At 42.6% G+C, this 72,089-nt stretch overlaps 3 protein-coding genes across 5 annotated transcripts in view; 2 read left to right on the top strand and 1 right to left on the bottom strand.

The window, feature by feature from the left end:
- Window positions 1-231: 231 nt before the first annotated feature.
- LOC118791120 (alpha-2,8-sialyltransferase 8F-like) lies at window positions 232-20,994 on the top strand. Of its 2 annotated transcripts, XM_036548382.1 has the most exons (7): window positions 232-624; window positions 1,604-1,681; window positions 2,777-2,863; window positions 7,301-7,445; window positions 8,129-8,244; window positions 9,948-10,034; window positions 19,691-20,994. In XM_036548382.1, the coding sequence occupies exons 1-7, from the start codon at window positions 527-529 to the stop codon at window positions 20,154-20,156; spliced, it is 1,077 nt and encodes a 358-aa protein (XP_036404275.1). In that variant the 5' UTR covers window positions 232-526; the 3' UTR covers window positions 20,157-20,994. The 2 variants fall into 2 exon arrangements, with proteins under 2 accessions (XP_036404275.1, XP_036404276.1); XM_036548383.1 differs by lacking the exon at window positions 9,948-10,034.
- Window positions 20,995-35,376: 14,382 nt separating this feature from the next.
- LOC118791398 (alpha-2,8-sialyltransferase 8F-like) lies at window positions 35,377-46,257 on the top strand. 2 transcript variants are annotated; one of them, XM_036548746.1, is made up of 7 exons: window positions 35,377-35,472; window positions 38,460-38,546; window positions 39,576-39,662; window positions 39,996-40,140; window positions 40,248-40,363; window positions 43,315-43,401; window positions 45,045-46,257. In XM_036548746.1, exons 1-7 carry the CDS (start codon window positions 35,378-35,380, stop codon window positions 45,505-45,507), a joined length of 1,080 nt encoding a protein of 359 aa, XP_036404639.1. In that variant the 5' UTR covers window position 35,377; the 3' UTR covers window positions 45,508-46,257. The 2 variants fall into 2 exon arrangements, with proteins under 2 accessions (XP_036404639.1, XP_036404640.1); XM_036548747.1 differs by lacking the exons at window positions 35,377-35,472; window positions 38,460-38,546 and adding an exon at window positions 39,186-39,266.
- A 13,930-nt stretch (window positions 46,258-60,187) lies between these two features.
- The window catches only part of mogat3a (monoacylglycerol O-acyltransferase 3a), a 12,499-nt gene continuing 597 nt past the window's right edge, over window positions 60,188-72,089 (bottom strand). Inside the window, exons 2-6 of the mRNA XM_036548260.1 lie at window positions 70,913-71,091; window positions 70,223-70,427; window positions 64,298-64,472; window positions 63,810-64,009; window positions 60,188-62,361 (exon numbers count right to left, since the gene is read on the bottom strand). Of these exons, the coding sequence (XP_036404153.1) occupies window positions 62,207-62,361; window positions 63,810-64,009; window positions 64,298-64,472; window positions 70,223-70,427; window positions 70,913-71,091 (914 nt within the window). The 3' untranslated portion in view covers window positions 60,188-62,206. The remainder of the gene's footprint in view (window positions 62,362-63,809; window positions 64,010-64,297; window positions 64,473-70,222; window positions 70,428-70,912; window positions 71,092-72,089) is intronic.

A 72,089-nucleotide genomic window follows, 5' to 3' on the forward strand; every position in this document is an offset into this window, starting at 1 on the left:
CTGCGGTGTGCTTATTGGCAACAAGCATTTCAGTTACAGCATATAAAACACGTCTGAGGAAGAAAGTGTAACCATTCCACAACCACAGTTCTCATCAGACAACTGCTGCCTGAAGCATAAATACTGAAATAAAAATGAAACAGCTGATGATGGATGATTCTCCGTAACACGATGGAACAAAATGCTATGTTCTGGGGCATTTTTTTTTTGGCCGAATTTTTTTCTGGCGGAAATTCTATCCGCAAACCTTATACCAGAAAAACGTGAATATCTAGTTTGAAGAAAATCTGTTCACTCGCATGTGAAAATACGTATTTGATTTTTTTTTCGCGTGTAATAACTGTAACGTGGGGGCGTTACCTGTCCACGGCCATCCACTTCATATCCTATATGTTTTGATATACTTGCACACCTCGGGAACGACCGACCACCCAGACGAGTCTATAAACCGAGGTTTCAGTTTTTGGAGGATAAAACTGGATTCAGTTCACAGATATCTGACATTGTCTGGACGTAACTTCAACCGATGGCAGCCAGTATTCTTCGATGGAGCTTTATTTTCATGACGGTGTCAATGATGGTCCACACGTATTTAGTTTTAAGTAGGACAATTTGGATTGCTAGGTGAGTTGGGACAAATGCCACATAAATTTTTAAATATTGAGGACGCAGACAAGCGTTTTTTTCCGGGGGTTGCAGTAGATTATAAAAAAGCAATTACTTTCACAGAACATAGGCTACGATCGTTTGAATGTGGTTTCATGTCGTAAATATAATCTTTTCTCAAATTGAACGTTCTTTTTCAAATATGCAGTGTTATTTAACATAGGGTACGTCTTCCGTTTGCTTAAAAAATAAAAGAAAACCATGAAAGAAAGTTGTATCTTTCCGTGGTCTAATGTTTATCTGATTTGGTCTAATTGATATGGTCTAATTTATCTGATTTTATCTGAATTTATCAGAAGATAGTCCTTCCGACGTTCATGCTAGGAGATATTTTACTAAATAAAAAAAATGAAAATGGAAAAAAAGTGACACATGGTTTATATTACACATTTGTAGGATTAACACATTAGCACAAGCAGTTCTGCATAAAATTTTTAATTGATTTGATATGAACATAGCGAACAAATAACTCGTTTGTAAGGCAAATACTTTCGTGCTAATACTTTCTGATCTTCATCAGATTTTGTGGTGTCAAATATTAATTATTTTTATTATATTACGCCTTAATTGGCAAGCACATACGTACATACATTGTATGCACATACGACAAATCGAACTCAGGTCTTTCAATTAAATACAGTCATTCAGGCACAGGCTAATACACTGTATCGTATTGCGTGCCATAAAGACTTGCAAAACATTTTTCAGAATATTTGAATGGCCACCATGCGCAACTTGATTCTGTCAAGATCAGAGCAAATTACCTGTTATGTGATACTTAAACAAAGACGCTTCGAACCGTGAAAAGTAAGGATGATTTGTCGGGAACACCCCAAATCCACGCACATTACAATCATTCACATTTTGGCTGAAAAACAGTCTTCACGTTTGATGCCGGTTACAACTGCATAATTAATTTTTTTCCCCATTGTTCAAGGGATGACGTGACTGACGTTTTTCCTCGGATGCGATGCGCAAAACTCACAGAGAATTTTTTTTCAAGATCAGCGTCAAAGTAAGTGAACAGCACTATACAATGATGTAGAGGTGTCGTTGAGTAAATCACTATTTTCTCTTCATTTATCAGAGAAAATAGTGGTTTGCCAGCTTTACTAGAATTACTAGCTACGTTTTCCTCAAAGATGTGTTCATTTTAAGGTTCTTATCGCTGATGATCACTGTACACGCATTGTTTCCTGGGTTTCGATGTGAAAAAAGATTATTGATAATTTGACAATAACCAGATCTCTGAGTGCTGACAGACCACATGCCTTTGTAACGCGTGATACTTTTAATTCCGATAAAGATAAAGAGGTTAGGGGGCGGGCGAATTTGATTGGACTGTAGCACGTACTCATGAATATAGATATGCGTGCTTTTCTATCGTGCCTTCGTCAATTCAACGAAACAATGATGTGGCTATCCGATTACCCTCATATAATCAGATCAACCATCACACGCTGAAGAGGCAGCAAGAGCAACAAGTTCATGCAGAGCATTTCTGTAGTTGTATAAAATAATAATTTGGTTTCTTTTCCCTCCTCTGCATGTTGAAAATCACACATTTATCAGGAATGGATGGAGGCCATTGTTTTTTGAACATTTTCTCTAAGGCAGTACAGTGCTGTACAAGCAGCTTCATACTGTAAACGACTAGAGAATGTAAACATGGATGGATGAATGGGTTTTGCTGATTTTCACCGTGATTAAGTTTTGATCAGTGGCTCAAAAGCAGAAATTTCCATGTCTGGGAAAAATAACAAAACAGCTTGTAAAATGGGTACTTGATGTAGACACAACTTCTTTCACTCTTTACTGTTCTGCACTGTCCAGCTGGGCTTTTAGAGAAGGCCAGATGTTGGGCCAGGGTGTATAGCAGCTAAATGATGAATATTCACCAGTCCTAACTATACATTGTACCAAAAAATAAGGATCAACATAAACGTTAAAGGGTTAACATAGATGTCCCAGGTGAGGACCAGTGAAAACCGATGAGAACTGGTTTGCTTTTAGTTGTACAGTCCAAGCTTATCTCAGGACATCTATTTCTCAAGTGTGTTTCTCTATCTCGCCCGCACCCACCGCTCTTTCAACTCTCTGTATTTCCCAGAATTGACTTGAAGTCTATCTCTGAGAGTGTGAGGGAACTGATGAGCTGCCCCCAGAAAGTCAATGTCACGCAACGAGAACGCTACAGGTACTGAACCTTTGTGCATACCTGCATATGTGACCTGTTAGGTAAAATCAGTTAATGAATGCTTTTGATTTATCTTATAAAATAATGTGACAATCTGCATGGTACATTGTTTTGCACATGAGGTTAATGTCAATGTTTATTTACCTTACACGTATGGAGGATTAAGTGTAAAATGTTTTGTGAAGTTTTTATTTTCTGTTAAATGGGACAAGCTATAAATTCTATGTTGTGATTATCATACCCACAGATATCACTGTTATCAGTGGCAGTGAAAACAGTAGCTTGCACTACAAAGGAATTAGATAAGTGACTGATGATTCACAAATTTATTGCAAGTTTATTTCAATCAAAGATTCTTTTTGCTCTTTGTTATTACTGTTACTTCATTATAACATCTAATGCTTTGGCACATATTCATTTTATTGTTTTATTGTTAATTTTAACTTTGATGTTGTAATTTTGATCTAATGTAATGCTGTGTAGGCTAATCTCCATGTTATTTCCCATACTCACTAAGTTAAAGTTACTTAATTTCATATGTAATTATAATTCCTCCCATCTCTTTATGTGCTGTAGGTTCATGTGGTCTCTTGCTGTTTTGTAGGATACTTATGGGTCTGTTCAATCTAAACACAGTTTTGGTGTCAGTTTAGGGTTTAATTTGAATCTGTTCTGTGGCAGGATTTAATACCACAGTGCCATGAAGTGTGCATAATTGTTGAACACACAAGATTCCTTTACACAGTTTGGCTCGATGGGGGATTTCTCGTCACTCTGTCTTTTTTGAGGTTTGGGCCAGCAAATAGTGGGTCCTGCTATATGGAACATGATTTTGATCAGAATGATGTTTCACACTGAATATTAAATGAAGGTGTCTTTGCATTTGACCAGGAGAGAAACTGTAGAAACTGTACAAAGCGTTTATTCACCTTGTCTGAGGCACTGGCAGATCCAGCCCTGTCTATCTCTTATCCACTAGTCTACATTGAATCTGAGTAATTCTAAATGAGTAGGTAAGATATTGATCAGTGAAATTAATTAGTCAAAGCAATTGACCAGACACACTAGGCAATCCGTACCGTGCCCGAGTACGTTTGACCCCCAACGTCCAGTTCGTTTGACTAGTGTGATCGCTCCGTACCGTGCCCGGGAGCGGTACGTTGAACCGTGCCCGCTTGAAGAGGTGGGCTCGGGCACAGTTCAGTTAGACTCGGGCACGGTACGCATCAGTGTGATCGCTAACCGTGCCCGAGCACGGAACTCGAACAAGACGTCGATGATGCGACTGCCCCATTTAACAAATATAGCAACAGTTAGCTGGATATCTGTTAGTTACACGCCCAGTCATAATAATTCCTTTAAACCATCATTTGATTAGCCAGCTGACTTCCTTAAATATAATAAGCTGGCTACCTCCAAAATTCGATTGGTCAGTTCTGTAGATCTATACCTAAAACAGCTCTGTGAATCCCCACATTGGCTTGATTACTAGCAAGCGAAATAAAACTAACCATACTTTACGTGGCGATGCAAGCATTGCTGTTGAAAGGGGCTTAGAGTATCACAAAGGAAGCAGCCAACCTGTTTAAGTAGCTAGTCTTCAACAATCGTTCCGATAGGTAGCATGTTAGCTAATTAGCTGTTTGTTAAATCTATGGCTAGATAGCTAACGTGAGCTCCCCAGCCACTTAGCATCGATTATGCAACGCAGGGATTTTCAGTTAATCGTGCTGCACATATAAGAAGATTGTTACCGAGGCATCTGACGTTGAGGGAGGAATATGGAGCTGCTTTACTCGCAGACTACAATTCAGGTTCATCAATAAGTCGAGAACCAGACCCGTTATTAACCCAAATATTCTCGAATGAATTGAAAAGTGTACTGTCCAAGCAGTAATAAAAGATGCTTGTTGGTTGTAATGATGACAGTAGCGCACACACAGGTAGTAGTCCTAACTGGTTAACATTAGCTAACATTATTGTGATTAGGCTACTGTAGTCTGACACAAAATATTGGCCTGTTCCTTAGCATAATGACTGAAACGTCAGCTGCCGTCATCTTCTTATTCTCTTGCAGCACGATTAAATGAAAATCGCTGCGTTGCATAATCGATAAATCTATAAGGCATGTGAGAGGGCCGTGTGTCACTCCAAATAAGCCACAAAGTAAGTACAATCATGAACTCCACTGTCCTGTGCGAGAGCACTTTTGTTCAACACAAAAAGTTGCATCGTGATGACGTAAGCGTGCTCGGGCTCGGAACGTTAAGCGCAACGTGAGCGCAGGCCAGCGGGGGAAGGGGGAGGGGGGATAATCGTGCTCGGGCACGGTACAAGGCAACCGGGCCTAGTGTGAGTACGCCCTAAAAGACCAGCACTGGAATGCATGACTTTTGTTGCCGCTGTGGCTTGAGATCAGTCTTTGACAGACCCAAAGCCACGCAAACAATGACCAAAGAGCCTGAGCGACCGCATTCCGCTCCTCTTAGTGATTTCACTGAGTCTCTGGCAGCTAGCGAGGCAAGCCATACCCCCCGTAGCCTCAGGCCATGCTACTGCGGCATGCCAAGCCTGCCAGACGTCTGCCAGGAAACATCTCCCACAAGCACAACAGGTCTGATCAGGTCTCACCAAGTCTAGCTCACTACATAGGCTGAGTGAAGTGTTTCCCCAAATTCTGGATTTCCACCGAAAAGTAGAATGCATGGAAGCATGCCAGGTTATTCCAGGGTACAAACAGTACATCTATTTGTGACAATAGGTATGCCTTTGCGGTACTAGTAACTCTTGTAATATTTGTAATATTATATATATAAACAGGTGACAAAGGAAAAACCAACATAAAGTGTCTTAGTAAGGTGTTGGGCCACCACGAGCCATCAGAACAGCTTCAATGCGCCTTGGCATAGATTCTACAAGTCTCTGGAACTCTACTGGAGGGATGGAACACCATCCTTCCAAAAGATATTCTCTCATTTCATGTTTTGATGATGGTAGTGGAGAGCGCTGTCTAACACGTCGGTCCAAAATCTCCCGTAGGTGTTCAATTGGGTTGAGATCTGGTGACTGCGAAGGCTATAGCATATGAATCACATCATTTTCATACTCATCAAACCATTCAGTGACCCCTCATGCTCTATGGATGGGGGCATTGTCATCCTGAAAGAGACCACTCCCATCAGGATAGAGTGTTTCATCATAGGATAAAGTGATCACTCAGAACAACTTTGTATTGATTTACAGTGACCCTTCCCTCTAAGGGGACAAGTGGACCCAAACCATGCCAGCAAAATGCCCCCCACAGCATAACAGAGCCACTGGACTCCCTCCCTGTAGGGGTCAAGCATTTTTCCACATCTCTGTAGACCAGTGCCTATGGTTTTTGAACCACTGAACTCTCAAATGTGCATTCATCTTTGTAATGAGGGGTTTATGCACTGCAACCCTACTATAATATCCCTCTCGATGTAATTGTCGACAGACTGTTCTTGCTGTCTGATCACACAGTCTGATCACTTGCACAAAATAACATATAAGGAGTCTACAGGTAAAGGTAAAGCATCAGTGCATTATTTTAAGAGACAGCAAGGAGCCTTTAGCACAAGAACAGAGTTCTCATATCAAAAGTGGTGGGGGCAGTGGCGTCGTTAGGTCTGATCATTCGGGGCTATAGCCCCGAATATTTTAAGCCTGGAGCCGAATATTTTCTCCCTGAAAAAAGAGGTGTTTATAGCAATACAACAGACAGACTGTGCAACAGAGCGGAACTTGACTTGCAGTGTCCGAAGGTGCGATAATATTTTTTTTATTATAAAGTATTTTTATTATAATAAAATAATATTTTTTATTATAAAGGTAGATATAACCTCCCCAACCTACCGATGCTGATCTCCTTTCAAAAAAAAAGACAAGCCCCAGCCAAACTTGACTTAGCCCCTGATCTTTTCAATAGCTAGAAACACCACAGGGTTTTTTGAAAAGGCTTTTAGGAGTTGAGTTTATACATTTTGATATTGATATTCCTTGTACTTCAGACAAACTATACTACAAATGATGGATGAAGTTAACTGATTTAGCAGTCTTGTTGTAAAGATATAAAACGGGCTTTTTCCTTATTGCCCTTAGCATTTGTTCATGCTCTATAGGGGTATGTTTTTTGACTTTCAAGAGGTTCTTCTTCTCATTAAAACATACTTAAATGGTTAGATTCTCACAACAGAAAAGCCAGTGAACCTCCATGGGCTTAGAATACAACACAAAAGGCCAAAAATGAAGCAACTAGCAAGGATTTGCTGTAGTGAACAACTTGTTAAACCTGTTTTAAACCCACTGACAGTTCTGCAAAGTATTTTCAAAATATTTCTTTCTGCCAAGTAGTATTATTTTCATGGTTATGTGGAGTTATGTGGAGAGACAATAAGAAACATGTCTCCACAGGCTTGAACTGAAAGCCTGTTGCAATGCCTCTGGGGACATGATTCTGACCCAAGAGAACACTCATCTGGGGCAGAAGATCATATATGAGACGGACAGAAAGAAAACGAGGCTGGTGGATAAATCTGTCTTCAATATGCTGCCAGAGGTAATGGTTACATTCATTCACTGAAACATGTTGCATGAACTCTCAGGTGCTGCCCTTTATGATGTCATAATGACAGAATTATGAAACGATGTGGCAGGAAAACCCATGGCATATCATGAACATTGGACGGCTGGAGGGGTATTGTTAGGCAATTTGTGAAGTGGAGTTTGAGTGCTGTGTTACTCATATAAAAGTGATCTGCAGCTCACTGAACTTAAGGTTATCTACAAAAAGTAAAAAGAAAGACCAAATTTAGAAAGTTGTATAGATTGCATGAAACATGAAAAAATAAAAGTAGTGCCTAAAAGTCTCTGGCAATGCCCATTCTGATGTCAACTCAGACCCCAGTAGTGGGTCAAATGGAAATATTGCTGATGAGGTAGCTGTGCAAACTGGTCTAATGTAAAGCTAGGGAGCAGCTCTTCAGAGAACAGACAGCACATTTAAAACACTGCACTTCTATACACCTTGAAAGTGTACAAAACAAAACAAATGAGGTCAGTGCTAAAGCTCATGGTCATTGTTAGCATTGCAGCATGCTTGCAGGAATCTCAGAGAATAGCTGCAGTTAGAATCGGAGCCATGATTTTTTAAAAATCATTTCATTATTTATTGTTATATTGATCCATACTTGATCTGAAGAGAAATGGTGTGTTTTTGCCCGCTTTCCCTGCACGTGTCAGAGCATCCCCTGGAGGAACCAGAGCAAGTTTCGACACTGCTCGGTGGTGGGGAACGGGGGCATCCTGAAGAACAGCAGCTGCGGGGCCCAGATTGACTCCGCCGACTTCATCATCCGGTACCAAACTGGGTTACTTCAAGTTCACATCATCCACAGCTGAACCGAGGGAGCAGGCTTGTTGCCTTGGCTCATACTTCACCTTTGTGGTTTTGGGTCTGCGAAGCTTCTCTGGTGATGGTTCATTAAATATCACCTATCGTTATCGGCTTCCAATCATGCCAAGACAAAATTCCTGTCACATATCTCCCAGCAACCCATTTTTATTCTTTTTATCCTGTTGGCTACATGCGCCTAATATTTCCTATGCCTTTATTCTTGACAAACTTGATTTCTTGCATTCCAGTCACTACCTTCAACACTTGCAACACTTCATGCCCCACATTAGCGTTGCATTCATCGCCCACATGCTAACCATTTGTCTTTTGTCTGTCTGTCTCTCATTCTTGGGTGCTGAATAAGAGAGGTTTTTGCCATTTAAAGTACACATATGCTTAAATGTTTCAATCAATTTTAAACTCTAATAATGATTCATTCATTTGTTTCTTGTTGTAGATTTACCCCTTTTATTCCTGGTATGCATGCATAGCTGTGCATGTAGTGCTTATAGCCTACATCTCTGTCAGAAGTTTCAGTCCGGACTGTATATGTAGTATATCCTTTTTTGATGCTTTTTCCTTCACTTATGCAACACTGTTTTTGGAATTGGCAATGGTACACAAGGCTTGTCTCACTGTGACAGAGTATGGACACACACAGGCGATAAATGCAGTCCTCTGTTAATGGCTGTATTTAGTCCCAGAGTGTACCACAGTGAAGTCATTGGCAGATTGGCGTTACTCTGCTGACGTTATTCAAGGAACTCACATGTGCCTTAAAAATCATAGGGTGCCCCAGAGCGGCAGGATGAGCAACCCCTGGCTAACCTACCCACCCCTATCCCCTGTGGAACAAAGCCAATTTGTTCCCACTGCTGTGAGATAATCTTGCATATCATAAGTTCATATTTAATAATAAATTATATATGTGTGGTGCTTTAACTTACGTTCACTTGCAGCGTGACACCAATGAGCAAGAATGACATTTGGAATGCCTCTTTTCAATTATTAGTTGTATCTCTGACACCTTGTCAAAAGCGCTAGCAGGATTTGTATAGGTGGTCATTGCACCTGGAAGCCCCACCCAGCTGGGCCCTGATATGATAACGTGCCATTTGATGATATAAAATGCAACGTGAAGTGCTTGTTCCCACTTTGCTTTGAGGTAAAACCATGTGCCATTTTATGGAAAAAAACACAGTGGATTCCCATTTTACGCTTTGTGACTTTTTTTGGCACACTCTGCTCTTAATTCACGTCACTTTTGGGTAAGGGCATCTGACAGAATGTGAACGTGAAGAAGAAGGTGCTTGTTTCAGTTTTGAATCAAACAGAAGAGAAATGTCTGAGTGTGTGCTTTCACCTGCAGTGCCTGTGCGTGTTATTAACGTTGGGAGTCAAATTACTTGTGCAGTGTGTTCCCTGCCCTGTTCCAGTGAATCTGCCAGACCATCGCCCCTGTCACCAACATTCCCAAGCTCTTAGCCGCAAGCTATAAGAGGAAGAGAAACCTCCTGATATCTGCATTCTTGATGCAGGTCTTCAGGGCGGGAGTTAATATATACCATGATATATATATATGACTTCTGCTGATACATACCAGGGCCCCGGGGGCTGAGGCTGTGTGGTGGAAGTGGAGATTAACTGTGTGTCTGTGTGTTCCAGGATGAACCTGGCTCCCATTAACAACAGTGTTGATGTCGGGGTGAAGACCAACCTGATCACAATCAACCCCAGCCAAATCCGAGTTGGGTAGGCAAACTCTTCGCAGACTAAGCAGTGCAACAATGCAGTGCCCACAAGGAAATTCATACCCCTGATTTAGCAGGAACACAAGACATGACATAACAGAGAAAAAACTGTACATGCTGCATTTTTCTTGTCTCTGTTTTCTTCTGAGATGTTAATCTGGTACACTGAGTCCTACAGTCCTACCCGGGTTCATGTAGTAGTAGTAGTAGTAATAGTTTATTTTGGTCCTTATTAACAATTTTACAAAATGAATACACATAGAAATAAATAAATAACAATAGGTTATTAAATTAAAAGGAAAAGCAACAACAACATTTCTGAACTGTGTCAATCACTAACAATGATGGGGAGTCTGTAGGAGTTCTGTGATAGAGGACTGTGAGGTCATTCCATTTCTCATGAGTACAACAGCAGGAAACATGATCTCACCAAGACGTCTATCCAATTTACAGTACGTGGCTCATGTTTCATCCATTTTACCAAAGCAGCTTGAGGTTTAGTACCTAACCTGAGAGCACAACAGTGTCCTGCTTGGGGATTGAACCAGAAGCCTTTTGGGCTGTGAGTGTCAAGACTCAGGCAAGGACTCAGGCGCGGACCACAGGAGTTTCGGGTTCCAAGCTTCTTAAATGAAATCGTCAGGCAGATCGCTAAACAGAAACAGGCAGGGTCGAAAACCGGAAGGCAGTCCGTGGACAGAACGAGGATCGGAAACCAGAGCAGGCAGGGTCGGGAACCGGACAGGCAGGCAATCAGGCGAACGTGGCAAGGCGGCAGGCAAAAACGAGGTCAGGGTACGAGCAGGGTCGAAAAACGAAGAACACACAGACAGAAGCAAAAAGCAAACGGCGGGGACGAAACAGGAGAAACACACTGTGACGAACTAGCAACAGGACAGGGAGAAGCAGGGAAGATATAGGGCAGGGCTGATGAGGGGCTGGGAGACAGGTGTGCAGGCAATCAGGCGGGCCGAGACCGGGCGGGGAGCGGGGCAGGACTAAGATACAAGGGAAAACAAAAGCACATGGGCAAGGAAAACAAAAACACAACAGCTAAGGAGGCGGAGCACTGACAGTGAGCCCTGCTTCTTATCACTATGCCACACAGCTGTCCACACTGTTGGTTGTGTAGCTCTAGAGGTTTCCTTTAGGTCAAAGCTTGTCTGCACCAGTGACCTCCATGAGCCTCCAAGGAACAAAAAACTTGATGCTGGGATTTTATTGGTGTTATTTCACTTTAAGATAAACGCAAAACCAAAGTGCATCCCTCTCATGTGTGAAACCAGAACAAACCACAGGCATTTGACTGCTGGCCCTCCTCTAAGGAGGGTTTGCCTACAAATTCTATAGCAAAGACAGTGAGGGGAAGAGGCAGTCCACACTGCTTAGAGTACCACTGTACCACTGCCAGGACTAAGTCTTTGAGTTGTGAACCTGAAAAATGACAAAGTTGGGGAATTTGGTTATTGGGAGAATTGTTCGCTAATATAGAGTGAATGTTTGATGGTTGTTACAGTATTCAGCAATTAAAAATCAGTAAAAGAGAATTTGTAATCATTCATTATTGCACTACAGAAAGCATTTTATCACACAGGGATTACACAATTCTGTGCAATGTATTTTTGTCTTTTGGGAAATGTAGTTCAATAGGAAGCCTTTTTTGCAGATGGCTTTTTTGTTAAACTGTTATATCAGGTTTCCAATGTGACCGAATACACCAGAAGAGATTGTATTAAGGAGGTTCACCCATGCAGGAATACTGACACAAGACAACTGTAGTTCTCTGATACACTAGCCCCCTCTTCTCTATTTTAAAAGTCGATATGAGTGCCCACTGAAGCAGACGCTACTCAAGTGACATCATCTGAGAAACTCCAAGTGAAAGCATGAAGGACCACTGAGGGGGCAGTTTCACCCATGAAGTAGGTTCAGGCTAAGGTTGCTGTCGCAGTGGTGTGTCAGTCAGGACACAGGAGTCAGGTTTTGAGTTCAGAATTTTATTGAGGAATTTGCGTGGTGTGGAGTATGTGTGGTATGCTCTGGCTCTGGCTCTGGTTGGATTGCTCTGGCTCTTGCTCGATTGCTCTAGCTTGGACGAGTTCCTGCTGTATTTGTCGAGTGGTTTTTGTGCTATTACATTCAATAGGATAAAAATAAAAATTGGTGCTATTTACCTAGCTATTACATAAGGTAGGTCTGATGTGCTCCTATAGTTGAATCTTTTGTTTTCCATTAGGGGACAGAGAGGGAATTTTCCACTTTTTTCCTCCGTCGCAGCTAATTTGTCTCTAGCCGACGAGGTTTTTTGTGGTTTTTCGCCCTCTCAGGAGCAAATCTCTAAATAATTAAGCAGCACACTTTAGCTAGCTAGCTGGTTCGCTTGTTTACCTTTTTCTACTATTTTTCAGCGTCAGATTTTAGGATATTCTGATTCTGGTTGTGTTAGCGCGTCTGCTGAACTGTAAACGTAGTTTTATTGTATTAGGCTAAGTGGCATTTCTTGCGCTTGATTTCTGCCTTTGACTGTTCTGAGCCACCTTGGTGCTTTTAACACTTTTTTAGCTGGTAATTCTGTCTCGGCAGTAAATCCTTATTTAGGGAAAGCGTTTCAGTTAGGGGAAAAAATGTGGCCAAAACTGTGCAAGAGTTGCCGGATGATCGGATTTCTGGAGGGAGACCTCCAGAATGAGTTCATCTGCAACCGTTGCCGACTTGTTGAGCACTTGGAGAACAAGATTCTTGATCTCGAGGCCCAACTAGCTGGACTCCACAGTAATCCTGAATTGTTAGAGTTCCAGGAACTGATTAGTACGCCCTATAGAGAGATAGTGTGCTCACCCAAGCCGGGTACGGGGGAAGATACAGACCAGATAGGGCGAGAGAGCTGGGCTACAGTAGGGCGTAGGCGTAGAAAGGGGCACAAAATTCCAAGAGGGGCGGCATCTCCAGAGATCGCAGTGACCAACCGTTTCGCAGCACTGCAGGACGAGTTGGCCCACGATCCTGAGAGTGGGAGGACTGAAGAGCCCCAGGGCACCCAGGTGGCCTCATCCTCCAAGAAAAGGGAGTTGGTGATAGTGGGGGATTCAATCATTAGAGGGGTAGATAGCATAGTGTGTTTGTGCGACAAGGAGTCTCGTGTGGTCTGTTGCCTCCCTGGTGCCCAGGTTGGAGACCTCCTGGAGAGCGTGGACAAGCTCCTGGCCAGAGCGGGGGAGGATCCAGTGGTCATGGTCCATGTTGGAGCCAATGACATAGGAAAGGGTAGGTTCGGGGTTCTGCAAGAAAATTTTATTGAGCTAGAGGGGAAGATTAGGAGCAGAACCTCCACGGTAGTCTTCTCTGGAATTCTACCAGTACCACGTGCAAGCAAAGGGAAGCAAGCCTTTATATGGAGGTTTAACGCGTGGCTACAAACCTGGTGTAGGAAAGAGGGGTACAGGTTTATGGGGCACTGGGACTCCTTTTGGAACAGGGGTGACCTGTACAAGCGGGATGGGTTGCACCTGAACCAGAGGGGTACAGCTGCGCTGGGCCAGAGTATGCTTAGGGTAGCAGAGGGTTATTTAAACTGGGTCTGGGGGGGGGGCAGGGAGTTTATACAGTCAGATGGGTAGGGATAGACAGACCGCCGGAATAGAACACAGCATGGCTAAATATTTTATTATTATTTTATTATGAGAGGAAACGATGCTTGTAAATCAGTCAGAGCAGCACTGTTATAGAGGTGGTTCTGAGCAGTTGGGGGCGGGGGTGAAGGGCAGGAGAGGCACACATGATACCCTGAAATTCCTGTTTAAATGCCAGAAGCATAAAAAATAAAATTCTCGATCTGGAAACCGTTATGAGTGATAGTAACTTTGATGTTGTTGGGATTACAGAGACGTGGCTTGGTGCAGGGGATGGGGATGAGTACACCGTAGAGGGATACAAGCTGCTAAGAAAAGATAGAATCAATAGAAGAGGAGGAGGCATAGCTCTCTATGTAAAGGATAATCTTAATACTCAGGAAATACCAGGAATGGAGTCCCTTGGTGTTAGTGAAGACATATGGATTAAGATATTGGGGGAAAATGAAAAAGGTCTGAATGTTGGAGTATGCTATAGGCCACCAGCCTCAGACAGCAATGTCAGTAGCATGCTCTTTGATAACATTAAATTAGCATGTCAGGAGGGTGAGACAATAGTAATGGGGGACTTCAATTACCCTTCAATCAATTGGGAAGCTGTGTCAGGTCAAGGTAAATGTGAGGAGGAGTTTTTGGATGTTGTAAATGACTGTTTTTTGATACAGTCTGTTACTCAACCCACGAGAGAGAACACAATCCTAGATCTGGTTTTGTGTAATAATCCTGATAGAATCGGCAGTATTGAGGTAGGGGAACCACTCGGTACAAGTGACCATAGTTCAATTACATTTGAAGTTTTTTGGCAAGTTAAGTCTGCATTCTCCAATGCTAGAGTATTCAACTTTAGGCAAGCTGACTTTATTAAGATGCGTGATTATACAAGGAATATAAACTGGGTACCTCTTCTAGATGGTAAAACTGTCAAAGAAATGTGGTGCATATTTAAAACGATTATTCTGGATGTACAGCGTAAATTCATTCCGCAAGTGAGAAAAGCAAAGCTGAAAAAGAAGCATCCACAGTAGATGAAGAAGTCGTTACAGAACAGTTTGAAACAAAAAAGGAAATTTAGAAAATACAAGTTGGAGAGCTCAGATAGTAATAAGATTGAATACAGTAATATGCGAGCTCAAGTTAAGAAAAAAATAAGGGAAGCTAAAAGGTGTTTTGAAAGACAGATTGCACTAGATGCAAAGAGCAACTGTAAACGTTTTTTTCAATACTATGGTCAAAAAAGGATAGTTAAGGATGAAATAAGAGGTATAAAAAATAAGGATGGGGTTATGGTTTATGATAACAAAGCTATTGCTGATACACTAAACAGTTACTTTGTGGAGAGTTTCACTAGTGAAGCGTTTTTGCATATGCCTTCAGGTGCAGTCAGTTCTCAGAGACTTATAGAGGAAATTGATTTAAATGATGCAGAAGTACTAGATAAACTTCAAAAACTTAAAACAAATAAGGCAGCAAACCCTAATGGAATATATCCAAGAGTCCTCAGAGAACTAGCAGAGGTGGTTTACAAGCCTCGAACAGTTATTTTTAAGCAATCCCTTAAAACTGGAGAAATACCAGATGACTGGAAACATGGCAGTGTAGTACCTATCTACAAGAAAGGAGACCGGACTGAACCAGGAAATTATAGGCCTGTCCGCTTAACTTGTATTGCATGCAAAATACTGGAATCCATCATTAGAGATAATTTGGAATTATTCCTGGAACGAAACGGTGTTCTCAATGATAGCCAACACGGTTTTTGCAGAGGGAGGTCGTGCTTAACAAACCTCCTGGACTTCTTTGAGGAAGCTACAGCATGTCTGGACTCAAACCAAGCTTATGATATTATCTATTTGGACTTTCAAAAGGCATTCGACAAAGTTCCGCACTAGAGACTCATTCTTTAGGGTGAGTTCAGTCTGTAAAACAAGAGGACATAAATGGAAACTAGTTAAGAGTAAGTTCCGCACTGATATAAGGAAATATTATTTTACACAAAGAGTTATCAATACATGGAATAGGTTGCCAGGTCATGTAGTTGAGGCAGAGACCCTTGCTGTGTTCAAGTCTAGACTTGATGCAGTTTTGGATAATCTTTAATTAAGAAATGGCGAGCTTAGTTGGGCCAAATGGCCTGTTCTCGTCATCATATGTTCTTATGTGTGTTGTGTGTGTATGGTTTCGTATGAGAGGCCCCTTGAGAGATAATTCATACTTGGTCTCGCACTCAGCATCATACTCTCATAAATACACCACTATACTCTTACACAAACACTACTATACTCTCTTACATGCACAATCAAACTCTTTTATTTACTATCATACTCTCATACATACACCACTATACTCTTACACAAACATTACTATACCCTCTTACATGCGCAATCATACTCTCATACGTACACCACTATACTCTTACACAAACACTACTATACCCTCTTACATGCACAATCAAACTCTTTTATTTACTATCATACTCTCATACATACACCACTATACTCTTACACAAACATTACTATACCCTCTTACATGCACAATCATACTCTCATACGTACACCACTATACTCTTACACAAACACTACTATACCCTCTTACATGCACAATCATACTCTTTTATTTACTATCATACTCTCACACGTACACCACTATACTCTTGCACAAACACTACTATACCCTCTTACATGCACAATCATATTTTCTTTTATTTACTACCACACTCTCATACACACAGCACTGTTCTCTCTTGCACAGAGAACTATAGCTACTTATACACACATTATATGCTTGCATGATAGCCTGTGTAACAGAGGATAATAGTATATGTATGTAAGTATGGTTGTATATGTAAATGAAGTTAATAGTGTATGTGAAACAAAGGTCTAATAGTGTATGTGTATGAGAGAATAATGCTATATTTGAAACAGAATAATAGCATATGTAAGAGACATAAATAGTACATGTGAATGCAAATAATCATGTGTAAGGAACAAAATGACAGTGAGTGTAAGACAGAATGATAGGATATGTGAATGAGAACAGTTGTATGTGTGAGAGTGTTTGATTGAAACGGAAGCGAGTTTGATTGAAACGGAAATAAGTTTAAATTCTCAGTTTCTGATTGGTTATAGAAGAAGCGGGCTTTCACGGACATGGCCCGCCTTCCCGATCATGACTGATATGAGAAGATGGTGGAACGGGGGCGACTCAGTGAAGCCATTTGGCTCTTAAACAACATATTAAACTCTCCAACTGTTGTCACAACGTCAGAAATGTTGGATCAAAGTCGACAGCCATCAGTGGTGTACTGGCCATCGGGCATACCGGGACAAATCTCGGTGGGCCGGTGGAACGTCAAAAAATCCAAAGTTTTTACCGGCCCTCTCTGTGTGCCTATCATCTGATGAAATGGTTCAATTGGGACGACTCAGAAATGAACATTTATTTCAATAACAAGATACTATAATTTCATGAATGCTTTCACTGTTAAGGCATATCAAGGTACTCCCGAGCACCGCCCCCCAGGCTGGTCTTAGCGGTTAAGTCCAGAGCTGAATTTCTTTCCCAGTACACCCCTGACAGCCATCCACAGGGGACTCTTCTAAACGCAATGATGCGTTTCTGGTGGGGTTTAGGACATTGGCGACACCTAATTTAGGACAATAACTTATTATTAATATTATTTTCTGAAATCATTTTTAGCCCTCTAATGTTATATTTTGTGAACTTGTCTGTAGAGAGGAGACACACAGTTGCAGGTTCAAATGGCTTTATTTAAACAGGTTTATACCACGGCTTGGTTAAATACTTGTTGCTGACTTGTTGCTCCATGGAACTGCACCACCAGTTGTGCTTTATTCCTTACTTAGAAAGTGTCTGGTTATAATTCCAAGGTGTGAATAGTGTCAAAGAACATTAGCTCACGTAGTTCGCTAGAGATTATTGCCTAATGTTTGCTTTCTGAGCTAGTCTGCTTTCACAGTTGCCAGCTAAGGAGCTGACTCACTTTATTATTTTAGTTAAAGTAGTCACATGTTTCTTATTCTGATAGAATTGGGCTTTATGGTATATTTACAGTACATTTGAACCATTATTGGGGTTGAACACTTTTGCAAGGCACTGTATGCATGTCACATTCTCATTAGGGGCTGAGCCCCCCTAAAGGTTTGATCCTAGAATCGCCCCTGATTTAGGATAGGCCACTTAGCTAGCTAGCCAGTTCCCCTAGCTAGTTAGCTACTGCTATCTTGAAAGAGTGGTAGCTTTTGGAATTAGAAGCTTTATAAATCTGATTTAAATAATTTCTTACCTGGCTAAATTACGTGTATCCTGCATAGTTACAGTTGAACAGCCAAACAGCGATTTCTGGTTCCTATTAAACAACTTTCTGCTAATGCAGCGGCAGCTGCTCCAGAATCAAAGGCACTGGGTCCGGCGCCTTCGCATGAAGTGCCGAGTTCAAGTAGTGTATTTTCTGTGCCCACTCTGCATTTACACATGATGTTCATAGTTCATGTATATATAGTTAGTTCACTGCATTTTGTTGCCTTGTACTTGTTACATGTGTAATGACAATAAAGTTGAATCTAGTCTAATCTAATTACTTCAAGTAGCCTGGTATTTACAGTTTTCTCAATTCATTGGCTAATGATATTTAATATTTTCAAAACAACAAGTGCAAAACTCACTTTTTGAAGGTTAAGCCAAAGTAATTGAGAAAAACTGTAATAACACATCAGCATTCCAACATTTTTTTTCTAAATGATTATGATCTAAATGAATGGCTGTAGCAGATGACCTATCATCAACAAACATTGGCAGACAAGCCATGTCCAAACACCCTCAGTAGGATGCAACATGAAGCGGGATTTGAACCAGAAACCATTCAATTCCCTATCTGAGATACTGCCACCCCTTATATCTTACATTTCTGTCAAGTTATAAGCTGTTGGTAGCCTATAGGCTGTATTATGCATTTTTTGATATGCTGTAAAAAGAAAATTATGGATTGGTGAATAAAAATTGCCCACCCCAAAACTATGATTGCCGCCCCAATTGGGGAAATCTAGAACCGGGCCTGTCGAAAGGTAAGACATTGAAAAGAAAAAAAAACCTGAAAATACTTTGGAATACTGGAATACTTTTTGTGAACTTGTCAATACTTTTGACTCGTAAGAATACAAGTGGCGTCTAACTGGAAAATGCCACGAGGAAATCTGGATGTTTCTAAATTCGCAATGATTTCATGTGACATACCACAATGTAACATACCACAAATGTAATCATTAATGGTCGCATACCGGGTACTTCACTGTGTAGTACACAGTATGCAGTAGGCAGTTTCTCAGCCACTGCGATTTCTGCAGCGTACTTTTTGCGTCATGTCCTGCCTCCTGCAAGCTCTGCCCAGGCGCCACCCCTCGCCTAAACTAAACGGAGTATTTCCAGTAGGTGAGAATGCTTCTGACGTGGACAATCTCATGTTGTGTGCTACATGTGTGAAAGGACAACTCCGGACAAGTTCCGGACCTGATTACGCAGACATTGTCTGGAGTTCATATATGAAAACGTCTAAAGTGTCTGTGAGAGGTTGGCGTTGTGTGTACAAACAGGGACTAAGGAATGTGGCCCTTGTCTACACCAGACACCTGATGAATGGTTAGGTGAGAGCGGTAAGACGAGGGCCTTCCCACCCCTATTCAAGACAGAACAAAGCCGTTTTGTTCTGTGGATGTGGGCTCCCTGTCATCTTCTGACTGGTTTATCAGGCTGCTGTTTGAAAATCAACATAACTGTTACACATGATGTTGGTCTTCTGAATCCATTAATATTTTGCACAGTTTTATTTATTCTCTTAATGTGCTGCTTGCCCATTTCTGTGTGCTCCCTGCCTGTTTATTCGTTCTCTATGCTGTGGTTACATCCAGGGTATGAACACCATTTGTCTATGGCCATAAGCGCAGCAATGTTTCTGCCAATACTTTTGCTGATCATTTGTGATCAGCTCCCTCCCTCTCTCCCTCTCTCCCCACAGCTACCCGAATCTGAAGAAGTCTCCCGAGCCCTTGGCTGATCGGGTGTCCGCGTATGGAAACGCCCCCCTCCTCCTGTCCGCCTTCACCTACACCTTCTGCACAGAGCTTTCCTTCCAGGTCCACCGGGCCCTGCGCTCACTCCGCCCCCAGCAGAAGGTGGTCTTCTTCAACCCGGAGTACCTGCTGCAGCTGGACCGCTACTGGAAGCAGCACCGAGGCCTGAAGGAGATCCGATTGACCACAGGCCTGATGCTGGCGAGCGTGGGCCTGGAGCTGTGCGATGAGGTGGACCTCTACGGCTTCTGGCCCTTTGGTGTGGACCTCCTCCAGCGCCCGCTGTCCCACCACTACTACGACAACATGGGGCCCAGCAAAAGGATGCATGCCATGCCCAAGGAGTTCCTCCAGCTGCTGAGGATGCACAGCCAGGGGGTCATACGGATGCACCTGGGGGCCTGCCAGTGACCCTGACCCCCCCCCAGCTCCCACGTCCCTAGCCCCCTTTTCTCTGCCCCAGGCCACCATAAGCAACCCTGTCAAGTTTTAAAAAAAGACTCTCAGCTGGGGATGGCCACCAAATCAATCCTGGTTCTTCCCTATCAACCTAGCGGGAATCGATCAGACCCTAAAGATGCACATCAAACAGATGAGACAGGATAAGGTGGCTTCACTGTGGATGAATGATGCAGGTCTATCTCGAAGGCAGCAGCCCAGCATGCCCAGTATGTGCTTGCAACAAACTTCAAATAAACCAGACAAACTTCAGCTGTAGTGCTGAGTGCATTTCTCGTCCGATGGCACTTATGGCGCTTGCCCTCTGTGTTCGGGTACCTGACCGCAGGCCGGGCTGCTTGTGCCTGCAATCACAGGAATATCTCTTTATATTTCTTCTTCCCCACTGCCCCCCCAAAATGGAAGGACTTTATTCAAAGTAAAGTGTAAAATGTGCACACTACCATTTGTCATTTATTCTCGCAGTTTTCCAGAGGAGTGGTTTCACCAGGTCACCTGTCCAGGTGTGTACAGGTTACCTTGGTGAGTGATTTTTTTTCCCCCCAAGTCAGGTAACTCCAATGACAGCCTCATGGATTTAGACTTTTGCAGGAGGTGAATGGAGTTCTACACTCACTGGAAAAAAATGATGGTGAAAAATGTGGTATGAACAGGACTAGTGTAATGTTGTAGTCCAGTGTTGATGTCAAAAGCACGCTTGAGTATTGACTTTTTTAGCGCAGGAACAGTGGAGTATCCATATTCTTTGGTTTTAGAGGTGACCTTAGTTCTTTTGGAGCCGACCTTGTCAGAATATCTCAGAAATATTCACTCTTTGAGGGTGCAAGCTATGTGAGCTATTTCTGTGAACACATTTCTTCCTCCGTTTGATCTAATTTGAACAAAATCAATAGCATTTGTAATGTGCTTTATTACAGTACCATATTACAAGGAACTTTATTGTACAAGTTCAGTTTTCAATAATTCCATTGTCTGCTTAACCATCATATCATCGTTGAAATGGTACTTTAAAAGCATGTCAATCTCTGTATTGAACTTGTACTTAACTGTGAATATCAATGTTTGAATTTGACAGTAGTTCAAACAAATGGATCAGGAGATACATGAAGTAGATGAAGGAGACAGGTGATAAATGCTGTAAAAATACACAGTTAAATGCGAATCTGTCCTGCTTCTTCTAACAGCGTGCCTTAAAGGGCGAGTTACCAAAAGCATTTGCTTTCAGAGAATAATCTACATTCTGAACGATGCAGTGCGTGACTACTGGGATAATTCATTCATTAAGGAGAGAGTTTATACACAACTTTGGTCTTGGACTACAGCAAAATCAATACTGTTAATTCAACACAGTAAGTATAAAAGTGGGACTTTTCAGAATTAAATGACTTATAGCGTTGAATTAACACTACCGATTTAGCTGTGTGCAGGCCGCATACTTGAGTTCATACATGTATTAAGTATGTATGAGTTTTTTTTCTTGGGACGACCTTATTTTGAGAAATATGGTTTACCAAAAAAAAAAAATCACATGAAATGTACTTCTGATAATCTAAGCAAATTTGTTGCGCAAATATGTGGGGTGAAGTCCCAAGAGCAATGGCCATTATTATGTGAATGTTGTTGATTGACAAGGCCTGTTTGAGCAGTTATTGCTGTTAAGTCAATGTTATGCTACCTGCAAGCACAAATGTGATTGTTATGCTCTAAAATTGTTATGATCTGATTGTTTAGAGGGCTCTTTTGTCACACAGGAATAGGACTAGGTGTTCAAAGAATCCATCTTTGCTTAATCATTGGAATCTTTTGTATCATCTGAAATTGTGCAGAACTTTTTGTTGGCTAACTAAAGCACCGTGCCCCCTTGTGTTCTTCAATCTTGAGCTTACATGTCGGTGAGATTCCCACCCCTTGCTTGACCACTGACCTTCTGACTTAGGTGTGTGAGTCTTATTCAAACAGATAGAGCTGTAAGATGAGCTGTCACTCACAGGTGTTATTTAAACAGGGCTATGAATAGTTTGGGAGGGTACTGTGTATGTTAACAATTGGAGTATTAGTTTACAGACCAGTGGAAGTACTGCATAAGCTCCAATCATGCAAGCCTTCTGGGGTAATATCAGTGAGCTACTCAAAATAATGTTGATTCCATTTAGATATAAGTCTTAATTTTATTCATTTTTAACAATTGTAGTTGTCACTCCCTGCAGTCTCAGTTCTTTCTAGTTCAAGTGCTGGACCTCATTTGCATTCAATGTAAAATGTATGCTGATTTCTTTCCATTTTCACCATTTGCAAACACGAATGCTCACACCATGTGTAACAGACAATTTTAATTAACAGAAATATGAATTTGGTAATTTGTTTTAGATTTGAGTATTTAGCTTGATTTGCTTTCTCTCTCTCTCTCTCATATACTATATATATATATATATATATATATATATATATATATATATATATATGTGCATGTAGAATTGCCAATAGTTTTGCTGTTTTTCCATTTTGGAGGGCCTAGCTGTATCATAGAAACGCTGCACAGATATGAGTGAGAGAAAGACACTGCATGTGTCAGCTTGCTTATTAACTGCTCTACTGTGGTCATTGTATACACAGGGCATATTTTGTTCTTCATTCTCTGTTAATAATTTACATTTTACAGCATGGAAGTGGGGTATCCAAACACCCAAATATCTTTATTTCAGTTATCTCCTTCCTATTTCCTCCCTGCTCTCGCCCTTGGTTCCAGTCACTGCCATTCCTCTGGTAATTGTCCCCTGTCTTTGCAAATCCTCATTGCATGCATGAAATGGCTCACTCTGACCCAACATACATTAGCTGCATGTCTAAAAGATGTCTTAACTCAACAACAGAATTTTGTTGACTTAACATCGAGAGGATAATAGGCGCACAAATCCACTCTCTAAGCCACTTTTTGTTGGTGTGCCAAGCTGTGGAACAGCTTTCAAGTTTCAAACGTCTTGGTACAAGAATGTACCAAGAAGGTCCCTGGGGCAGATATTCCTGTCTTAGAAAGAGGAAGAGATGTTGTTGCTAGGTGAGAAAACTCAGATCTGACAACCATTTGAGAGAGAATAAACCTAAAAGAGAGTTGACAAGCAAGTGCATACAGTGATGGGAATGCAACAGAAGCAATTGATTGATGACTTGTTGATGTACTTTGGATGAAGTTGGAATGACAGCCAGGCAGACAAGGTATTCTGTGTCATCTGGAAGGAGAGCAACAACCTCTTATCTGATTATTTTATTCAGATGAGGAAATGGTCACTATCTGAGAGCCTTGTCCGAGAACCACTAAGTTGGCACCTTATCTCTACTTTTTTCCCCATCAGAAGGGGATGTTATTTTATGTGCTACTTTTTTCCAGAAAAAATAAGCGACAGAATACCAAACTTTCCATAACCCATGTCAAGTCTGTGCCTAATCTGAAGTCCTTTACCACTCTTAAACCCTCATGACTACTCCTTTACCCCTACTCAGGACCCCCACCCAGTGCTTGAATACTCGGATCCTTCTCCTTTATACACCCCATGTGAACCCAAGAAGCAAGTAACATAATCTTGCCATACCCCTGTCAGTATCGCATTAACACTTTCATGAGAGGTGCTGAGAGCTTCCATTTGTAAAGCCTTTGAATATTTTTATACCCGCAAAGCCTCCTTAGTTTAAAATGAGGTCCTTCGCCTGGTTCAAATAGTGCCTGTCAGTTCAATTTAAGTTTCTCCTGCTGAATGAACTCTTCTGAACCACTGTTCACTGTTGTTCCCATAATGTACAGTCATATGCTTTACCTTTTTTTATTTTCTGTAATCAGGAAAAACTGGCTTACTGTTGATTGCTATGCAGATGATACACAGCTATGTAGCCACGTGAAGACTTACAGTTTGAGACAAGAATCATATCTTAATGATGTGAAACGGAAGACTTCCAGAGTCCTAATCTCAAATGGCAGTGGAGATGGTCCAAAGGTCCTTGGAAGCAAGATAACTTCATGCTCACCTTAAATGGATACTTAATGGCTGACTTAAAGGTTAACACTGTGTTTAGGAAACCTGTCCTTGTTTTGACGCTTAACTTCTACCCCAAGATTTTTTGTTTGGCAGCCAACATTGCTGTATTGTTTTTGGTGACCTGTAACCAACAATGGCACACTTGTGGCAATGTGATATTTTCCCCCAACTGTCAATCATTTCTATTGAGTCTATGGCTGAATGATTTCGAATTATTCATTTTTAGTTGAGAAAATGGATAGGTATTTAGATAGTCAATTTAAAGGGAACTCTGACTGATCAACTTACTTCAGGCCATTAGTATTCATATGTATTTGTTTATCTGCGTCTTGTTTATGTGGTCTAGTGGTAAGGAGCAGTGCTCATAACCAGAAGGTTGCTGGTTAGATTCCTCACTGGGGCACTGCTGCTGTACCCTTGGGAAAAATATTCCACCCACAATTACTTTAGTAACTATCCAGTTGTATAAATGGATAAAATTATGACCTATGCAAATTGCTCCGGATGACGGCGTCTGCTAAATGACAATAATGTAATGTAATGACAGTTTGGTGAAGAGACATTCATAGTACTAACTGATCACTCATCAGCTGTGTCATAATCTCTGCAACTGATTGGTCACAGGATCTAATTCCAGATGTTTAGCAGCAGAAAATGAAAGTAGTACACCGGCTAACGTGGCTAGAGAGCACGCCGTTGGTCATGGATAAAACACTTCATGGCCACAGAGACATGACACGCTGTCCATTATCTTCAGTGTACGCAGAAGTACAGAGCCGGCCCTGACCAATTTGGTGCCCTAGGCAAGATTTTAGCTGGTGCCCCTTGCATCGCTGCCAATTCCACCACCATGGTTAATTGTGGTTTTAGACTATTCTTGGTCAGGACATGACAAACACTTGCCAAACAGTGGAACATTTCACAAATCTGAGGTAGAACATTCAAAACAATTATAATGATAATATCTTTTTTAAACATCAAAATATGCATGAGTAAAATTGAGTAAAATCCTTTTTCAGTCTTTTTTCCTCAACAAAATAAATATCTTAATAGAAAAAGTAAGTGCTGTAGTGTGATACAGCACACATGTAAGATGACTCAGACTGCAAAGTGTTTTAAAGGATATTGTCAATAAGTAAAACAATAAATAGACAAAGAAATAAGAATTCTGTTCAGCATACCAAACCCTTTGTACAGACGGGTTGAAACATTTTGTAAGTGTTTCAGCTGACAATGTAAACAAAATAAATATACAAAAGAAAAATCTCAATTGTGGCTAGTATCTTTTGTACAAGTTTTAAACAAGCAAAGCCATTACCCTACAAGTGTTGGGCAAGAAAGACAAGTCAGTCTCAGGTTTTCAAGCTGCCCTGTGACAGCTGATAAGCTTCTTGAATCCCTCATTTTCGACAGTGCTAATGGGAAGCATGTCTTTTGCAATGCAATATGCAATTGCATTTGTGATGTCTTTGTGTCTTTTTGTTTTTTTTTTTTTTTGTCGTAAGGCACGGTGCTGGAAAATGCTGATACGATCGTTTGCTACTGGGTAGTCGCACTGGGTACTGGCCTGGTGCTTGTTGAGGGTCCACTAACAAGACTCGTTTGGGACTGTAATTTCTTACTTTCTGCGTGTTCTAACGGGTGATATTGTTTCAAATGATGAAACAGGTTTGCGGTGTTGCCTGTCTTTGATGGCACGTGTCTTCGGCACAGTTTGCACACTGCTCTGTTTTTTGTCTGATTGTAAATAGCCAAAATATCTCCAAACTACTGAAATTAGGTGACCTTTCTCGTCGACGATGTATCAAGCTGGTCACGGCCACTGCTTCTTCTTCGGTGTCGCTCATTTCGCTTGTTTTGCTTATTCCGCTCCAACTGTTGCGAAGTCCATGTAGAATATAGTTAAGTTTCAATCGTTCTACCAATAAGCAGTCCTTACAACCTATGCACCTATCACGTGAATGTGCCTAATCCCTAATGAAGGAGCGCCAGAGAGACTGCGTCAACTTTAGCAGTAAACATCGCGTATAGCGTGGATGCTAGTTTCTCTTCGTACCGTCTTATTTCTTTTCCTTGCTACTGTTTGTGTGAGTTAATCCTAAATGTAAGTACTGCAATGTTTGTATTCGTATTTGTATTTGCAGAACCACACACACCCCACTTGATTAAAATCAGTTCTGGATATTGTTGTCTGTGTTCTTGCTGGACACACCCGCAGCGATTCCGCCCTGCCTGAACTAGCTCCTTTGCTCACTCCTAATAATCCAATACACCAACTACAAGCCTGTCAGCCACGGTGTCTGTAAACAATGCCACGTGCTGGCCTGAATTTATAACCTCTCACCGTGCAACCTGGGGGGCGATGCACTGGGGTGATGCTGCGGGCAACCCAGAAAATAGGCTAAGTAGTTATGTTGTTGTGGGCTTTTTTAATACTTCGAAATAATAGTATTAGTAAAAAGTAGAAAAAGTTCATTTTTGATTTTTTTTTAAACTTTCATGCATAGAACACACTGTCTCTGGCACCTTCTTATACTAAGGAGCTCTTTCAAAGTATCTTGTCTGTCAAGCTTGGACTTGGCCCTGTTTCAGATCACTGCTCATTTGCTACAAAGGGACACAATGGCTTCCTAATAGCCCTTTTTGAGTGGGTAACTTGGAACTTTAATGCAGAGGAACCTCCCCCATCTGTTGCAATGAACCAGACTTGGAACATGTTGTTAGCTTGGGGAGGAGCTGAAAACACCAGGCCTCTGCCGCAAAGGACTAATAACAATAATATTGTTTGTTTCATGTAGTGTTTTTCTGCAGCCCAAAGACACTACAAAATCCTCAAGAGTAGAGAGCATTTGTTGAGCGTACTTCCTTTGCTGCCTTAGAACAAAATGAAAAAAATATTCCACTTGATCGCATTGTCAGGTTAAAAGGATACCGCTACTGTAGGACAATACTTGACTGTTTCGTGAAGAGGTTTTAAGGCTCCTTTAGCTTCAGAGGTCTGTCATTACACGCACCCTTGGAGCTGCAATGGTGCAGGTTTATGCTTATGATCCCGTCTCTTGTGAAAAGTTCATAGACTGAACACAGCACAACACTACACAGTATTTAGTTATCTTAATCGGGTATATGTAGTTGCATAGTTGTGGCAGCTGTAATAGCGTGCTGTGAAGGGGAGCAGTGTAGCGTACTTGTAAGTTGCAGGGCTACTAACCAAAATGTTGTTGGCTCAGTGCTCAGCTGGAGCGCTGTGTATTTGTATCCTTGGGCAAAGTACTTAACCCGCAATGGCTTTAGTAAATATCCAGCTTTATAAATGGATAAAATTGTGACCTATATAAGTTCTTCTGGATAAGAGCGTCTGCTTAATGACAACAATGTACAGGACCAGTCAAAAGTCTGGACACACCTGATTAAGATAATGGGAAACACGCACTCAAAGACATTTTGGTATAAAGACTTATGCTTACATGTTTGAAATTTTTTTCTTAGACAAATATAAATGGTGAGGTTGATGCCTATGTATGAATTTCTTTCCATTTTTTTATTTTTTAAAAATATTTTTTGCTACCTTGAAGAATCTAAAATGTAAGATAATTTACATTTGTTTAACACGTTTTTTGTCACTGCTTAATTCCATTTGTGTTATTTCATTATTTGAAATAATTTTACTATTATTCTAAAATGTGAAAAATAGAGAAAATAAGAAAAAACCCTTCTATGAGTAGGTGTGTCCAAACTTTTGGCTGGTACTGTAATTTAATGTAATATGTACTCTTCCTGAAGTTGCAAGTAAAGCATTCAAAGTATGTAGCATCTCTGCACACCAAAACAGCAAACACACATCTCTGACACAAAAATCAGGTGAAATGATTTGATGAAAAATCAATGCACCAACACCTATATGAGTTTACAGGGAGCTGCATGGTGTTGTGAGAATATTTGTTTCAATTTTGCATTTTGATGGCTATGTATTGTACACTCAGTGACCACTTTATTAGGTACACCTCTCTAATACTGGGTAGGACCCCCGTTTGCCCCCAGAATGGCCTAAATTTTTCGCGGCATGGATTCATCAAGGTGCTAGAAACATTCTTTAGAGGTTCTGCTCCACGCTGGCATGACGCATCACACAGCTGCTGCAGATTTGTCAGCTGCACATTCATTCTGTGAATGTCCCGTTCCACCACATCCCAAATGCTCTATTGGATGGAGATCTGGTGACTGTGGAGGCCACTGGAGTACAATGACATGTGCTTTGTGGCGTGGTGCATTATCCTGCTGGAAGTAGCCATTAGAAGATGGGTAGACCATGGTCATAAAGGGATGCACATGGTCAGCAACAAGGTAGGCTGTGGCATTTAAACAATGCTCAGTTGGTATTAAGGTGCCTAATGTGTGCCCCACACCATTACACCACCACCTCCAGCCTGAACCGTTGACACAAGGCAGGATGGATCCATGGATTTATGTTGTTTATGCCAAATTCTGACCCTACCATCTGCATGCTGCAGCAGAAATCAAAATTCGTCAGACCAGACAATGTTTTTCAAATCGTCTACCATCCAGTTGTGGTGAGCCTGTGCCCACTGTAGCCTCAGTTTCCTGTTCTTAGCTGACAGGAGTGGTACCCGGAGGGGTCTTCTGCTGCTGTAGCCCATCCACCTCAATGTTCGACGTGTTGTGTGTTCAGAAATACTTTTCTGCATAACACTGTTGTAACGTGTGGTTATTTGGGTTACTGTCGCCTTCCTGTCAGCTTGGGCCAGTCTGGCCATTCTCCTCTGACCTCTGTCATTAAAAAGGCGTTTTCGCCCACAGAACTGCCGCTTGCTGGATGTTTTTAGTTTTTCACACCATTCTCTATACACTCTAGAGACTATTGTGCGTGAAAATCCCAGGAGATCAGCAGTTTTTGAGATACTCAAACCATCCCGTCTGGCACCAACAATCATCCCACGGTCAGAGTCACTTAAATCAGATTTCCAACCCATTCTGATGTTTGGTCTGAATAGCAACTGAACCTCTTGACTATGTCTTTGTGATTTTATGTATTGAGTTGCTGACAGATGATTGGCTGATTAGATATTTGCATCAACGAACAGGTGTACCTAATAAAGTGGTCACTGAGTGTAGATTTATGACTGTTGAGTGATGTCTTGATGCATGTATTAGGTCAATATATTGCACAATATTTTATTTCCATTGGGGTCTGGCAGATGAATAGCATGACAATAATTGTTCCATTACACAACTACCTGTGCTGACACTGGACAAGGGCCAGATTTGTAAACACTTGCCTTTCATACAGACCAAATGAATTCATATAGCAGGAGGAAGGGGAAGGAGAGTCTGTGTGAGTGGTGGTATGGCAGGGGGAAGGAGAGTCTGTGTGAGTGGTGGTATAGCAGGGGGTTGGAGGGTCTGTGTGAGTGGTGGTATGGCAGGGGGAAGGAGAGTCTGTGTAAGTGGTGGTATGGCAGGGGGAAGGAGAGTCTGTGTGAGTGGTGGTATAGCAGGGGGAAGGAGAGTCTGTGTGAGTGGTGGTATAGCAGGGGGTTGGAGGGTCTGTGTGAGTGGTGGTATAGCAGGGGGAAGGAGAGTCTGTGTGAGTGGTGGTATAGCAGGGGGTTGGAGGGTCTGTGTGAGTGGTGGTATAGCAGGGGGTTGGAGGGTCTGTGTGAGTGGTGGTATGGCAGGGGGAAGGAGAGTCTGTGTGAGTGGTGGTATAGCAGGGGGTTGGAGGGTCTGTGTGAGTGGTGGTATAGCAGGGGGAAGGAGAGTCTGTGTGAGTGGTGGTATAGCAGGGGGAAGGAGAGTCTGTGTGAGTGGTGGTATAGCAGGGGGAAGGAGAGTCTGTGTGAGTGGTGGTATAGCAGGGGGAAGGAGAGTCTGTGTAAGTGGTGGTATAGCAGGGGGTTGGAGAGTCTGTGTGAGTGGTGGTATAGCAGGGGGAAGGAAAGTCTGTGTGAGTGGTGGTATAGCAGGGGGAAGGAGAGTCTGTGTGAGTGGTGGTATAGCAGGGGGTTGGAGGGTCTGTGTGAGTGGTGGTATAGCAGGGGGAAGGAGAGTCTGTGTGAGTGGTGGTATAGCAGGGGGTTGGAGAGTCTGTGTGAGTGGTGGTATAGCAGAGGGAAGGAGAGTCTGTGTGAGTGGTGGTATAGCAGGGGGAAGGAGAGTCTGTATGAGTGGTGGTATAGTAGGGGGAAGGGGAAGGAGGGTCAGTATACATGGTGGTACAGCAGGTATATCCATATAAACTGGTACAGGTATATCTTATTTGATGTGGATGAAAACCTGTGGACAAAACAACAGGACAGGCCTGTGACACTTTATGTTACAGTGAAATTGATATTATTTTTCTATTTTCTTTGTTGACCTTTTGCACTTACGTTGTACAATGCAACATTGTTTGTAATATACATGTAACTTTTTTCTTCATGTATTTACCTTTTCATTTTTTTTTACGGCGCTGAAATAAACATATTTTGGGAAACCCGTTCTGCAATAAATTTGTGGTGCGAATTTGAGTGGCAACGCCATTACTGACAGCAATACTTTATATATACAAAACATAATTACAGTCAGTCGTTGATCACCAGTATCAAACTACAAGGTAAAGGAACATGCACTCAGGTGTCATACTGATGCTGGTTCTTGGTATTTTGGGTTACTTTCTGTTCACGCTGATAAAGAGAGCTTTCTGTTATGTGACTGCTGTATTGTTTGAAGAACTTATTTGCTTTCGCAAAATAGATAATGTTTTGATTATCTTTGGGGACATTTGCATTTGAACTGAACATTTGATTTGTGAAGCCAACTATACTTTTGTGGGGTTTGCTTGCACTGTTTTGTGAGAGTATAGAGTATTTCTGTAAATGCATTTAAGCAATTGGGAAAAACTGTAAAACAGCATACCAGAATCAACACATAAAAACATACAGAAACATGAGCTGGTATTAATATTATAATTAAAAACTGAAAGAGATCCCCAGTGAGCATTCAATAATAACAATAATAATTCAAGAGAAATAGCCACATCGCACAACAAATAAAATTCATGACATGCGTAGACACGGTTCTACACAACGCTCTGGACGGTGCATTGCCATAATTTAAAAATCCTCAAAAGTCCATGGTGTGGTCATTCTTTGCATTACACATATGCATTTGCATAATGTTGCATTACCCTTGGCCAGCACTGTCATGGTTACAATCAATTATTAGTAAATTGAAGTGAGAATGAGATAAAGGAGTTTCTGTATTGATTCAGTTTCCACATGGGTCTAAAGTGTCTGTTTGATGGTAATCTTTGATACTCTGAATTAATACATACCATCTGACAAATGGTGACACATTTCTTTTTAAGCAGAAGCTTCAGGCTACTGGTACATTAAAATATGCATACACATGTGTGTTGGTCTTGTTACACCATTGTAGAAAAGGGCCACATGTTTCTGTTTCTGTCTTTGTCTTTGTTTGCGCACCACCCCCACCTCTCACAGGCACTTGTTTACAATTCAGTTGAAACCTGGCCAAACCAGTCCTGCTGCTCCCCTTATTAGCAGGACCCCCACAGGTAACTCGAGGCACAGGAGCACCCCCAAGGACGGCCCCCAGGTCACCATTTGCCCTCGGACCTGCCCGTATCCTTTGGCCACCAATCAGGGCCTCAATAGGGCCAGGGATACGGGACAACATAAAGGTGGTGGTGACCTCCCCCACCTCAGTACCGCAACAATACCTGGGAGGTGAAGAACTGGGGAGACCAAGCCTTTGGGGACCAAGCATTGTGCTGTTGTTGTGTGCATCTGTGCCAAAGTAAGTAGTATGCCTAAGTTCAACTGGTTGTAATACAATTGCCTGTAGAGAGAGAGGGGTGTGCATGTTAATTAAGATAGTGTGTCCTTGACGTATAAATGTGTCCATAGCCATTCATGCAGTCAAAGCCTGTATGTCGCATGCTTGTTTGTATATTGCACATTCAATGGAACCAACAGTACTGATCATTCTCCCTGCTTACTCTTCGCAGGAAACCACACAAACATACAACACAAACCCTCACATCCACCCATCCAAAATCCCCAATAAACAACTGAACCCGGAACCTGACTCCTGTGTCCTGACCGACACCCCACTGCGACAGCAAATTAGCCTGAACCTAGTTACGGGTGAAACTGCCCCCTCAGTTTCAACCATAACTGTAGTAACTGCGTGGCTGTCTAAAGATCAATGGCTTGGTCACTAGCTTACCGTGTTGCCTGGATAACCACCTTCTTCATCCCAAATGGAGTGATGGCCCTTGTTTCTGGCCTTCAGGAAAAAGCTCTGGCACAGTGCCCATGTCTCTTATGTGCTGTCGTCACAACCACTCATTTGCGTTAACGCTCTTCTTGTATGGATGATCATGCAGCCATTACAGACCATTCCTGTGTATTTGAGGGTTAAAATCAATATGTTATGCAATGAATTGGATATGTAGGATGCTGCTATATTCCAGTAAATTACTACATTAGCCTGTTTGCTGTGCACACACACACAGAGGAAATGATCAGGCTCTTGTGCAAATTCCGTGAATTGACACTGCTGTGTCAATAGGCAGTGATGTAAGATAGCTATATATATAAATAAGACCAATATAGCCTTTGTGCACACAAGGTCCAGGGTTTCTTACCATGCAGCTTCCCTGATGAACAGGATACGATGTGGTTTGATGATCAGCAGATAGATAAGCTATGCAGATCGTTAGGGCATGATTATGGTTTGGTTTAATGTGAGGTTAAAGTCGTTCTCATCCTCGTACAGAGAATGCATTTTCTTCACATAATTTCAATTGCTGTCTGCCTGCTGATATGTAAACCCTCAGCAACACATGAATGTTGCCTGATGCCCAGTACTGAACTGCCAATGTGGTTGTAGAATTTTAAAATGACTAAACACACTCTCCTGTTCATACACAGTACGCCGTGTTCAAGAGACGTGGCAATGGGCTCTTAACAAGAGTGATTAAGAACACATTTTCTCTAGCAGATGCAAGTGGACCAGAAACAATGTGCTCATTTCCAGTATAAAAAAAACAATAAATAAACAAACAAATAAATAAAGATAATAAATAAGAAAATCCTAAATGGAGAAAGAATGAGAGTACATTCCTTCCTTGGATTATCACCTTTATTCAGTGCAGTCCTTTTAATTCAATGTTGTTGATCTGTGTTTGTGTGCTTGAAATGACTGGTTCAACAGGAATGAAGCCAGGAAGGACTGCACACAAATGTATGGAGATGCTTACACAAAGTTTTCACTTATTCTCATGTTACATTATTTCGCCAGGTTGTGGTGGGAGCCAGAAAAATCTTGTTCAGAAACTTGCAGTTCATAACATGACCTGAACATGAGATGATAGAGCTGGGCAAAACACCCAGACTCAGCAATTCCCTGTATTATGAAGCAGGTTTGAAAAAACTCCACAAACAGATTGGCAGGACTTTGCCACAGACAGGCCAATACCAAACCCCAAGTGTTGTGAAATTGTACATATTTGCACACTAGTGCAATTCGCCATATGTGTGGTCAACATCAAAAGGCAGTCACGGCCACGTGACCTCACATAAACTTAGCAAGCACTACTCCAAAGCAAGCCAACCCATTGGTTCTTAAATTTTCCTGAACTTCATCCTGCTTTCTCTTCTTCCCTTTGTCATTCTTGTTCTTGCCTCCTAGCCAACCCCAAATTGGGGTTCCATTTCATGAAGCAGTTAATGGTTTAATAGTGACATTTTTGTAAATGCCATGAATGCGAGTCACTGAAAACAGAATAGTTACAAAAACACACTCGTTTTTCAGGGTTTGGGCTAGGCCCCTTATCTCCAGTGAAGGGCAATCTTAATGCTTCAGCATACCAAGACATTTTGGACAATACTATGCTTCCAACTTTGTGACAACAGTTTGGGGAAGGCCCTTTTCCATTCCAACATGACGGTGCCCCAGTGCACAAAGCAAGGACTATAAAGACATGGTTTGATGAGTTCGGTGTGGAACAATTTGGCCCGCACAGAGCCCTGACCTCAACCCCATTGAGCACCTTTGGGATGAACTGGAACGGAGATTGTGAGCCAGGCCTTCTCGTCCAACATCAGTCCCTGACCTCATAAATGCTCTACAGAATGAATGGGCGCAAATTCCCACAGAAACACTCCAAAATCTTGTGGAAAGCCTTCCAAGAAGAGTGGAAGCTGTTATAGCTGCAAAAGGGGGACCAACTCCATATTAAAGTATATGTATTTGAATACAATGTCATTACAATGTAATGGTCAGACGTCTGAATACTTTTGTCCATATAGTGTATCTTTCTATTCTTTAATTCCTTGGTTGGTTTCTTCTACGGCCCTGATCGGACGTGCTGTTTTGATGCACTTGTCACATCTCAGCGGCCAACGTACCACACATCTTTAGGATTTTGTATGCCGCTGTTCAGGGAAAAAACTGCAAAAATTTCTCTTTACAGCACTGGTTGCTATGTCACTCCTATCTGGTGACAGTTTATGATCTTTCCCCTGCCCCAAGTACACCTCCACCCAACACTGCTGCCGTCGGACGATCCCAATATTACAAGAAGTCTTCCTGTGCAAGCATGTGACTATTGGGACGGTATTCCCTCCCCAGATGGAAAAGTTTTTTTTTCTATTTACATTTTGTGCTTGCAATCACAATGTTGAAGTGCCATGGACCGTGAAGTCATGAAACGTACTGGCCTAGACTCTAGATGGCCTAGATAATGTATTTTATGGCTGATTGCCTAAGAGTGCTGGTTACTGTGTAGTTATGTCTTGGAATGATAAGATGGGTCTTCTTTCTTAAGCAACGTACTTTTTGCACTGTTACATTTTCTGTCTGAATCATCTTTCACTATCACGTAAAATAAAAAACTGTCAAATATCCTACCTATCAATACCTATATGCAGCTGGTATGTGTTGGTTTATGGGGGATGCGGCACAGAGCATTGGCAAATGAATTCATGGCAATATTCTCTGCTGCTCATAAGGTGTGGTATGCTATGTGTCAGCCCCTCCTTCTCTGCAGTAGGACGTACCTGCCTTTTTATGCCACCTTTGACTCAGTAGTGATTTTAACCACTGCCTATTGCAGAGATGAGGGACCTGCTCATTTTCATGCTGGTGTGTTGTGCTACCTTCATATTTGTCACACTGGGATCATATCAATTTGAACTCTGGCGCTTACAACAGTAAGTTTCATGAATTACCATTCCTTTACATGAAGTAATCACTGAAATTGTAGTGTGTGTGTGTGTGTGTGTGTGTGTGTGTGTGTGTGTGTGTGTGTGTGTGTGCACGTGCGTGTGTCTGTATGTATGATCTGTTCAAAACATGTTACAGTGCTGTATATGAATTTTCTTCTTTCTAGTCCTGATTTTTAAAAATTAAATTAAATCTAAAAAGTTAAAAATCCTGTTTCTTATCATTCTGTTTAGTTTGGTCTAAAGCTGCCGCTGCTGTTATTATTCTGCTTGCTCAGTTGATTAGGGGGGACTTCAGATGCTTTCCCTGTCGTGAAGCCTTGGCAAGAATGTCCTGTTGTAGACTTTCTTAGGTAATATCCACTTTTATGTTTGACATAGGAGTGAAACAATGTTTGGCTAAGATGGATCACAGTGGAAGGTTGTGCTCACAGAAAAGATAGGAATGTGAGAAATTCAGTCTCACATTTTGGGTGTGCCTTTGACCATGAAGACATCAGTTAGAACATTAGAAATTATCTGAATGTATAAGAGTACATAACTTATTTTTATTTTTGTAATTAATTATGCCCAGCGCAATCCATGTAAAATATCAGGAATGCGTGCGTCAGATTAAAAAAAATCCAAGAAGGCCAAGTAGGAACATTGATGAATTGTATTCTTTTGAAGACACCTTGTGCCACATGTATCAATGGTGTGTACGCACTAGAATCGTGCTGAGCACTTTTCTACACATAAAATTGTATTTATGACAAGATACTTGCCGGGAAAATATGCGTATCTCTGCGCATGGTCTCGAGGTGGCGTACGCATAAAATTTGTAATTTGCAGATTGGCGACACCAAGAGGAACTAACGGTGATGCAAGTAAACGGGTCTTGTGTCAATCATTGATGAGTGTTATCGCGCATGCATCCATGCGAAATACTGGTTCAGCTGTAAACTGCGAACGATGTCGGACATTATGGCAAAACTGACTGTTAATTTGGCATTATTACATTAACACTGTAACTGGACCTTGTAGTCAAATAAATAAATAAATAAAACGTCACAGATCACCATGTGTAATCAAACATTTTAATGCGTAGCCTACTCCTATATGACAGGCTCATTTACAACGTACAGTATAAGCTTAAAGCATTCGCCATCAATATGGCTGTGCTAGCGCTTTTAGAGGATATCAAGAATAACCAAATCAGGCATGAACGTGTGTTCAGGGACCAGGCAAACTTCTTCGCCAATGACGATGTATGGCTAATAAATCGCTTTGGATTGCCAAGGGTCGTTCTCCTCAGCCTCTGTGAGGAACTGGAGCCTCTTCTCCTCAGAGAAACGCGGAGAACCCATGCAATACCAGTTCATCTCCAAGTTCTAATCACCTTGGGTTTTCTCGCCACCGGGACATTCCAAAGAGAGCTTGCGGACAGGACGGGAATGTCACAATCCTCTCTGATCCGTATCACGCCCATAGTACGGGAAGGGATCACCCGGATGACTCCAATGTGTATAACGTTTCGTTACACTGCGGAGGAGCAGGTCAATATCTAAATGCACTTTGCAGCAATGGCTGGTTTTCTTAATGTATTCGGCGCAATTGACTGCACTCATATTGCAATACGGGCACCAAAAGAGGATGAAGTTGTTTCTGTAAATCGAAAACACTTCTTCACCTCCTCCACCGTACGCAGCTCTGGTGAGACTGCATTAATAGCAGTCACCACGCAATTTTCCGTCGATTTGAAATGCCGCTAGTCTGGCCTCCAAAAAGGACATTTTTCTCCTCTCCACCTCATCAACCATCACCTCTATCTCCGTGTCCGAATAATTTCTTTTCTTACATCCTGCCATTGATCCTCAACATCAGTCTCTGCATTTTACTCAGATTTACCTGGGATCTTTAATATGTTAATTCGACGAATTAAAGGCGTGTCTCGATCCATATAAGAACAATTGTGGGATTGGCCGTTAAACGCGTTCATGTGCACATAATCTCACGCTGATTTGATTTACGATCAGATTTATGAAGACAATCAGGTGTACGTGGTGTTTGATAACTCTGACGAAAAACCTCCGTACACAAATCGTGAGATTGTGTGCGTACGTACGGTCCTACAACAAGTTGTACACAAAGATTGATACATATGGCTCTCTTATGTTGTATTTCCTTCTGTTAGCACCTACATTGCCTTATTAATCCCAGCACACGATGTATAATCATTTTAGTTTTCATGTTAGCCTCAGGCATTTTTCATCAAAAACGTATTTCGGCAATGCAGCTTCCGAGCAAGCATGCTGAAGTAGGACAATTACAGGCTTGTGACTTACAGAAGTGACTTACAGAAGATGATGCAGCTGGTGCTACGTTTGCCTTTGCTAAGTTTGGTCATGTCGCAGTTCAGTTTCAGCGCGCATACGTTGTCAAGATCGCATGTTCTGTGCCATGCAAGTATAGTGCTCGAGGCAAAGATCGTAAATCCAGACTGCTGTGATTACAACTGTCGTTTCAGAATAATGTGGCAAAATTCACAACAGTCAACCTGTCAACACAAACTTGTCAAAGTTTGATTATGCATGATTTTATCAAAATACTTTTTTTATGTGTACAAATGTTTCGTCGGTGTGGAAATCACAGCCGGGGCTCAGCTCCTTTCAGTTCAAGTGCATACTGGGTTCACGTGAGCAAAGCCATCACATCATATTGTCAGCCTGCTCCACTCTTCTGTATTAGGGGCTGATTCAAGGGCTTTTTCTAACAGAAGATGTAAGTCTATTTTTTTTTCTTTTTCTCGAGCATGTACAATTATCATGTCTACCACAAGGAGACTTACATGTGTTGTTCCCTTGGGGAACAAAATGCACACAAACATGCAGGAACCCAGTACTGCTTATAAGGATTCAAGAGGCTCCTGACTTGTGTCAGATTTGTGTATTTTCTTTTTCCTTTTGTTTCATCCACTCTCTTCTGCTGTGTTCCAGGCAGCGAGATTCCCTCATTTCAGAGAGGGAACTGCAACAATGCAAAAGGCTGATGGAAAAGTACGCCTCAGTGACTGCTTTGAAAAAGTAAGTAGTGTGATGTGCTTTACTGACCGTCAGCAGATCTTTCTGTTCCTGTTCTCACTATCCTGCCAGACAGGATACACTTCATGTTTGAGAACACACCTGTTCCTTTATCTCTCTCTCTCTCTCTCTCTCTCTCTGTCTTTGCATAGTTGCTTCCTCTACAATCCATATTTAACCAGGCAGGCCCATGCTTTCTCTCTAAAACTATGAATGGTCACTCAAAGGCCACTGATTCAGCATACAAACAGCAGAAAGTGTCTAAAAGGTGATGCCTTCCAAAAATTGAGTCGCCCCATATGGGTCTGGAAGCCCCATGAGCTCTCTCTAGCTTACATGCAGGTTTTGGTAGCAACGACCAAAACCTGGAAGAAAACACTGACTTTTGAATCAGAGGGTGATGAATAACAACAAAACTTATTTCACAGTAACACAGTCTGACTGCGTCCTTGGGTTGCGCGTGACTCTAACTGGAAGCTTACTTACAAAGGTGTCTCTGGGGGTGCTTGAAGGTTTCTTAGAACATGTTTGTTTTGCGTTACTCTTCTTTGAAGTCTGAATGTTTGGCGTTTATACCTTTAGTGTCATTCTTCCAGCTGGACTTGGTGGACTCTCCAGGGTAGTTTGAAAAGACCCCTATTCTGACAGTTCAAGACTGAGAAATCATCATAGTTGGGGTAGTTGGTAGTCCTGGAATGGCCCTCGAGCACTACTGCAGGTCATGTAAGTGCTATCGCAATCGCTTTTTAGAACAAAAAGGCTGAAATAGTGAGGATTTCTCTTATCTTTGGGTCAATGCTGAGGTGGGCAGGTGTCATTTTCGGGGTGCAAAATGCATCATGAAATCTTGTTTCATTCCCAGCTCTTACAGAGCAAAGCAGCACAAACAAAGCTGAAACTGCATGGCACTGGACACATTCCCCACTTACACGCAACATGCTGACATGACGTCATGGGAACGTTGCATGCAGCTGGGTTGGCGTTGATGGTCCATTTGGGTGTCTCACTCTCTCACACTGTTCCCTCTCTCAGGGCCCAACCCACAGACTTTTTGGAGGAGGTGAGGGACCTAATGAGCTGTCCCTGGACAGTCAACAGAACTCAGATGGAGATCTCCAGGTACGCCCCTCTAGATACCTGGCTCAGTGCCATCAACCCATGTGCCTACCTGAGCCCCCCCAAGTAAAATTACAGATATCCAGCCCTGCTAGCTGTGGATGCACTGTCTTTAACCACTTCCACTCATGAATATTTATACTAAGCATGAAGATCAGGCCAGTTTTGAGTTCAACAGCGGCAGGTGGACATTTGAGAGTTAATTGCACATAAATATATGATCAATGTATACAACATCTGCAGTCAAATGAAGAAAAATTAAGAAAAAGGTCTCTTTTTTATCATTCTGTGATGCCTTTTCGCTCCATCTCTCTCTCTCCCTACCTCCCACTGCAGGACTGAACTATACTACTGTTGCAATGCCACTGAGGGCCTAATTCTGACTAGAAAAAACACTCCCCTGGGGCAAAAAATCACTTACGATGGAGAGAGGAAAAGGACCAGAGTGGTGGATAAGATTCTGTTCAACATGCTACCAGAGGTTGGAATCCCTGCTACTTCACATCAACATTTTTAACTACTCAAAACGTACTTTAATTCTTCAACTTTTGTTTGTATTGAGGAAACTGTGCTCTGCCCCTGTGTTAGAGAACCCCCTGGAGGAGCGGAGGTCACCTCGGGCGCTGTGCGGTCGTCGGGAATGGCGGAATCCTGAAGAACAGCAGCTGTGGCTCCAAGATTAACTCTGCTGACTTTGTCATAAGGTGAAGAATGGAGCAGCGGCTCAGATCTATGCTGCCCGGCCGGTCCACATGTAATCATGCAGACCTCCCTGGTCTCGACCTAGACCCTTTGGAGTTTCCACAAACGCGTACCAATGACACATGGCTCAACAGTTTGAACTCTGGTCCTGATCCACCTGAAGCTAATGCCTTTGGATTTTATTCTTTGTAAAATTGAAAAAAATATTTTAAAATAGATGAATCATCTGTTCATAGTCAGTCAGAAGTTAAATCATAGCCTACTTACATTTATTCATTTAGCAGACGCTTTTATCCAAAGCGACTTACATAGGTTACAGTTCTTTACAATGTTATCCATTTATACAGCTGGATATTTACTGAGGCAATTGTGGGTTAAGTACCTTGCCCAAGGGTACAGCAGCAGTGTCCCAGCGGGGATCGAACCAGCAACCTTTCGGTTACGAGTCCTGCTCCTTAACCACTATGCTACACTGCCTACTTGAATAGACTGCTCTTAAACTCTACCATTCATCCAACTACCGTCTCAAATTTACAGGTAAAACTATTTGTTTAGTTATGGCGGAAGCATGACTGTGCATCAAGGAAACTATGATTATTTTATGCGTACTGCAGGAAGAAAAGCTATATAGATTTAAATGGAAATAAACATGTGAACGTTTCTCAGGGAGTCATAAAATAACAATTTCCAGTGTAAAGAGGCCAAAGTTCATTGATATTTTACTGTGCATCAAGGAAACTATGATTATTTTATGTGTACTGCAGAAAGAAAAGCTATATAGATTTAAATGGAAATAAACATGTGAACTTTGCTCAGGGAGTCATAAATTTTTGTGTAAAGGTCCTTCAGAATATCCAAGTGTTTTATCTATTTCTTCAGAAGTGTAGACAGAGAACTAGCCACACTGGCAGCTGTGACAGGCACTGTAGCATAATATGGTGATTGGAACCGGTGAAAATATTTTTATAGCACAAAAAAGGCAAACTATACACATGGAGTGTGGTGTTTGGACCGCTAAGCATCTTACCAAAGCTAGATCAGCGGGTGACGGTACAGGCTCGAGGTCGAGTCACATGCCCCTTTTCCACCAACGCATTTCGAGGGGCGGTTCGGAGCCAGTGCCTAATCTTCAACAGTTCTTCGCGTTTCGACAGCCACAGAACCGGCTCTCGGCCAGGAAAACTGGTTCGTGAGCAGCACCAACACTTTGCTGGTCTAGAACAAAGAACCGCTGCGTCAGGGGCTGGGGGCGGGATTATCGTGACCAACTAAAACTTTGTGACCACAACAGAGCTAGTGTAGCAGCTAGTCTGCCTAAAAAGAAGAAGTGGACTATTCTGTGAATTATTTGTTTTATTGTTAATCAAGGAGGATAAATGGGAACAGGTTGAAAGTAATGATAGATTTAAAGGTAGTGTTTGAGCTTCCCCTGTTTCCAGCTCACCAGCCACCACTGCTAGCTTGGTGCTAGCGGGAAAGCGGAGACGTATACTGACGTATACAGTGACGTAGCCTAATGACATGGCTCTATGGTGGCTCTCTGCCCGTGGAAAAGCAAACCCATGCTTAGAAGGTTTGCAAGTTGAAGCAACTCCAAACTGGCACTAGAACAAGGCCAGAACTAGCACGTGGTTCGCGTTGGTGGAAAAGGGGTAACAGTCCACCGGTCGGTTCTGCAAATCAGGCTCCCAGATGATGAGGGACGATGAACAGGATGGGGATCGTCAGCCAAAAAACGATAAACGCTATTATCTGTAAAATATTAGTGTTCGCTAATCTCATTGTCACGGTCCGAAGTGCTTCCGGAAACGCAGCACCGATAAAAGGACTGCGTAGGTGTTGTGGGTGCTAAGAACTCACAAAAGGTGCATGGGATTTACTATTGAGTCCTAATAGGTGAAATTAGGATTTAACAGCTGTTAAAGAATTGTTAAAATAGCGTATTTTAACAATTAACAGACCTCAGTGCACCCCCAGCCCCCCCAGTTGTCTCCTTATACCCTGATGTCTACATAATATTTATGACTTTTTGTGCTGCCCCCCCTTGGATTGCATTTGAACCCCTCTGTATTTTATCCTGGCACCAGACCTGATCACCACGAAGCATCTCATGTTTGTGGGAACGATACAAGTGGTGAAGGAAACCTCACTGTTTCTAATTGCCATGCATTTAGCATGTATTGTATTAGCCTCCTAAATGGCAACTGCGTTTCAGCATGGAGAAGTGCTGTCTTAGCAAAACTATGAGCACGGGTATCAATGGTTGCGTTTACACTGGCCCAACTCCAGCTACACCTCATTTTCTAATGCATACTCTTTTAACTGCATCTTCTGGAAGGTTTTCTTTGTGGGAATGAGAATATTGTCTAAAAAGCTGTTTGAGGGCTCAGTGGTTAAGGCATTAGCCCAGGTTCAATTCCAGGTGGAACAGATTGGCTTTGTTCCCTTGGGAATGGGATGGCCTAGCCTGCTGATGAATCTGGCACACTGTTGGTGATTGCAAACTGTAACGAAAACAGTGAAAAAAGTATGAAGATTGATGAAAGGGTTGCATTTAAAGTCTCTGTTTTCAGTATTTGGCGAAGCGTACAGGTATGTGTGGATTCTCCCCATTCGCCAAGGATCACGTGTGTTTCAGTAACCAGTTGGGATGAAGGAGGAAAGATGCTAAACACTCTCATTTCAGAACAATTCTTTTCTTTCAGTATTGCTGCATGCAACACATGCACAAATGAAAAGAATAATCAAAAATGTTGAACTTCTACCCCTGGTCCCTGGGGTTTGTCAGCTTCAGATATGTAGTGTTCTGTTCTCACTTTGAAACCCCCCCCCCAAAAAAAACCTTCATGGTTTAAATGCAGTTGCCCTGCCCATGTGATTGAGGCACCACCCTCTCACTCATCCTCACCAACCCAATCCTAAACTGTGGCAAAACCCTCTTCTCTTGTTCCAGGTTGAACTTGGCTCCCATCAACTTCAGCGCGGATGTAGGAGTGAAGACCAGCTTGGTGACTGCGAATCCCACCCAGATTAGACGCGGGTAGGTCTGCACAGCATGCTGAGTTTGGGCTGCCTCTTTTTAAATGGCTCATACACCAAATTTAAATGACATGGTACAGGCAATTTTATTTTTGTCATCAAGTACATTTTATATTTTCATCCACCTTTTGATCAGAACACCACTAAGACATTTAGCAGACGCTCTGGAAAACAGTATCTGCTAAATGACGACATTGGTCTTCCTACTACTTCATGTGACTAGATAGTTATCTGTGGTTAGCAGGTGGCTCTGCTCCATTCGACGAGGGCATGTCCATCTGGCACAATGCGTTTTCACAGCTTCATCAATTGGATCCTTGGTTTTACTGAAAACGGTTTGCCGGTTTATCCTACTAGACCAGCGTTTCTCAAACCTCTCCTGGAGGACCCCTTGTCCTGCATGTTTTAGATATCTCCCTGCTCCAACACAGCTGATTTAAATGATCAATTCCAGATGCTGCTTAATAACAAACTGATCATTTAAATCAGCTGTGTTGGAGCAGGGAGAGATCTAAAACATGCAGGACAAGGGGTCCTCCAGGAGAGGTTTGAGAAACACTGTACTACACTATTTGCTGGACGAATGTAATGGTGCTGGCTGTTTTAACCACACATAAAAAGAAGCATGTCACACATGCCGGGGCAGGCCGGGCGCTACGGGGGTGCTAGGGGTGCACCCCCAAGCAGACCTTAGTGCACCCACTTGTCTCCTTATATCCCAATGTCTACATAGTATATATAACTTTTTGTGCACTACTGTGGATTGCAATTGCACCCCTCTGTATTTTATCCTGGTACCGAGCCCATACGGGAGGCGTTGTCTGATTCGGAAGAGATCAAGTGGCAGGTCGGAATGTAAGATTTCCAGTTTGCAAATTGGTGCTTATAATGGTGGAGTCGAGAGGTGGGAAAACAAAGAAACCAAAAGTATTTTTTTGCTTGCCCTCGCAGGCCTGAAACCTAAAAATTAATTAAAACAACAAAGCCAAAATAAACTACAAACACTGTCCCTTTTCAGGGTATCACAAGCTAGCGGGATTTCCCCAAGGTTTACTTTCGTCGCCGCTGATAGTTACCTATATGGTTTCTCCATACAACATGAACATACCATAGAGTATGTTACCTTAATCCTGTCCACGCGCTGCAGCTCCCTTCATGTGTCAGAGGGCTTGGATGACTTCCCTTCACCCTTCCTCAGACAGACATGAACCATAAAGCACAATTACAAAGACCAATCATTTAATTCAAAAATACAATACAAAACAAAGGAACCATGCTAAGCTCAGCTATCACTAAACCAGCTGCTGAAAATAGGTAACTACTGCTCTTTAGCCCCATGCTTGTTTTTAATATGCTTGTTGATTAACCGGATGAAGATCATCAACTAATGGCTGGTCCAGACAGACAATTATCACACACAAACGATGGAGCTGTTTTAAAGGAGCTGATCAAATGAGACCTGTCATAAGTTTTAATTGGTTAGGCAGACAGGGATTCACAAGCATTCAACACAACTGAAAACGTAACAAAACACATCATGAATGAAACATTTTGGAAGGTTTGGGGGACAGGTAACGGCTCTCCTTCATAACACACGTTCCTCCCTCTTGCTTTACCCAACTCTCCACCTCTCCCTCCCCGCAGCTACCCGAACCTGAATAAGTCTCCCAAGCCCTTGGCTGAGCGGGTGTCCGTGTATGGAAATGCCCCCCTCCTCCTGCCTGCCTTCGCCTACGCCTTCTGCACAGGGCTCTCCTTCCAGGTCCACCAAGCCTTGCGCCCACTCCGCCCCCAGCAGAAGGTGGTCTTCTTCAACCCCGACTACCTACTGCAGCTGGACCGCTACTGGCGGAGAAAGGGCCAGCGCGCCATGCGGCTCTCCACCGGGCTGATGCTGGCGAGCATGGCCCTGGAGCTGTGCGATGACGTGGACCTGTACGGCTTCTGGCCCTTCAGATTCGACCTCAATAAGCAGGCTGTGCCGCACCACTACTATGACAATGTCGGGCCGAAGCCCGGCGCGCACGCCATGCCCCAGGAGTTCTTGCAGCTGCTGAAGATGCACAGCCGGGGGGCGCTAAAGCTGCACATCGGGAAATGCCAGTGACTCCCCCACAGATTATCCTCATGGGCAATCGCGATGCTGGGGTTAAGAGGACCCTTGAATCCTGGCTAGGATATTGCATACCGAGGCATTGAAGTACATTACTTCTTTTGCCGCGATATTTATAATTATATTTAATACGTTTACCTTATAACTATACTTTGGTCAATATGGAAAAGAGTGGGTGTAATTGGTTTTGTTTAGCACCCTGGGTGAAGGTAACTAAAGAATAACGTTGGGTGTTATCACTGTTACTCATGTATTATAGTAGCGTCCCAATACTTCAGAGTTGAGTCCTCGTGTCTCTTGCATGCAATTGTTGTCCGAAAATAATTTATTCTCATTGTGGTTTGTAATTGTACTCTGGCTTCTTATATGTGGTATATATGTTTTTGAATGTCTGCCTGTTCTCAATAAGTAAACATGAATGGGAGGTGACATGTGTGGAAGGAACATTGGAGATCCTTGAAAAACTCTTCTGTCAGTCGAGACAGTTGTGGAAATGTCTTATTTCCTTCATATGTCTCCTGTGGAAGTGGAACCATCCTTAAAGAGGCGACCAGTTACCAGTTTCCGGGTGCGAGGATAAAAGAGTCGAGGAAAAGACACAATGTAGCCCTTTTGGGGCACGACCTATGACTCCCTGTTCTGGCTCCGTTTTCGAGACACCGCCCCCAGTATTTATTGAGAAGTGTGATCGGATGAGAATGCTTGTTCCATGTAATAATAATAATAACAATAACAATACCAACATCATCATTAAAGATTTTAAAGATTTTAATTATTGTCAATCAGGGGCATTTCTAGCTATTGAAAAGATCAGGGGCTAAGTCAAGTTTGCCTGGGGCTTGTCTTTTTTTTCTGAAGGGAGATCGGCATCGGTAGGTTGGGGAGGTTATATCTCAGGGCATATTCACACTAGGCCCAGTTGCCTTGTACCGTGCCTGAGCACGATTACACGCTAAATATTACATGTAAAAGACGACACAATTGTGTCTGACAGAATTAAAGCATAGACCATTTTTGGATTGTATGATCATAATAGCATGAGCATTTATTAAAATTTGGCACTTTGTGACTCACCCTATTATAAAAATCTCATTCTTTGTATGTGTGGTGCCTTGGTCTCACATTCCAAATGCTTATGATTTTATTATTTTCCACCTGTAGGCTAATCATCTGATTAAACAAGAAAGAAGTGGGGTTTCAGCAAAGTCACCGTTGATAAAATTCCTTGCTCAAGTGAAGCTTCTACTTGGTCTTGTTGTCATTATAATCTACACTGCAGTGAAGAAACTGATTTGCGTTTCACTCTTTTACCCTGGACGGCCACTCACGGTTGCGTTGGATGATTGTTTGGATACCACTTTACTTCATGAATGTCATGAGTGTCGTTCATGAAAATTTACAAGGCGAGGCGATTAGTCTGAAAGACACCATGTTGACTGATGTTGAGTAATGAATACTGACTTAATTTCTGAGGAGTTTTGTTCTCAGATATCTTCATTTCAGTGGATTTTCCTCAACCGAGCAGTGCGTCAAAACGTTTTCCCGGAGGAATCCCTGTAAACTTGAAGTCAAGTGTCTCCTGGTGGGCAGTCAGCGAAACTGCACAAAAAGAGATCCCCCCCCACCCCCCCACCCCCCTTTTTCAAAAACCACTCATCTCATGATAACCTGAACGAGTGGTTGAAAGAACGTGACCTCACCGGTGTTCGTGGTCTGTGGTACGTGTTCTAGTCATTAAATTTAAAAATGCAGTAATTTGCAAGGTAATTTTCTGGCAATGTCGAGGGAAATGTGGACAGGTATGTAGACACGTCTCTGTCTTTCAATTCACATTCAAATATGCTTCACTTGCACGATTCTTCAAAACACAACATTGCCAGAGCAATTGACAGTCAATACATTTTCAGTTTCCAGTTTAAAACTATAAATAATTAATTAATCAGGATTAATAAATACGTAAATAACTACATATTTTAGGTAGGGCCTATCTAACTAATTAACTAACCAGGACTAATAAGGCGATCCTTCCTGAGACAGGGCACCATTTACGCTGTGTGTATGGCTTGTTTCAGAGAGGGTACCGTTTTTGTAGGGAAGACTACTGTCCGCTGACTGACATGCACTGGTTATTTGTGGAAGACGGTTAAATTCATAAAAGAACATAAATTTTAATTGTGCAAGGTCTGTTATAGGGCCCAGTTTGTCAATGCAAAACACAGGGAGGACAACAACGTTATTTTAATTAATAAAACATTTTTATTATCTACAATGACAAACATTGCTTAGCCAACGAAAGGGGAATGAAACAAAAAAACTAAAATAACTAAACCGAACAGAACTACAAACACACCTGATAGATTAATGAATACACGAAGACGTTATTTATAACGGGAACATAGCAGCACACAGTGGCGTCATTAGGTCCGATCTAGCGCCGAATATTTTCGTCCTGAAAAAGGAGGTGTTTATGGCAAAACAACAGACATACTGTGTAACAGTAACTTGATTTGCATCGTCCGAAGGTGTGATAATATTTATTTATTATAAAGGTAGATATCAGCAGGCATTTAATAGTAGGCCTAGTCGAACGGTACCCAGATGACCTACTACATCCGAAGTATGCAAACGTAGGCCTACTATATTACGCTATCCCATAAGTCAGCTAACCGAAGAAGAATGATTCCCCGGGAAAAAGAGAAAGAAGACGGCCATGTAATCAACTTGGTTAAGGTAACAAATCCATTGGATTGTTACGTAACGTTAGCTTTTCGTTTTACCTCAGGTTGACAGTCAGCTAAGTAAAGCAGACTGATTTTTAAAACATGTAAACATCAGAGGTCAAAGGACAGGTAAGATGGCGGATGGAGTATGTCCGAATTGTGTCCTTACTGTTTGCTCGCATACTCATAGAATGTACTATCTACAGTAACAGTCGGGTAGTAGGCCTACATTCTTAACCGAAGTTAGTGAATACTGTAGTGATGTATCGGTCGCGAACGAGTCGGCTCTATGAGCCGGCTCCTTTACGTGAACGATGGGAGTCGGCTCCCGTCTGAGAGCCGATTTCTTTTTTTTTGTTTGTTAATTAATACAAGACAGAATAATAGAATAATCTTTTCACCACAATGCTCGGCCACAGGCACTCCATACACTGACTGGATGTTAGAATTGTAACATACATTATTGCACGAGGACCAGATGCACTTTGTTTAGAGTAGTGAAACGTTCATTTACAACGTTCAATACACATGTGTAGTCGTGCTTGATGTTTTTACATTAATGTTTTTATACCAAACAAAATATAAAATAATGGTATTCTGGAAATGATAAGGTTTAGTATAATTACATTGAATAAGTGATATACGTGCACACATACCAATTGAATAATTTAAGTGATATAGGCTACGTGCACACATACCAATCATAGGTCAAAACATTGCTAAATTTGTCTGAATTATAAAAGCCAGAAGTGGTACTAAATGAAGAGCCGTTTGGGAGCCGAAAGAGCCCGCTCTTATTGCTGAGCTGAGCCAAATGATCCGGCTCACTAAAAAGAGCCGGAATTCCCATCACTAGCATACTGAGTATTCGGATGCAGCCGGCAAGTGTCACAAGTGTCACGTACAATTCTTCCCAGCGTATAATTTTTCCCAGGCATTTCCAGTTCCGTCGCTAATCCAACGTCACAGTTTAGCTATAACCAGAGCTCTGGCTATAGCCGTGTAGTGGCATGCGAGTTTATTTATGTCTGGTGTGTTTTGTATAGCCTAATTAATGTGTGAATAAACATTATTTAAATAAACCGGTGTCTGTTATGTCTGTGTTGGCATATACCACATGTCATAAACACCATCTCCTATCAAAAAAGCAAAACTAAAATCCAAGTAATATGGTTGCTAGGCCTTCAATACGTTAAGCGCTGTCCTCTCAGTTTTGCTTTTGTGTTAGTTGATCACTTTTTGGAAAATTAAGCTACGAAGCTTTTTCCTTATTACGGGCGTCAATGGAGAGTTTTGCTTTTTTGATAGGAGATAGTGTTTATGACGTGAGATGTCAGACAAATTTGGTGTTCATTGATCGCTGTTTTGGAACATTAAGCCACGTTAAGCGGCATAAGAGGTTAAACATGAATGTTTGCGTTAAGATATTTCCAATAAGCCAACTGTATGCCAGCCGCAAGCAGTGTCTTTATAATGGGTTCCTACGGGGGAAACTTCAATGAAAACGTCAGTGTTTATATTAAACCCATGGGGTCGTCGTATTGGTTCTTGAACGTGGTCATGATCAGAAACGTGTTAGAGAAGTGTAGTCCTGATACGTCGCTGTTTTGGTCCATAATGTTAAGCTTTTTCCTTATAATGGGAGTCAAAGCAGAAGAAACGGCTTAACGCAATAGTTACCCCTTTCATTGGATTTCAGTTATGCTTTTTTGATAGGAGATAGTGTTTATGACATGTGACATGTCAGACAAATTTGGTGATCATTGATCGCTGTTTTGGGACATTAAGCCATGTTAAGCTTTTTCCATATAATGGGCGTCAATGGAGAGAAAAACGCTTAACGTGAGATAACGACCATACTCCTACGATTTCGGCTTTTATTTTTTGACAGGAGGAGGTGTTTCTGACAAGAGATGTCCGAGAGAAATTTGGTGATCTTTGGTCGCAGTTTTGGCACATTAAGCCACGTAAAATGTTTTAAAATGTTCCGAAATATTTTTGCTCCGGCTAAACGCTCTTCAGTTAGGCTGTGTGATGAAAGGTTCGTGAGGAAGTGCTCAAACAATTCTATGCGACCGGCAGAAGGAGAGTAAACTTATACCTACAAATAGGTAGGCCAGATTTAATTATTCACTAATCAGTCAGTGGCGTTTCTCTTTCTCAGCTCTCTCTCGATGTGTGTATGCCTGCGTGGTCAAGTTCCTGTGCGTACCCTAAGATGAAATCCTGCAGGCGCCCCTGACCACAAGTATATTTCAGACCTGTGGGAAACACTGAAGGGTGTGCGTTGATGTGCTGGCATACACTCCTGTTGGGTATGGTGTGTTGCACTTGCTTGTTGGGTGGTTTGCGCATCTGTGTCTCAGCCTTGTGTGTTTGACATTGGCTCTGTATGAATGGTGGTGTCCTTGTTTGTGTAGCGTTTCGTGTCGCGATGTTGGATGCCCTGTAACAGCATCTGCTCGATGTCAAAAATGTCATTGTAACATTAACTGTACTCATATCTGGTATGTTGCTATGGATAAGAGCATCTGATGATTGACAAAAATGTATATATAATGTTAAATATGCTCTCATCTGGAACGTCATTCTGGATAACAGCGCCTGCTAAGTGACAAAATTTAATGACATAGCTCTTCTTACGAGATTTACTTACTGTATGCTGTTTCTTGATGCAAAATGTTTTAGATATTTAAGCATGTATTAGAATCTTTATTGTACTACTGTGTTCTGAGTTCGGATTTTGTGAAAATGCATAAGTTAAATTTATTTAGAAGGCAAAAAAAGAGATCCGCAGAATCAACATGACCGGGGACCAGAACACATAGCCAGCTAGCAAGCTAGTTAATAATGATAAAGATTACAAGGGAACAGCATAGCACAGATGCTAGGAGTGTCAAGATAATGGCTTGCAATTTTGGTATTGTTTAGCTCTAGCCTAATATGACCTGCTAGTGTTGTTCAACATAATATTTCATTTCCAAATGAATGTTTTATTCATACTTTACGCATGTCCATTACTGTACCGCTCATTTTACTGAATCTGTGATATCACCCTTTTTTTGTAGGACCACGTGCGCGTGCACACACACACACACACACACACACGTGCACACAAACATATATACCCACTACTATATATGTAGCCTTTATTTGGGGTGGTGACAGTGAAAAGGAGTTCCAGCCCCTCTCCTCATAAATTTTACCATACTTGTAAATGAAGGTCATATTTGAGGCTCAAAGGGCAGTCGGAATCATGATTCTCTCCCAAGACAAACACAGCAAAGGTGAGCTCAGATGCTGGTGTTGTGTGGGCAAAACATGTCTGAACTTAAGTAGATCTTCATAAATATCTACCAGAAGCATTGACTGATTCTCTGTATCCAACCAAATAAACTGGTTGGTGGTTGGTTTTTAATTTGTTATATTGTTTTTTCTTTTTTCCTTTTAAGGGGGAGCCAGCACTTGCCTCTTTCCAAACTAGGTAAGAATGGTATTGTTAGCCTGGTCTGACACTGTTGCTCATTCAACTTAAATGGATACGTGTTTGTTCTTTTGTGCTGGAAGTTGCTCAGGATAAGAGTGTCTGCTAAATGAACGTAATGTAATGTAATTATGTGTTAGCTTAGAGTGAAAAACCGCACATTTATTCAGGTCTTTTCACTGTACAGAAGACTGCAGCCCAAATTCACCTTAGTAGTGTCATCTTTATTTGTGGGGGTAAGCTAAAGAAGTAAGCTAAAGAAGGTCTACCATTCAAAAATCGTATGGATCTCTCCAAAGTCTTCATACTCTTTCAAAATGTCTTGTTTTTATTGCCTGTATGCCTGAAGTGAAAGCCCATTAAATCAGATTTTTTCCACTTTCATTTAGACATGGTAACCCACAACATCAAAGAAGAAAAAGAAGCAGATTTCTGAATATTAATTTAAAATAGAAAAAACACCTTGGCTGAGTTCTGACCTCAACACCATTGAAAATCTTTGGACTGACTTGAAGAGATCTGTTCATAAGCAGTCCCTTTGTAATTTAAGCAAACTTGAAATCTACTTCAAAGAAGAATTGTAGAGACTTATCCAAACAGACTCACTGCAGTTATCGAAGCAAAAGGTGCTTCCACCAAGTATTAATTTAAGGATGTGCAGACATTTGCAACAAAGACATTAAAAGTGGTTCCTTTTTAATATTTTTTGAAAAGCAGAGGCATTGGATTTTCACTTAGATATTGTTGGTTACAATGTGTAAAGCTAAAAAAGTCTGATTTAATTTGTCTTAATTTCAGCCTTTAAGGCACAAAAAACAAGAAATTTTGAAGGGGTGTGTAGACTTTCTTGATCCACTGTATGCATTTAAAAAAGTTAGCACACGCATCTGAATTGGCACACATGTCCATTAATGTAGTTAATTGTTTAATTCTCTCCTTTTATTCTTTCCACTTTCAATGGCAAATCAACAATGCACACTGTTCTCTTTTTTACGGAATCATTCCTGTCATCTAAAATGCCACTTTAAATGAAATGAGAACTGAAATTTGAGAAACGTCACAGTACATACAAAAGATGTTACTAACATCTTAATTCTAATTAACATATAACTGATGCCTTATTAACATATAAAATAGATTCAGTTTAAGCTCTGTTTTCTTGGAGTTATACCCTGGCTTTCCCTCTAAATCAAGACGAATGTTACCAATTTGTAACATTATAGTTAACTAGTGCTGAGGTAAGTTACATTTAGGGCTGAATGTGAAGGAATACCAGCCAAATGCTATCAACTGTCTCATCACTCAGTGAAATCTACAGTCAAAGTCCTCAAAAGTCCTCAGGGTGCTTGCTAGCAATGAAAAGGATTGCCATGTCTCCCCCAGCAACCATTTTCCACTCCGTTTTGGATCAAGCCCAACATCCATCCTCTCGTTCTTCCTGAAAGCGTTGCATAGGAAATATCCCACTCTGAAACGCCGGTTGCTGTGTGCATGGCCTCCAGTCTTTGTTTCAGCCAGGACATGGAAGGAGTCGGTGACAGGGGATTGCCATCAGAGAACATCTATTTTCTGTTGTTACAAGCTAACTGTGGGTGATCCAGGCCTGCAAGCCAGTAAGAGTGCTTAGCTCTCCTACCTTGGGTCACCTCTGTGTCCCGAAATACAAGGGCAGCATCTCTTGGACCTGCGTCTTCTCAGTACTTGCTCCACGCTGGTGGGATGAGCTTTCTGCTGAGATTTGTAGAATAGACTCCCTGGGTGCCTTCAAGAGAAAGCTGAAAACTCATCTCTTCAAGCTTTATCTCCAGTCTTTCTTCCTCTCTATCTATCCTATCTATACCTATTTTCTATTCCAGAAAAACACTTTACACTAGTTTAGCACTTAACTCAGTATCTTACTGACCTCTCGTAGTACCTTTTGATAACTACTCCTAGCATTGTGATGTACTTATTTGGCAGTCACTCTGGATAAGAGCATCTGCTAAATGACATAATGTAATGTAATGGTTGTGCTGGTCACCAAAAACAATAAAGTTGCCTAAGGTTGGCTGAACCAACAAAGAAAATGGTGCTATTTCGTGAAAAGGGATCGCAGTCATGTTCAACTAAGACTTGAGCTACTGACTGATGAAATATCACACTTACACTTTAATTAGATGCTCCCACCTTATAACCCTCAACTGTCCACTAGTGACCACATGCCCCTTCATATTAGGAAAAGAAACCCCTCAAGTTGTGTGCTCCCCAACCCCCAGTCCTTACTGGCATACTCTCTGCAAGGAGGTGGAGGGACATTCGCTAAAAATGCTACAATGTCATATTCACTGTGAATATTACTGGGAAAAAAATATCTATTAAGTTATTTAAAATGCTGATTCCACAGTTACTGCTGCTGGAAAGCAACTAGGCACTTTCACTTCCTTTACAAAAGTAATAGCAGTACATTGCACAAAAGTGTCAGGGAGCACAGGCTAGGACTCAATCGCAGACCCAAAAGAGCGTAGGTCTCCGGGCAGATTAACGAAATCACACGGCAGATCGAAAAACCAGTTCACAGGCAGGGTCAAAACCAGAGAGGCAGTCCAAGGGAAAATCCAAATACGGGATAGTCGGAACAGGCAGGGTCGGTCAACGAGCAGGCACAATCGGGCGAACAAAACAAAGGGGTAGGCTGAAACGGATCAAAAAACAGGCAGGTCGAAATCGGCAAACAGCAAAAGACGAAAAACGGCGGGGACGAAACAGTGGGAAACTAATGCTACGAACTAGCAACAACTACACAACAAACAGGGTATATATAGGGACAGTCTGATGAGGGGATGAGATGCAGGTGTGCAGGTAATCAGGCGGAGACAGGGCAGAGAGCAGGGCAGGGCTGAAACACAAGGGGAAAAACAAAAGCACATGGAAAAAAAGAAAAAAACCAGAACACAAGGGCTAGGGGGCGGGAGCACTGACAAAAAGAAACATTTGCCATTACTGTGCATGCATGTGTATATGTGTATGCGTTTGTGTGTGTGTGTCTGTAAATTGTTCAATTCATCCATAATTTACATTAATCATTATTAGTTGATTAATCAATAATGTATGGACAAAATAGCTATGAACTATGAAGTGCCCTGAGTTGTGCATGACAGCAGCTTGTGATGAGAAAATGTCATCCAAGTCATCAGAGGGTGTTGGCCTGCCTCCCAGAAGGAGCACTCTGTACATAAAGGAGAACTCACAGGGGTCACCGCCCATTCACAACCGGTTGGAGACCTCGATTATGTAAAGCCTTGCTGCTCAGCTGCATCCGCCACCCTCAGATAAGCATCTCTGTCCCATGTTTCAGCGAGTGCCAATGAAGGAGGCGGGGGACGCGGCTAAAGGCACTGAAACAGCCAATAAAGAATATCAGGACAACTTTGAAACTGTGGATTCCAGCGAGGCGAGGGCCTTCTGGAGAAAAGGTTGACATGCAGGATGAGATGAAGTGCTGGGGTAATGGGGTAGGGTAGCAGGAGGGGGTAAAGGAAGGCACAGGGAATGCTGTAAAATTTGCAAAAAGGGGCTTGGGGGTCACTGTCGCGGAAAGCCAATTCCCTTACGTTAGTATGCCACTTGAGCTCAATTCCTGAAAACTGGCATTTGGTGAACCTTAGCCTCAAATGGTTTTCCTGGCTTTGCACCCCAAAGTAAATGAATCCTTAGTGAAAGGAAAAAGATCAGTGTGAGTGTTTAAAGCAGTGGGGGAGAGATGACCAGCAAAACGAGGGGAAGGTGTGTGCATACAAATGCTTACAGACACTCATCACCACTTGGGTATGTATATATATGTTTTACTGCTTTTACTGCGGGGACAGTTCCCAAGTACATTTGGTTTTACAGTTATGAAGCTCCTTCCTTCTTCCTGTCTAACCTGTTCCTAATGTAAACTCCACTAGCTTTAAGATGTTTCTTTTGCTTGTATAGTTTTTGGTGTTGGACTCAGATACTCAGATAGCAGCAAGAGCCTGTTGCCAGCTGTTGTGAGGGGCTAGAGTAGCTCTTGTGGTTTTTCATCTGAACTTAAAACATGGTTTAGACCAAGGCTTCCCTAAAAAGCACAAATGGAGTAAAAACTTCAAAAGAAATCTAAATGTATTTAAAAAAATACAGGCCAAAACTGAAAGCACAGACAAACACTTAAAACACACAAGGGTCTCGCTCTGCAGCCAAATACCTGCATTTAATGGCTTGTTAATCAGACAGGTGTGGCTCATGAACCAACTGCTGTTTTAAAGGCACAGAACAATTAGACAAAACCTGCTTTAAATGCAATAGATGACATCCAAATATGAAGTGGTTTATACAAAGGGATGCCCATTAGACATTTAACAAACACAAAAAGCAATTAACAATTAAACACTTTGGGGAGACATGTGAAGGCTCTCTCGCACCCATGGATAAAGGTTCTGGGCCTTGTTTCCTTAAGACCATCTTAGGGCTAACATGATTGTTTAAACCTTCTCGATAAGCATTTTTCATTTAGGGAGTGTTTCCCACAAACATCTTCACCGTCAGAAATCTTCCTAGATTAACCAGTGCCTCTTGGTAATCGTAGGAATCTTAGTGTGTCGTTATAAAATAAATCCCTCTACCATGTCAGAGAGAATCATCGCAAACTACAGATTTAACGCTGCAATCTTGCTATAACCGCAGACACTAAGTACTTGAAACATATGTTTATGCAAAGACAGCCAGTAGATTTTTTACAAATCATTTGGACAACACTTATTGACACTTAGACTAAATAAAATATTCATCAACAAAATTATATTTGAATATTTTGAATGACATAATGAATGCAAGATTTCATTTTTACTCGAATAAACACCAGAACCTCTGAAGCATTCAGTGGCTAAGGCAAATCAAGAAGCCTCTGCTTCCCCACTGGCTAACTCCCATTGACTGGGGTGTGTCGCATCATTGTTGGAGGAAAATCCCCAAGTGTGGTTTTGGGAAGGTAATCACACACTCAACTGTAAAGCAAGTCAACAAAAGTACCGAATTTGCAGCAAGTAGACGAAGCTGGAAGCTAATGACTCTTTGCATTACCGGTTACATTAAACAGCTCAACCCACTGATCTGTGGCCAGTTCTTTAAACAAACAGACACATCCATGACAGAAAGAGCACAGCACTCAGTAGCGCATGGACTGTTAAATGTATCTGGCTGGACTAGTTTGCTAAATAAGTATACACCAGCTTTTATGGTTAGCTAGCTATCTAGCAGCCTAGATATATTGCTAGCTAGCAATAGGGTGAATAGGGTGATCTTGTTCTCCTTCGGTGACAATCTCAACAGAGAAATCAGCACTCTGAACACCTCACTGCAAAACACTGAACGCCAGCTGGCCTCTGGTGCATACCTTTTCATGTTCCCTCTGAACACAGATCTGCTTTCATACTGGTTCCTCCTAGGGCTACGTTGAGAAGCTGTGGGAATAGCATTGGAAGTAGGCAAGCTCTTTTCTCCTGTGGTCATGTTGCTTGCTCCAATGCCTCTGCAGTCATGACAAGAATGGATGCGCTGGAACTTCTGGAGAAGACCATTTTCGAGCTGAAATATAACTAATATAAATATATATATCTGTTATAATATAAATATAACAGAATTACTAATGACAGTAGGTTCCCAAATGTTATACATTATCAGCCAAAATCATTGTCAGTATTTGCTGTCATCGTCCACGGTTTGTTCTCAGCATCATCATGAGCCTGAATCTGAATGCATCGGGTTATGTTTCTTGGACTGATTATCAGGTCATGGTCACCTCTACAATTTGACTGACCGTTTTCCTGTAATCCTCCCCATCCCCCAGCCATCACTAAGGGCAGCTGCCCGCACGACTGGGTGTTTTATTCCCCCATCTGCCTCTTCTTTTCGGATGAAGGCATGGCCTGGGAGTCGGCCCGTGACCGCTGCAGCAGCTTTGGAGGCTCACTGGTCATCATGAAGGACGACGCCAAGTGGGTGAGTAACGGACTGCTACCTAATGAGCAGCAGTGTGGTGTAGCGGTGAGGAGCAACAGTGTGGTGTAGCAGTAAGGAGCAGGATAGCTGTGTGGCGTAGTGGTAAAAATCATATTTCATATAGTTTAATGTATAAATAATATTCCATTGTAACTGAAAGAGCACAAACATTACCCACGTACACTTCAATTTACATTTTTTTTGTGTCATGTACTTGACAGTTACTTTGTTTCAACATTTTTCTTGTTGTGTGGTGTACTATGGCTGCCAAAATGAGTAAATACATTTATTAACTGATGGCCTGACTAGGGCTGTACAATATATGGAATAGCTATTTTTAGTGCAATAACAGCTATCCCCGGTATGTGGCATTAGGATTCTTCCCATATTTTTTTCCCTTTAGTCATACCTGATGTGGGAGCACACCTCCTAAGTTCAGTGAAATGCTTCCAGGGCAGAAAAATATCACTTGAATCTATATGTTGATTAACTTACCTATTGGCTTTGAAAATCACATAGCATATGTTTTCACTCTTTATATTTGTAGCCATGTGTTTCTATCTACCACATGGAAGCAGCATAGTGCTGCTGCTGTGATATCAACATCGAATAAATACGAGTGCCGTTTTTCCCCCCGGAAGCATTTCAGGTGCTGGTATGCCCTTCTGTCATTGTCTTCATCAAACTTAATTACCTAATCTATTTACTCCTTCAGGTCTTGTATAGTCTTGCCTCTGTTACAATATATAGTTACTTTGGAAATCTTCCCTCCACCACAACTGGTGGTGTATTAATTCCTTTGTGGGGAGTATTGCTATTCACAGAGACCGGTGAACAATGAGTTTACTGTACAGATGTATTTGTTTTGAAATTGACAAATGAAATATTGATGTAAAATTTTCCCACCCTCCGTTGGTCACCTGATGTGACCCAAGTGTTTTGGTGCTTTTCAGCTGGGTACCAGAATTGTTTTCCCCCTACCAGCTCTATGTGATTAAAAGTTAACAAATTGTTCTGTTTATTTTCAACTTCATTTCTCAACTCAGAGTCATTTCACTGAACACTGCACAACCAAAGATTCAAGCCAGACAGGATGACCTCACTTTAATTGCATGGGATTTCCTGAATTAACTGAATATATTCAGGGCTATTTTTGTGAGAGCATCATTTTGTTCAACACATACACACAGCCTAAAAATACTAAATGAGTAATTGCTTTGGAAATGCTAGCTTTCTCTGTGCACATCACTTGCTCTGTGCAGATCACAACAGAGATTTGGTGCTCACTTAGACACAGCATAGTTTACATGCCAATGCTCAAAGGAGTACTGGACAATGCCATGATGATGCTGATGACGGTGACTACTTTGGAAGGTCTCTGCCTTAATGTTAGTTAACTTTCGTTAGCTAATGATATGAATGGCATTGCTTTTACATTAGTCAGCAGTAACTTCTGTGTTGGTCTAGACTAAGGTGACTGGCCCCCATTTTAAGTGTTCTGTCCCTGAAACCACCTGTCCCTGAAAATGTCCACGCTTAGGTTATAACCACTGCAAGTGATGATTTACCTTTGATTACATGTATGTCTCATGTGTCTGTACTCAAATGTGTTATTGTTATAGTAACTGACTGCATTCCAATGGTTAAGACCTAACAGGTTCCACTGCTTAGCATTACATAATACTGTTATAACATGACAGCTTCTTCAAAATTGTCAATGTCCTGCTTTCACAATACTTCTAATTCAACCTGTAAAATGCTAATGTGTAATAATATTACTTGAATTGGTTTCAGCACTACCGCCTATTGCAAGCGCCACATGTTGATAACTTACTCCTACAGATGACGTAGTGTTCTTAGTTCCTTTGCTTAGTGTTTTGTTTGATACAGTAAAGTGTGAAGAGCCATGTTAAGTGTAGAGAATCATTGGTATGTTAGTTTATATTTTGTAAGAAAAACCATTTTTTCTGCTCTCAGAAAAATCTGTTATTTTCTTCCTTAGACTTGAAAAATATTTTCCGCAATGAGTAACTGAACAAATTATATCAAAGAAAGTGTCAAGCAAGCATGAATGAAACAGCCTTCATGATATAGTGTACATCTGTGAAGGACTGGAATGTCCAACCATACCCTTTCCCTGGGTTTTCTCTCCTCACAGGGCTACCCTAATGTACCTTTAAAAACAATAACATTGTCAATACTCCAGTCTTGTGAATGTTCAGTGGTCACAGCCGTCTGCTATTTAAGATGTCTCATTCTCTTGTCAATTTCTCCTGGATTCCTACAGCAAGACAAAAGATGTGTTCACACACATCCAACTCAGAGCTGATTTTGTAAATCTCCTCAGTTTGGAACACTTAAAACACACCATTAGGGAAATAAGACTACGGCTTCTTTAAAAGAATCACCAACTCTCCATTGAGGGACTTCCATCACATAAAATTTATCAATGGCTTGTCATGAATGGGAGGCATTGTGATTATTTATAATATTATATTTATTTCCCGTGCCACAGGACACTGAACTGACTGCAACATGATCTGTGACATTGCTAATGGCTGAACCAAGTTGAATCAACTTCAGCTGTCTAGAGGTCTAAGCTCGAGATTTACACCCCTGACACAGCCGCTGCACTTGGCCCTGTGTGTACATTCATACATATTTTCATAGGCAATTATCAAAACACAAAAACACAACACAATAACGAAAATAGTCTCATCTTTATAATACAATACAATTAGTGGTACCAAGATTTAGGGATCAGCAGTCCCCCACAGCAGAAGTTTGATTGTTTTTCATCCAGTTGACTTTGAATACACTCCCAAAGCATGGGGCTCCCACAAACATTCAATGGGTTGGCATCTGATTGGCTCACATGCACTGCAAGTTGTATCTGTGCCAATCGGCTGAACTCTGATGAACAGTGAGGTGCACCCCCTGGGAAATGATTGAGCCTGATGGATCAGACTGCTGTGAGAACCCGGTGATTCAGACCACTCACTGGTGATACACACACACACACACACAAACACGCTCACACAGTTTGCACAAGATTCCAGAGAGGCCATTTTTGGCAGAAGCACCGTCACCTCCATTGACTTCTGTGCAGTGTACCATTATTCCTTTAGCTAACAGCAGCACCTGTAATGAAGTTCCTATGGGGTTCCCTGTCCCTCAGCCTGCCACCTAGAACATAAACCAAACTACTGTACTACACTAACCCATTCATCCATGCGTTAAGGTTAGACTTGGGAGAGGTTTCTGAGCTGCAGTATGCAAACACAGCCAGTAACCATGAAAGAATCTGTCAACACGTTCCCTGTTCACCACCCCCCTGAGTTCATTCCTCTGCCTTTTTGGCTTTACTGGTACATAAAGCTAAACATGAGAAAAGCTAAAACCTAAACCAGTAGCCCACTTGACAAACTGGACATAAAGCACTTAAACAAGTCAGGGGTGTCTATAAATTCACACAAAAAGATGAAATTCTTAGTCATACCATTGATACAATTTGATTAAAAAAGTTCCTGTTTTGCCTGTGTTGAAATACCAAATAACACTGATTGAAATGTTTCTCACACACTGTCATTGGGCAATAATTCGGTCATCCCATCTTTGACCAGACTACCCAAGAAGTGGATTGCAGCTCATTTCTTCTGAGGAATAATCTGGCCTACGATCTGGCCAAATTCAAAACCACAATAAGCTACTCCGCTCCATGGCTGTTGTGTGAAGCGGGCAGGCAGGACGGACTGGTGGAGCAGGAAGTACCTGCTGCGAGACGACAGGATTTGGGCGTTCTGGGCCAGCGTTCCAACAGCGTAGGCCTGTGCTGCTTTAAACGCTACTTCTTGTGAATCAGTTCAAAAATTTTCCCAGGGCAGGGATCCAGTTAGCTTGCTCTCACAGCCACACCCATTCCCAGACCCCCTTCCACCCCCCACCCCCACTGCCCCAAACACACAAAAACCCTAAAATCTTCAGATGCAGCCTAAATAAATGATAAAAATCAAATAAAAATGAAATGAACATAAGCCTTATTTCGCTTAGCTCTAAATGGACCAATGAACAATTGGTTGGAAGGCGGACGTGAACGCCGAGATGCAATCGCGTACGCACACGAGGTAGACATTTCGAACACCGACACTTTCGTCTGGATGAAAGCTCCAGAGACCGACAGAGACTTGCCCTGGAATTCCGCTGTGGTTATGGCGTTACCATTTATTTCACCCTAACTAATCACTGTGATGACTCCATCGTAACTCCATGGACTGTGCACATTCCATACTATAGTATACCTCAATGTTTCGCTACGTTTTATGGCCTTTTTGACAGTCCTATCCATTCCTTTGACGTTTCCTGGAATGCAAAAATGGTGAAGTGACGCCAGCGACACCTCCGACCGAATCCGTGGGGAAAGGTGAACGAACGTGGGAAGGAAAGAGGGCAGGGGGCAGGGGGAGAGAGAGAGCTAGTGACAGGAAGATAGATGCTAGATGAACTTGAGGTGCTTGTCTTCTGCGATGCCGTACTTGCTCTTGTGTTCCTCAAAAAGCTGGGTGAGGCCCTCCATGTAGAGCTGGTGCAGGGCATCTATGTCCTCTTTGCTCGGGGAGGGGGTCTGGACCACTGGAATGGGCCGGCCCACTTTTTTTTGGGGGGGGGGGGGGGGGGGGGGGGGGGGGGGGGGGGGGGGGTGGAGTGGGCAGGAGGGTAGGGGAGACAGAGAGGTCACAGAGAATGTGGAGAAGTAAAAGAAGAGAAGAAGAGGAGGACAGAGAATTAGGCAGTGTTGGGGAGAGGGTTTGTACACAATTGTTTCCTTTATTTCATATCAAATGCTAAACAGCAGGAATGATCAGGTCACGACAGGTGCCTTTCAAATTGGAACATGGGAGTGTTAATTAACTGTAGAAAAGGGCCACATGTTTCTGTTTCTGTCTTTGTCTTTGTTTGCGCACCAACCCCACCTCTCACAGGCACTTGTTTACAACTCAGTTGAAACCTGGCCAAACCAGTCCTGCTGCTCCCCTTATTAGCAGGACCCCCACAGGTAACTCGAGGCACAGGCGCACCCCCAAGAACAGCCCCCAGGTCACCATTTGCCCTCGGACCTGCCCGTATCCTTTGGCCACCAATCAGGGCCTCAATAGGGCCAGGGATACGGGACAATATAAAGGTGGTAGTGACCTCCCCCACCTCAGTACCGCAACAATATCTGGGAGGTGAAGAACTGGGGAGACCAAGCCTTTGGGGACCAAACATTGTGCTGTTGTTGTGTGCGTCTGTGCCAAAGTACGTAGTATGCCTAAGTTCAACTGGTTGTAATACAATTGCCTGTAGAGAGAGAGGGGTGTGCATGTTAATTAAGATAGTGTGTCCTTGACGTATAAATGTTTCCACAGCCATTCATGCAGTCAAAGCCTGTATGTCCCATGCCTGTTATCCTGTTATGTACTGATTCATTCTCCCTGCTTACTCCTTGCAGGAAACCACACACACATACAACACAAACCCTCACATCCACCCATTCCAAATCCCCAATAAACAACTGAACCCGGAACCTGACTCCTGTGTCCTGACCGACACCCCACTGTGACAGCAAATTAGCCTGAACCTAGTTACGGGTGAAACTGCCCCCTCAGTTTCATTAACCATAGCATTTGTGTATTTCCAGTGTATAACAGCCTGAAGCACTTTTGTGTGTGGTCTGTTGAGTTCTGTTTTTCAGACAACTGTGTGAGATTGCACTGTATACTCTTACTATTTAAGTCACTCTGAATAAGAGCATTTGCAAAATACATAAATGGGAAGCAGTGTGGCATAGTGGTGAAGGGCGGAGTTCACAATTCCCCGCCCTTCACCACTTCACCAATGGCGCTGCCATTGTACTCTTGGTGACGTACTTAACTCCATACTGTCCTGGTAAATGTCTGCTGCTTCCATGGATTTCAATTTTAAGCTATGCAAGGAGCTCAGGATGACAGCATCTCCCAAATATAATGAATGAATAAGGTAAATGAGAATGTCATTGTATTTGAAGTGTCCTGTTATTGGTGAGGTATGCTCCATTCAGACAGTCTTGTTGTGCTTACCCACTGTATGGATGGGTTTCCTGTAGGGCAGCAGGCCAAAGCTGTACTGGAAGACGCCCCGGGCATGGAAGAGGGGTAGGGCCACACCCATCATCTTCTGCATTCGGTCCTGCAGGCACCTGAGGGGCGAGCCGGCAGGGTTCTCCATCTGGTCGAACAGCTCATTCTCCCCAAATGAGAAGACTGGCACCAACTGCGCTCTGCCGGGAGAGGGACGGGAGCAGGAGTTAGCAATGAGAGAGAGAGAGAGAGAGAGAGAGAGAGAGAGAGAGAGAGAGAGAGAGAGAGAGAGAGAGAGAGAGAGGAGAGAGAGAGAAAAAAATGTGACAAAAAAGTACACAAAGATATAAAACCCAGACATAAATATTGTCTCACAAAAACAGCAATATAACTTCCTCATACTCAAACTTCAATGCAGTTTTTTTCCCCCCTCACTCACACACACACACACACACACACACAGACACACACACACAGCCGTATCATACCCATGCTTGAGGGCCAGTTTGATGAAGCCTTTCCTGTTGAGAACCTGAAGCGTCAGAGCTCCTGGCCGGGCATCCAGTGACTCTGGAGCACCCCCTACTGCCACAACCGCCACATGACCCCCGCCTGGACGACTCAAAATGTAGCTGGCACTACTTTTCTCACTGGATACCAGACCTGGGTGGAGTGGGGTGGAAGAGAGAGAGAGATAGAGCGAGAGAGAGAGAGGGCAACAGAAAGAGTGAGAATGAGTGAGATTGAGAGACACAGAGAGATGGGGGAGGGAAGGAGGGAGGACAGAGAGATGAAATCTTGGGTGAGACAGCTACTGTACTCTGGTAAATTTAGGTAAATTAAATCCCAAGCTGTATGGACTGGTTGTTGAGCAACAAATAACACCAACCCTGATTTAAGCAATCCCAATTCCATCATCCATTACTGAATCCACAAAAGAGTACTCAATGGCAAGTGCTGTCAAATGAGGGGAACAGTAACAGAGACAAAAGACAACTGCAGTGTTTTGGACCAGCAGGGGCAGCTAATGCCATCACTGAACTCCATGGCCCAGTTGTTCAGAAGAAATCTGATCGGATTTCGGCTATCGGACTGGATCAAATCTTGAAAATGGGTTGTTCAAAAGAAAAAAAGGATTCTGAAATCGGATCAGATCACGTAATCTAACACAAACCTTCAGTATGTGTTGTTCAAAACTTTTTAGTAGGATTGGGATACCTTTGATCCAAAAATCAGGATTGTCCTGATCCCAGCAGAAGGGTGGATTCAGGGTGGATTTCAGGAACAAAATGTAATAAAATTGGTCAAATAATACAACATTTGTATCATGTAGTATATATACATTTATTTATATTTTGCACTTGATTTGTTTAACCGGGATAAAGTAGACATTAGGCTACGTATTAAACCTTTCAGTACATATTTGTCCCCATAAAATAATCCCCCAAAAAGCTGTCAATATCAAACAAAAATATTTAATTTCAACTGTCATTTATCACTGTATATAACTTACAATGATACATCAGAGATGAACCAGTCAAAAGTAGTTACTAACAATTGCATCCCTTATTGCACGTCCAGTCAGTCCCTCATTCTGAGAGAACGCCGGAGGTTGGTCTGGGTCTTCAACAGGCTCAGGTGCATCATAAACATAATCACAGAGAGGGACATTGCGTCTGGTAGCGATGTTGTGCAGGACGATACAGGCAAGTATTATGTTACACGCTCCCTGTGCTGTTTTCTGTCTCTACTAGTTTCAATAAAAACAATTAAAGTGACCCCACGCTGGCTATTCTACCTGTTGTTCTTTACATAGCTAGTAGCCTACATTGTGATATGTAGTCCCATTTTGAGCACTGGTAATCTGTGATTTGGTAATCTTGAAAAAATTGTATCTGGATCAGGGTGATACAATCCAATGTTGCTTTGAAAAACCGGCACAAAAGTAAGAGGGATTACCTGATCCTGGATAGGAAAACATGGGATTTCCAAATCCGGATCATTCTGATCCAGATTAAACTTTTTAAACAATTGGGCCCATTAGATAGATAGTTCTCACTCTTGTATTAACCCAATTAAGGCAAATTGATTGTGAGCAATATGAGAAATGGGAAGCCAATGGGAAACGGCTCACCAAGCTTGCTGGTTGATAAATTTTAACTCTTTCCAGAAAGAAGCAGTTATGACAACAGTTCTATCAAATTATTCATACGTCCACTTTCCTATGCCACAGTCCCTTGACTCGGGTCAGTTCTGACAAATGCCGGTGATGTAACCTTGATCAAAGAGTGAGGCTGCCGCCCCTTGTCTGGGTTAAAGCCTACAACCCTCAGTTTAAGAGGACCGGCCCTGTAGCGAAGGGCGAGAGGAGTCACCCCACCCGGCCTCGAACCCGAGTCTACAGGGTACCAAACCAGCAGCCTGACTGGAACGCCAAAGAGCCAGGCTCGTTGATATGGCAGTCAGAGCGCATACTCAACCGTAGTGACAGCACTCGGTCACACTGCCCTCCCCTTCAGGAAGCACGCCCATGCGCTTCACGCACCAAGACGTCCCTCACGCATTCCCCTGCCGTACTTCTCCCATCCCAGGGTGCCCCACTCACCATTGCCTCACCCATCTCTGGGGTCCCTCACACTGTGCTTCACCCATCTCTGGGGTCCCTCACACCGGGGTCAACCTAACCTGGGGGTCCCTCATACAGCTCACACACTGGGCACGCTTCTGATGGCCTCGTGGCAAGCCATTCCACTGACACCATTTATAGCGAAGGGCGAGAGGAGTCACCCCACCCGGCCTCAAACCCGGGTCTACGGGGTACCAACCCTGCGACTTGACTGCAAAGCCAAAGAGCCAGGCTCATTGGTATGGCAGTCAGAGCGCATACTCAACCGTAGTGACAGCACTCTGTCACAGGCCCGTACACACACACACACACACACACACACACACGGCCTCCATGGCAAACTGTTACAGCTGGGAGAGGTATCAGTTTGCAGTCATACACAGCTCTCAAGTGAAGACCACCTCTGCACCCTCCTGGGCCTGCCTCAGTGTCACAGCCCGCAGACGTGTCAGTATGCAGTCATACACATCTGCAATCTCCGTGAGGGTACCCAGTCATTCTTTAAAGCTGTCTTTGTCCAGCACACACTGTTCCACACAGCCCCAGAAACAACCAATCTGATTGGGCAACTGGTTTCACCCCACCAGGACAAGGCAGGGCAACACTGGACAGAATCCCTCGGTTCACGACCATTTCATTTAAATTCATCACATCAGTGTGAGAGGCGCTGGTGATCCAGTAGGCACTGGCTCTCTTTTGCCGTACAACATTCTGTGTGTGGAAAACGGTACACCACACTCCCTGTACAGGTGTGAGAATCCAGCTGGGCGCAGTCCACTGCAGACTCCAAATTTGATGTGGAGAAAATTAGAATAAAAATAAATAAATAAATAAATAAAGCCCCATAGAGGAGGAGCGGTGGGAGCGCTTCATTAATTCATCAATGTTTGGGCTGCAGCTCTTTGCAGTTCCCCACTGAGCTTCACATGAACAGTGTTTGTAAACAGGGGAAAGAATGCAATCGCATTCACAAATTTATTTACATTTCTCTTTTGAAAGCCGGGGCGAAATATAAACAAATCTGTTAGTATAAATATAAATAAGACACTTTTCCAAGTCTCGACGCACGAGCAGCAGACTTTCCCAACTTCATGGTGTTTCTCTGCTCTCGGGCACCTGAGGTTCAATTGATTAGGATGTGCGGACATCAGCAGTCTTGCGCATGGGCCCTGTTTGTCAAGAACAGAAAGTGGTCGTCTGGGTAAACGTGCTGTCCCACTGACCTCTGGTTCTTATGCAACTGCGAGCTGTGCCAACGCATGCCTTTGTGCCCTGCTCCAGAGGCAGTTTGTAAAGGGGTTTGAAAAACGTACAGTACAGGCAAGATAAGGCATAGATTTTTTCTTGGAGAAACAAACAAAAAAACCTCAAGGATTTTTTTTTAGGAAAGGTAACCCAGACAGGAAGGGGAGGTACATGTCTGGATGAGTATGTGGGCAGGTATCACCATCAAAACACAGTAAACATCAAAGCCACATGGCAACACGCACCCGGAAGCGCCTCTGTCGGCCTGTGTGCGGTCTATGAGATGGGGAAAAACAAGACAGAACAATAAGTCTGTAATTAACGGGGGATTTCCGAGGCATGACATCAGAAACCTGCATTTCCTCCACTGTCTACATTGACCTTGCCTCTGTCTGTCTGTGTGTCCTCACCCGCGACTGACCCTGCCTGCGTGTGACAATGTGGTCCAGTTGGTCAGCGTTCAACACTCTACCAGACATGTCCACACATGGCAATCCTTTCACAACGTCCCCTTGCGCAAGGCGAGCCCAGTGACACAACCGCTGTCATAGGACAGGGCACAGGGTGCAGACACGCCTCTCTCTTCCTCCCCTGCTCACTCTTGATTCACTTCAATTCAGTGCCACTTTAAATAGCGTTTCCCCAATTCATTCTGGTTCCCGCCGAGAATGCAATTCTCTAAGCCTCGTTTCTGCTCCTCTCAACCTATTCTCCATTACATTACCTTGCCAAGCAGATGCTTTTAATCCACGATGACTTCCACATTTTACAGTTTTTACACATTCACCATTTATACAGCTGGAAGTTCTCCTTGCTCGTGAGTACAACAGCACACTTGGGAACTGAACCAGCAACCTTCCAGTTGCAAGTCCTGCTCCTCACCACCGTGCCACATTACTGCTCTCTCCTTCTTTCAATGTCGTGTACAAGCATTGTTCTTACCATATGTACAAATGGTTGGAAAATGGTGCAACACTTGACACTGACAACATTAAATCTATACCAGTCTAACCTCTGTTAAAGAGTCCCACTGTGCAAAGAAATGCTGGGCCTGGCACAGAACCATCTAATCTAGACCACTGCTTACCCTGAAATTGCCTCTGTTAATATCCAACCATATAAACGGAAAAATTGTAAAATTGTATGCTTTGTAAATCACTGAAGAATATCCAGCTATATCAATATATAACAGTAAAACTGTAAGCTTTGTACATCATAAGCCCCTTTCATACATGCACTGGATGCCGGAACATATCCAGCCCTTAGCTGGAGGAGCTGTATGTGAGAACGCAAATGTCCGAATCAGTCGGACCGGACATGTGACGGACTTCGTTCTGCCAGCTCCCTAGTAATGAGCCCATGTGTGAATACAGCAGGCAACATCCCGGAGAATCCACCGCGAGCGAGTGGGCGTGTTGATGACGTTTCTGTCATGTGACTGGCGCAAAACCGGACGTATACGAACATCTGCCTCGTAGTCTTTTCTGCGTGCCTGTATATTGCTTTCTACTGTTTCCTTGACATTGCATATACGGCCAAATACATGCTATTTTGAGTCCAATGATCGTTAAAAAGATAGTTAGTTATAGCTATGCTGCCAAAACTTGTCTCTTATGATGATCAATAACGTTGGTTAGTAGTTTATTATCTGGTTAGTAGCTAGCTAAGCTGTAGCTAAGTAATAGTGATAGGTATAGTGAGATAGGTGAACTGGTGACCTAAGATACATAGCGAACAATAAATTATGTTACTGGTAGCACCATTTGGATGGCTATGTGTGATTTTTTTTGTTTGCCTTCTCCTCCTCCGTGCCGCATTATGTGCCCGTACCACCGAAAGGTAAGACATTGAAAAGAAAACACTTCAACTCGCGAAATGCTTTTCATGAACTCGTCAACACTTTTCACTCGTGAAAATGCAAGCGGCGTCTAGCTGGAAAATACCACAAGGAAATCTGGTCGTTTCTAAACTCGCAATGATTTCAAGCGACAATGTAACATACTACAAATGTAATTATTAATGGTCATATACTGGGTACTACACTGAAAAATAGCATGCAGTATACAGCATATACTTGTGTAGTACACAGTACACAGTAGGCGGTTTCGAATACAGCCACTGCAATTTCTGCAGCGTACTTTGTGCGTCATGTCCTGCCTCCTGCACACTCTACCTAGGCGCCGCCCCTCACCTAAACCAAACCGGAGTATTTCCAGTAGGTGTGAACGCGTCTGTCACGGACAATCTCCTGTTGTGTGCTACATGTGTGAAAGGGAAATTCCGGCCAAGTTCCGGACCTGATTCTCCGGACCTTGTCCAGTGTTCATATGTGAAAACGGCTATACTGAATAAGACCGTAATGTAATGACTGCCCTCAAAATTAAGTTATCCCTACTGATGCCAACCAGACAATGGGAAAAAGGACATTTTTAACTCCGTCAAACAATCTGTCACAGGCAGTCTTGGTCGACTGAAATGTCTGTTAGCTATTTTTTGCCTGATGTTGAAAAATGTACATGAGGGGCCTCAGACCCACACCAACCTCCGGACATGATGTAGTCCCGAAAGAATGGTACGCGGAACCAGAACGGGAGCATCAGCAGATAGGGGGTGAGTCCCGGGAACAGGGTCGCAAACCCAGACGCCTCAGTGCAGAAGTTCCCGAACCCTCCCGCCACCAGGACGCCATGGGGGTGGAAGCCGAACAGGTAGTTGTGCTTAGGGTCAAGGTCCACTGTTTTAATCAGCTGAGCAAAGAGAGACATGCAGGGTTAGAGGAGGGCCAGGTCCAGAGTCTTGATCCACATTTTCCACAATCTCTTTACGTATGTAATCACCTGTTCAAATACAGCCCCGAAACTGAATTTAAACGAGCTCTCGAACGGCGCAAAGGTCAATTCGTTCTGCATTCGCTCTGAATGCAAGCTCAGCTCTATGAATCAAACGGAGGGAAAAAGCCCAAAAAGCGAATCAAAAAAAATAAATCCTTCTTCTTGTGCACTCTGTTCTGTAACAAAATTCAAGCTTTAATGGTTGATAATGCTGTCGCTTGGAGAGTAATGTTACCATTGGTCATTGATACAACCCATATGATCGGTACTTCCAGGAAACATGTGATGGGCAGTGTGACAGTATAGTTTTTGGAAAAATCAGGGCCTCAGATATGGGGAAACGTTCTGGGAAGGGAATGGCTACAATATGGGGTGTGATTTTTAAAAGCTGAGGTACTCACTGAGATGGGGAAGTAGTCCCGGAAGTAGCGCCAGACTGCCCAGCTGCGGACCCAGTGTGAGCGCCGGCCCCCGGTGGTGGGCGTGTCCCTGTCCAGGTAGAGCCACCCGGCATACAGCGCGGCCAGCAGCCACCAGCGGGTCAGGCACAGCAAGATGTAGGCTGCCAAACAGCACTGAGCTGGGGAAGGAGGAGGGGGAAGAAAGATGGACAGAGAGAGAGTTAAAAGAAAGAAAGAGAGGGAAAGCCAAAGGAGGAGGTGGGAAAAGGACACTCCCAAAGGGGTGAAATAGAGAGAGGCAAGGGGAAAAGGAGAGAGGGAGGGAGAGAGAGGAACAGGGTGAAGAGTCAGGGGAGATTTGCCAAAAGGGGTGGAAATAGAGAGAGGCAAGGGGAGAAGGAGAGAGGGAGGGAGAGAGAGGGACAGGGACAGCCAGAGGAGCAGGGTGAAAGGTCAGGGGAGAGGTCATGTGGAGACAGAAAAAGATTTAGGCAGAGGGTCATTTCATTACAAAATGACAAAATGTAGTAACTGTAGTGAGGCAACAAAGGTTTCTCCTCAAACAGAATCATCAGGAGGGAAGGGGGATATGTTAGTGTTGCCACATTTAATTGAGAAACGTCCAATCAGATGGTCTTCCTTATGTTTATCGTAGCTCCAAAGCATTTAGACAGACATTGCAAATAAATCTAGACTTTGTACTCACTCCAAGTATCGCTTATTTGTTGGTTTAGTTTAACATTTAGAATCTGACCAACGGGTGTTTACGTAGGCGGACTCTGACGAATCGCTCTATTGCTCAATTCTAAATTCTATTTAAAAAAAACAGCGAGCAGGTTAACGCGGCAGTAGCAACCGGAATGGAGCTAGACTTTCAAGCCGTAAAAGCGAGTGACAGACACATAGGACATGGAACATTCGCCAAGTATGGTGGCACAGGTGCCCTTGGGCACAGTGCTCCAAAGTTATATATCTATTCTAATTTAATTATCTATTCTAACCTCATCTCCCGTATAATTGTTTGTCAGCTAGCCATCTGCCAAACAGGTGCCCTTATCTTGAAAGCATATAGCTAGATAAAATTTGTAGGCCTAATATGCGCTTGCCAAGTACATACCTAACTACACGAAGTTCCAGCAAAACTGTCGCCTGCTATTTTGAAGAGACTGACGGCAAT

The sequence above is a fragment of the Megalops cyprinoides genome, chromosome 16 (assembly GCF_013368585.1).
Source record: "Megalops cyprinoides isolate fMegCyp1 chromosome 16, fMegCyp1.pri, whole genome shotgun sequence".
NCBI classification, from domain to species: domain Eukaryota; kingdom Metazoa; phylum Chordata; class Actinopteri; order Elopiformes; family Megalopidae; genus Megalops; species Megalops cyprinoides.

Excerpts from the sequence above, each read along its gene's own strand:
- LOC118791120 (XM_036548382.1), top strand. The coding sequence starts at position 527 with ATGGCAGCCAGTATTCTTCGATGGAGCTTTATTTTCATGACGGTGTCA. Across the intron at positions 625-1,603 it reads AGGACAATTTGGATTGCTAG|GGATGACGTGACTGACGTTT; the intron begins GTGAGTTGGGAC and ends CCATTGTTCAAG. Across the intron at positions 2,864-7,300 it reads ACGCAACGAGAACGCTACAG|GCTTGAACTGAAAGCCTGTT; the intron begins GTACTGAACCTT and ends ATGTCTCCACAG.
- LOC118791398 (XM_036548746.1), top strand. The coding sequence starts at position 35,378 with ATGAGGGACCTGCTCATTTTCATGCTGGTGTGTTGTGCTACCTTCATA. Across the intron at positions 38,547-39,575 it reads TCAGTGACTGCTTTGAAAAA|GGCCCAACCCACAGACTTTT; the intron begins GTAAGTAGTGTG and ends TCCCTCTCTCAG. Across the intron at positions 40,141-40,247 it reads TGTTCAACATGCTACCAGAG|AGAACCCCCTGGAGGAGCGG; the intron begins GTTGGAATCCCT and ends CCCCTGTGTTAG.